Source organism: Lagenorhynchus albirostris, chromosome 2, assembly GCF_949774975.1.
Source record: "Lagenorhynchus albirostris chromosome 2, mLagAlb1.1, whole genome shotgun sequence".
Classification (NCBI taxonomy): domain Eukaryota; kingdom Metazoa; phylum Chordata; class Mammalia; order Artiodactyla; family Delphinidae; genus Lagenorhynchus; species Lagenorhynchus albirostris.
The window spans coordinates 121,439,674-121,511,762 of NC_083096.1; the positions used below are offsets into that span (position 1 = coordinate 121,439,674).

Sequence of the window (72,089 nt, forward strand, 5' to 3'; positions counted from 1 at the left end):
CCACTGACTGATGAACCAAGAGTTAAGGCATCCTACGTAGCTTTCCAATTTAAAAAAGTATGGAAAAACAGAAATAAGTAGTGACTGTAGAAATAGCTGATGAAAAGTAACTCTTTTAAGGAACTGTTCTTCATTCCTTGAGTGAAAGAATGTCCCCACAAATAGTATTTTCCCATTTAGAGGGTTGATTTACTTAGAGTGCAGTATAGAGAAGTCTGGGGAAACAGTTAAGTTTAGGATCCAAAAAGGAGATCCAGGCAAGAAAGCAAAAACCTAAGTTCACGGAGGAAACATGCCAAGTCCTTCCAGAAGTTTGTAAGTGAAAATAAGAATGTAATATTGAAGAAAAATGCTCCTTCATTTTTCAAATGCAAAGTGTAACTTAGAGATTACAAGGACGAACCAGGTGTTATTGTGACTACATCTAACACACAACAGCAGTAAGAAGGAAATAAATCGCTGAAGATTTGTCAGCATTTGATGAACTTTATCTTTAAGGACACTCTTTCATACCAGGCTTCACATCCACACCAAACTACAATTGTAGTCCTAAGTACCCAGCTGTGCTGTATTTTGAAATCCTCAGCGCTATACTCTAAATTGAAAGTGTACCTTTTACATTTTACCTATACAATCAGGAAAATAATTCAGTGTCACAGAAGTCCCTCAAAATCCAGAGATCAAAAAACTCTGTCAGTGCCTGTACAAAATCTAGGATACGTTGTCATCAGGAATCAAGGAACATCAATCTTAGAATGATTGTTTTAAATCAACAGCAATGGATTATTTATAGACTTGGCGATTGAATGTAGATATTTAAATTTTGTAACTACTTGTCTAAGTATTGAACATTATATTTAACATAAAGAATAAACAGGACTGCATGAGGCATAGTAACATTAAAAACACTAAAGAAAAAGTTTGACATGGAAATCTATAATCCAGATAAATTTCACTATAATTACCCACCCTTTTTCTAGGACACCTGTAGGTGGAATACAGATATACTGTACAGAGAGAGACAGCAATTTCCTTCAGAGCCTATGCACATATAGATATATAGATTTATCTTTTGAATTTATAAAAATGCTTATTGTGAATTCTTTACACAGACACATGACTTATGTGTATGAAAAATATTTAAAGATATGAAGATGATCTTATAATTCTATGTAGAGTTTAGACTCAAGAAGACTAAAAATTTGAAGTATAGCTTGTTCCCAGTATTTCTTTCATTTTGTGCCTTAGACATAATGTAATTTTAATAGCATACTGGAACAACAAAGGTGAAAGCTTCTGGATATTTAGCTTCTGTTATTAAAATACCAAATGATGAAAATATCATTTGATGTTATGTGATCTTATTTTTTAGAAGAGTAAGTGGGAGAGTTAATTTTCTTAGTACTATTTTTTCTTAAAAATAAAAACACCAAAATATTCTGTATTGGTGTTGTAAAGAAAATAAAACAAAGCAAAACCCACACCATCTCAGTTTTAAGTGATACTCTAACTGCTCTGCTAGGTCCACTGTGTGTGGTGCTCTGCCACCTGGTGGCTACTTGTGAAAGATCTAGACAGTGTGGACATTCTGTTTCTCTTTTTTCCTTTACCCTCTCCTTTACAGAACTGATGAATTAAACTTCAGTTTGACAATATGCCTGTTGCTATGGGAAACACTGGCTAGTTCATGTGACTTACTAATTTTCTCTTGCCTCATTTCAAAGCATCAGTACAAATTAGCTGCAAGATTAACAGGAGGTTTGCATAAGTTATTGGCAGTTGTTAAGTAAAATGAAATTAGCTAGAATTTCTTCATCTCTGCATAGTGCTTTCCTCCAAAGAGTGAGGAACAGCTTATTTAAGTCTTACCATATTCTGCAAACTAGGTAGGGATAGATATTAAGTCATGAAAAGCTGAAGAACAAAGGAATTCATTAAATGAATATGATGAAACAGCATTTCCACATATTAATATGAACATTCCTGCTGCTACATCACAGAGGAATGAACTTAGTAGGCAGTTTTATATGTCATTTCTGTCATCACATCTCATGGATGGTGTAAACTCCTGGATCCAACCTTTGAATGACGATCACTTAGTAACTGATTATTATGCACTGATGAATCATTCCATAATTATTTAAAAAAAAAGCCACTTGCTGTCATGTCACACCTAGAGTTCAGAATGTAGTTTCTAAATGCCAGGGAATAAGATCTCTTTGACTGAGAATGTGGTACACACACACACACACACACACACACACACACACACACACACACACGGGAATATTATTCAGCCATAAAGAAGAAAGAAATCTTGCCATTTGTGACAATGTGGATGGACCTTGAGGACATTATACTAAGTGAAATAAGTCAGAGAAAGACAAATATTGTATGATCTCACTTATATGTGGAATCTAAAAACAAAAACAAAACCCTCCAAATCAAGCTCATAGATACCGAGAACAGATGGGTGGTTCCAGAGGTGGGAGATGGGGGAGGTGTGGAGGAAATGGGTGAAGGGGACCAGAAGATACAAACTCCCAGTTATAAAATAAATAAGTCATGGGGATGTAGTATACAGCATGGCGACTATGGTTAATAATACTGTAGTGCATATTTGAAAATTGCTAAGACAGAAAAATCTTAAAAGTTCTCATCACAAGAAAAAAAATTTTTGTAACTATGTATGGTGATGTACCATTGACTAGACTTATTGTGGTGATAATTCACAATGTATACAAATATAGAATTGTTATGTTGTACACTTGAAATTAATGTAATGTTATATGTCAATTATACCTCAATTAAAGGAAACAAACTATAAATTAAAATAATTGGAAAAATATTTGTTAGAAACCAACAATATGCAAGGCATTGGAGATACAAAAATGATGGAAATATAGCTTTCTCCTTCAAGTAGTCAAAGTTCAATACGGTGGTGGTGGTGGATATGTATATGTGCAATTAATACATGTTAAACTGCCCTTTTTTATTGTTTTTAAGAAGGTGTGGTACATATATACAATGAAATATTACTTGGCCATAAAAAAGAATGAAATAATGCCATTTGCAGCAACATGGATGGACCTAGAGATTGTCATACTGAGTGAAGTAAGTCAGACAGAGAAAGACAAAATTCATATGATATCGCTTATATGTGGAATCTAAAAAAAGCGTACAAATAAACTTATCTACAAAACAGAAATAGAGTTACAGATGTAGAAAACAAACTTATGGTTACCAGGGGTTAAGGGACAGACGGGGAGGGACAAACTGGGAGATTGGGACTGACATATATACACTACTGTATATAAAATAGATAACTAATAAGGACCTACTGTGAAGTAAACAGTTGTTTACTGGCAAGTAAACAATTTGGTTATTGGGAAAGATTTCACTTTTCCTCTTTCATGGTGTATATTTGGAGGAAGGACTTTCTTTTCAGTTATCCTTGGAATAGCTAAAGAAAGTAGGTCACTTCTGTGATATTCAGATGTGTGAAAAGTTTGTGTTAATAAAATTGACAGAAATCTGGAAAAAGGTATATAGAAAGGGAAAGAAATTCCTAGAGCATTTAAATAATCTGCTGCTGATTTGAAAGTGAACCAAAGAGAATGTCCAGAAATAATAAAATAATAAAGTATAGTCTGTGAAATGTAAAACTCAGTGGGCCAGCTAGACAATAGATTAGATACAGCTGAAGAGGGAATGCATTTACTGAAAGATAACCTGAATAAATGACACAGATTGAAGCACATAAAGTAAAGAGATGGGGGCAGGGGTTGGGGGTGGATGAAAAGGTTAAGAGAGATAGAGAATAGATAAACTAGGTCCAATATATGACTAATAGCAATTTCAGAAGGAGAGAATAAAGATGAGGAGAGTTGTGAACTATAGACTCTAGTTAATAATACTGTTTAAATATTGGCTCCTCAATTGTAACAAAAGCACCACACTAATTTAAGTGGGAAACTGTGCCAGGGAAGGGGGAAGTGGAGAGATGTATGAGAACTTTCTGTACATTTTTCTCAATTTTTCTGTTAACCTAAAACTGCTCTAAAAAATAAAATTGATTTAAATAAATAAATAGTAACATATGCAATGGGTTAAAATTAAAGTTTAAATTGAACCATTTTAGAGGCAAAAAGAAAAAGGGCTGAGAAATAAATGACTAGCAAAAAACAAATGCATTAAAAATCCAGGACATTGAACATAAGCATTTATGGGTATTAAAATTCTTTTGCAGTAAAAGAAGTTTGCATGTTGAGAGCAGTATGGTAGAGCAGGAAAAGGAGAGGCTTGAGAGTCAAAGCTCATTTTTAAAGGCCAAAAGTCCTAACCAAAAAATATTCCTTATTATAAAACTTCTAAGGTAGGGCTAGATTTACTCCCCCATCACCAACAACCAAATTAAAGCCTGTTCAAGGACCACCCACAGAAGGGTGACAGCAGCCATTTTTCAAGATTCTTCAACACTTAGCCCAGGAACATACACAACTGCTGTCAAAAATGGGGGAAGCCCTTGTTTTCAAAACATGGTGCTCATCACTGTTTTTGCTCTCATTTGAAATCAGGTGGCTCTGAAGGAGGCTTTATTTCTTTGGGGTTAAGTTTAGCCCTCGAGACCTTTGCCTTAGCTTCCAGAACATCAGTGATGAGTGCTCAGGCCTTGCAGGCTCCCAAACAGCCCCCCGTGGTCCCGCCACCTCAAGGGTGCTCCAAGTTCAGGCACATCACAGAACCTGCAGCACTCTGTCCCTTTCCTAGTGAGGGAGGAGGGTTAAACACCCTGGCAGCTATTCCTGTCTTCAGCTCTTGAAGCACCAAGCCCGCAATCCAGGACTGGTTTATGGGTATAATAACATGTGTGGTTGCACAGGTCCCCCTGCTTAGAAGAGCCCTGAACTTACCTTAATGCTCTGTTGTTACCATTTTGTAATTCTTTTTTTTTTTAATTTAATTTTATTTTTGGCTGCGTTGGGTCTTCGTTGCTGTGTGTGGGCTTTCTCTAGTTGTGGTGAGCGGGGGCTACTCTTCGTTGCGGTGCACGGGGTTCTCATTGTGGTGGCGGCTTCTCTTGTTGTGGGCTCTTGTGTGAGCTTCAGTAGTTGTGGCACGTGGGCTCAGTAGTTGTGGCATGCGGGCTCTAGAGCACAGGCTCAGTAGTTGTGGCGCACGGGCTTAGTTGCTCTGTGGCATGTGGGATCTTCCCGGACCAGGGCTCAAACCTGTGTCCCCAGCATTGGCAGGTGGATTCTTAACCACTGTGCCACCAGGGAAGCCCCATTTTGTAATTCTTTTTCTTTTTTAAATTTTATTTTTAATTTATGTTTTTGGCTGTGTTGGGTCTTCGTTGCTGCACGCAGGCTTTCTCTAGTTGTGACAAGCGGGGCTACTCTTTGCTGCGATGCGTGGGCTTCTCACTGCGGTGGCTTCGCTTGTTGCGGAGCACGGGCTCTAGGTGTGCGGGCTTCAATAGTTGTGGCACGCGGGCTCTAGAGCGCAGGCTCAGTAGTTGTGGCGCACAGGCTTAGTTGCTCCGCGGCATGTGGGATCTTCCCGGTCCAGGGATCAAACCCATGTTCCCCTGCATTGGCAGGCTGACTCTTAACCACTGCACCACCAGGGACGTCCCTGTAATTCTTAAACATTATTTTTTTAGCTGAAAACAATGGAGGTTTATTCTTTTCTTTTCTTTTTTAAACCATGAGATGAGGCTTATTTAAGAAAGCATTAGATGTTTTTGTAAGTCCATTAACTTTTCTTTGGGATTTACATGAAAATTCTGTTTCAGTGTGTATATATGGATAAGGATTTTTTTTTCCCAATGGAAGTATAGTTGATTGACAATATTGTGTTAGTTTCAAATGTTCAGCAAAGTGATTCATTTATACATATATATATATATTTAAGATTCTTTTCCATTATAGGTTAATACAAGAAATTGAATATAGTTCCTTGTGCTATACAGTAAATCCTTGTTTATCTTAAACATTTTTAACGAGGGGCCCCATGTTTCCATTTTGCAGTGTCTTCTGAAAATTATATAGCCTGTCCTGTTCTAATCCCTTATTTATTATATAGTACACTAACATCATAGTTTAACTGCCCCGAATTTCTAACCAAGTGTTGCCAACCCTGGTGCCCGCAGGAACCAAGCGTTGAAGTGTGAATGATTGCAGCAGGTGAGACAGGGAGCCAGTAGGGGGTGCTGCAGCTGTAGTGAGCAGGAAAACAAGCGTGTCCAAAAGGGGGAGCCAGTCCTCAGCTCTGCTAAGAGCTGGCTCAGTGTAGCCAGATCCTCCAATTTTTCAAGAAAAACTATGTACTTTAAAAAAAGTCATCATATTTTAAAATATTGTTTCAATTAGGAAAAATATCCTCTGTGTGGGCCAAACAAAACACTTGTGCTTGGCTGTAACTCAGCCACTAGTTTATGATGTCTGGCCTAAGATTTCAAAAACAAAACCATGTTTTTTAATTTCCCTCTCTGTTTCTCAATAAACTTGACTCAATAAACTTTTCCCTCTCTTTTAGTACACAAAGGTAGTTAACAAAATTAAACAATGGAGAATCCGGGACTTAGCAATAGGTGCTTGCCTCCGTCCTGGGGGAAGGGAAAAAATTTCCTTTCATTATGGATGGATTGATGACAATAAAAACAAACGACAAGGCAACTCTCAATAGGTTATCTTGTATTTTATTACTAAATATCCCTGCTGCAGTTATTAATATTGTTGATCAGGCATGTGGATTGAATATATAAGTAAAATAACATGTTAAGGGACGCTAAGGAGTGAGTGGGATTCACTGTCTTCTTGGGCTCTTGGCAGCACCTGGCCGCTCTTCTCTAACCTGAAAGGTCCAGGGTGGTTCTGTTACATCAGGCAAAGGGATTAGGGGGCAGCCCCTCTCTTCCAGAGTCTCATGCAGATACTTTATAGAATTCTTTTTTATTGAAGTATAGTTGATTTACAATGTTGTGTTAATTTCTGCTGTTCAGCAAAGTGACTCAGTTATACACATATATACATCCTTTTTAATATTCTTTTCCAGTATGGTTTATCCCTGCGCTACACCGTAGGACCTTATTGTTTATTTACAGTAGGACCTTGTTGTTTATTGAATCTTTGAAACATAGTTCCCTTGGGGGTCAGTTTGGATGAGTGAAAGAAAGTCAGTGGATTACAAGGCCTTTAGAGAGATTTTTAAACAACAGAATGTGTAGTCATTCCACCACAGGATGCTGTCCTCTACACGCACACGCTTTCCCTACAATTCTTATGTATTTAGGGCTTATTTTCTAAAATTGTTTTCCTTCTTTTTTCCATCTACCTGCCTGGCAAGTATTTCCATATTCTACTCATTAAATTGGAAGAAATGTTCCAGATATTCTGAGATTAAGATTTTTTCCTCCCCAAATTCCCTCCTAGCAGTACTGTATATAAGAATGTGCACTGCACGACGTCAAAGAGTGGCATGCACATTGTCATCTGTGGGGAACGTCTCCTTCTCCTGGAGCTGTACAGAGTCCAACACATAGCTATGCATGTGGCCGTTCCTCCTGGCAGCTGCCTGAGACCTAACGATAAGGACAGTGACTTAATTAAAATATTGGAAGCTCCTCCTATATTATAGGAGGAGCTATGACATGAATATAACATGAATACACAAAATCTGTGATATAGATACACTGCAACTATAATCGTTGCTTTTTCCTTTTTCGTTAAAAAATCTTTAATTCCTCTCCAGTGCCTTCAGGATTACGTCTGTTACCAGTGGCTTCTAAAAGAGCTGGGTTGATTTTATCAGAACCATTTGGATGAGTTGTTTAAAAAATAAAGATTCCCAGAGAGAAAGGAAAAAATAAAAAGAGATTCCAAGACTCTAGATTGAAGATTCTGGCTTGAGAGGTCTAGAGTAGGGCCTGGGATTCAGTGTTTTAGAAAGCAGCCTGGCATGCCCAGTCCCATTCCCACCAGGGAACTCTGCTGAACAGCCCTGTTTAGGAAACACTGGTCTACCTCCATGCTGGACCACAAGGCCTTTCACAGTTGTGCTTCAACCAGCTTGACTCATTTCATACCACATGTTGTATTTCAGCTTTAATGGAAGATTCACCATCACTGAATACATCATGTTCTTTGGTGCCTCATATTACACATTCCTCTGTCTACAAGAGTTTTGCTTGGATTTTTCTGTCCAGTGAACTTGTTTCTTGGCCTTTAAAACCTAAATGACATGGTATCCCCTTGAATTGTGATGGTAGTACTCCGTTGCCTAGAATCAATTATTCCTGCCAAGTTCTTATAACAGTATGTATTGTAGAAGTGATCCTCAAATATTGTTGTTTCGATACTTCCCCCAAAAGAATTTTTAAAACTCTGTACTTAATATAAAAATTTATTTGCCTCATAAGTTTAAATCACTACCAATGATATAATTTGTAGCACATTAAAACATCAGCTCTTTATAATAAACATATGCCATCACTTTCTCAAATATAGACAAAATAATCTCAGTACTTTAGGTCAGGTTCTTGTAAAAGAAGACACCATTCTAGTGCAAGTGATTTATTAAGCAGGAGCTCCCAGAAGAAATGGGGAAGGGAGTGGGAAAAACATGATAGGATTAAGGTGACATCCCAGCCTTAGCCTGATGCTGCTGGGAGCTTAAATGGCAATTGCACATCCAAGTTTATCCCATTTCTGGGCAACAGAACTGTTTTGAAACTCTGCACTTGTCATTATTGGCTGTGAGACAGTGAGTGTGTGTGTGGTGGCGGTGGGTAGAGGGCAGGAAACAGACTCCCAGGCTTCTTCTCCTCTATTTTAGAATGAAGATGCTCCAGCAGCCTGAGGCAAGAACAGCCAAGCATACAAACTGGGAGATGGGGCACAGCACTAAGTAGATTATATTATCTGGGCAATCTGGATGGGTTCCAGAGGTATCCTCAACAATACCCCATGATGTGATAATATTATTAATTTAAAAAATATATTAGACTTCTGATTCTGGAAGATGGAGTAGATATACTTTTTTCTATTCCTTTCACTAAGTGCAACTAAAACCTCTGGACAGGGAATTCCCTGGCGGTCCAGTGGTTGGGACCTGGCACTTTCACTGCTGGGGCCTGGGTTCAGTCCCTGGTTGGGGAACGAAGATCCTGCAAGCCACGCAGCACAGCCAAAAATAAAAATAAAAACTCTGGACACTATGTATAGAATAAACATAAGAAGACTCTGAGAGGTGACAAGGGAAAGGTAGACCAGCTAGGGATTTGGGGACCTAAAGAACAACATAATTGTGAGTTCCCTGGGTTTTCTTTTTACCTCACATATCCCAGACTGGGCATTGGAAAAGCCAGCAACCCGGAAATGTCAATGGGCTCAAACAAACAAACAAAAAGCCCCAACAAAAGTCTGCTTTCTCTAGCCAAAGAACCAGGAAACAGTCAAGAGAACACTTGAAAAGTAACAGCTCTACTGGTGAGGCCCAGCAGTTAGTCAGAGCATAGGAGACAGACCAGGACAGGAGAGGCGGGAGTCATTGTCTCAGAGGTGAAGGCTACTGGGATGGATGAGTTAGCTGGGGTGCAGACAGGAATGCAAGATGAAGGCCAAAGACAGAAACTTGGGAATGCCTACAGCGTTATTACCCTTTAGTTTCCAATTAGAGAACGACTTGAGAGCTTTAAAAGAAAAAATACACGTGCTTATCCCTGGAGATTCTCAGGTCTTTTCTGCATTTTTTCAAGGTTCTAAAGATGATTCTAAGGTGCAATAAATGTTGAAAAATATTAAAGTGCTGGAGAGAAAAATAACTGATGATTCACTATAAACAGGGAAATGATTGAGAAGAAAGCATTCAGGATGCTGATGAAAGGGCAGATTCAGGGGTCTAAGAGTGTTAATGGGGCCAAATGTTGCAGGATGGCAAGAAGATGGAGGACTCAAAATGACTAAGGGAAATATTAGTATCTTACTTTAAAGGCCAAAGAGAGAGTTCAGAGCCATGATAGAAAAAAGGAGTAAACCTGGGCATATATCCAGACAAAACTATAATTCAAAAACATACATGCACCCCTATGTTCATAACAGCACTTATAGTAGCCAAGACATGGAAACAACCTAAATGTCCATTGACAGATGAATGGATAAAGATGTGGTACATATTCACGATGGAATATTACTCAGCCATAAAAAGAATGAAATAATGCCATTTGCAGCAACATGGATGGACCTAGAGATTATCATACTAAGTGAAGTCAGAAAGACAAATAACATATGATATCACTTATATGTGGAATCTAAAATATGACACAAATGAACTTTTCTATGAAACAGAAATAGACTCACAGACATAGAGAACAGACTTGTGGTTGTCAAGGGGGAGAGGAGCAGAGGAGGGAAGGATTGGGAGTTTGGGATTAGCAGAGGCAAACTATTATATATAGAATGGATAAACAAGGTCCTACTGTAGGACCTATACTCTAATATTCCTAATGTTAAGGCTCTCTTGAAAGGGTATTATAGTTCTTCTGTTTTACAGAAGTAGAAACTGAAACTTAAGGATAAGCATTAAAAATCATAATTTTATTTTTGCCATGACTATGTGACTAAAAACAATGGTATTTAAGAGCAAATATTGATATTATACACAGCTATTTTTAAAAGCTAAGGGTTTCCCTAAAATATAGAGAAAAATTAAATCTTGTTTTTCTGAAAGGCTGATACACTCAACTAACTAAAATACTCCTATAAAGAGCAGCTTTAGAATATCTATTAGAAACATTATTCTACCAAGACACTTCAGAACCAAATCTCAGTAATCTTCAGGGAAGATAGTAACACTGATTCCTGGATCATCATGATCATCATTTTCAAGTTCTTTATTATTTTCTTCAGTAATATATTTGCCACATGCTTTTCCTGGGTTTCTTTTATTCTTGTGAGTATATGATGAGTTATTTTTCTCTTTGATTTTCTCTTTGGGATATGAGGTCATAGAAATAGTTTCTTTTTCCAAAGCATGTTGTAGGCAGTTGTAAAACCTGTAAAGAAATAAAGTATTATTGTTATATCTGTGTGTTCTGAAACAAAATGAAATACACCTAGAATTTATAAATTACATAAACCTGATGTCTCATATTAACCTCAAGATATAGAATAAATCACAGAAATAACGTGCTTCTTGCTTTTATGATTTTTTACTTAGGAAAAGAAATGTTTCAGTTCTTTAAGAACAGTCCTGAAAACTGGTTTGGAATCACCTCTTGATAACCTCTATCCTACCTTAATTTCTATTCCAGATATAGGAATCAAACAAAGATTTAAAAAAAAGAAAATATATATTCTTTCAAAAGAATCATAAATGTAATAGAGACTCATTTTGGAGAATTTGCAAAATATGTGAAGTTACAAATACAGATCACCTTTACATAACTACCTAAAAATAATGACTCTCATATTTTTTCTTTCCAGTTTATTAGTGTATTCTGAATTAATATATCTGTACATGTATACATACACCTACTGTCTTTTATACAATTGTGATATTACATATAAAGTTTTACATTGTTTTTTCAAATTTAATATTTATTGAAAACACTTTCCATATCACTAAATGAACTACAAAATAATACTTTTTAATGGTAGTATAACGTTATGCCACTTAGATTGGCCTTAATTTACTTTCAAATTTTCCCAATACAAACAACGTGATAAACATTTTGGAAATAATGTGATCTGAGTTTCTAGCTATTTAGGATAGATACCTAGAAATATAACTGCGTGGTTAAAGGTTATAAATATTTAAGGCTCTTGATAAGTACTACCTGTTTTCCAGAATGGGTGTTCAAAAAATATGCTTCTAAGGGCAGAACTTGAGAGACCACTTCACTCATACAGTGAATATTACATCAAAAAACACGCTTTACTATAGGTGATTACGGTCTCTCATTATTTATATTTTCATTGCTTTGTTTGAAAGTGAAATTGAACATTTTTTTTTTTTTTTTTTTTTTTTTTTTTGTGCGGTGAGCGGGCCTCTCACTGTTGTGGCCTCTCCCGCTGTGGAGCACAGGCTCCGGATGCGCAGGCTCAGCGGCCATGGCTCACGGGCCTAGCCGCTCCGCGGCATGTGGGATCTTCCCGGACCGGGGCACGAACCCGTGTCCCCTGCATCGGCAGGCGGACTCTCAACCACTGCGCCACCAGGGAAGCCCGAACATTTTTTATTAGCTATTTTAATTTTTTAATGTAAATTATTCTTTTCCTTTACTCATCTTCCTGCTGGAGTTTTTGTGTTAGTTTTCAGCATACGTTGGAAAGCAGCAGGATGGCTTGGTATGCTGTGTGTGCTTCACATGAGTGGTTCCCTGGGAAAGCTGAGGTTGGCTAATTCCAACCTCACTGACTCTCGATTTCCTCATTTATAAAACTAGCTATTATCCTGTACTTAGCAGGGCTATCGGAGGGATATATATGTAAGTACCTAGCACAGTGCCTGGCACCGAGTAAGTTCTCAAAAACGACTATTTTTACGGAATATAAATTCCATAAGACCAAGGACTCCATCTACCTTGTCTTCTGTTATATTCTTAGCATGGAGTACAGTACAGCCACACTTGGGTAAAAATATGCCAAATAAGTGAATAAATAACTACTGAACAAAAAAGGTAAATACGGATGTATTATCTTAGGTCCCAAATAAAATGATCTAAAAGTTGAGAACTCCTTTGCCACTGTCGGGATCTCATCATGCTTTAATATCCTATTATAATGGGAGGCTATGACAGGAAATTTCTGACATCTGCAGAAGAGATTGCTATTTGGGCCAATTTTCTTCTTTCTTTAATTCAATGAACAGGCTAAGTTCTGCTTGCAAAAGCTCTAAAACTGCCCTTAAAAACCCAAGGTAATCACCTCTTACCAAATACTCCACACAATGCTAATATATACCTAACATGATTACTAATATCCTATCCATATTTCAAGAACTTATATACTCATCACTGTACACCTTGATATCCAGCACCATGCCTGGCAGATAATAAGGGCTAATTGATATTTCTAAAATGAATAAATCAATCTCAAAGAGGGAGGTACAGTAAAAGGGAAAACAGTATTTTAAGAGTTATAGCAAAAGGCTTTGAAAAAATTAACTGATGTTTAATTTTTCAGACCCCATAACATGGTAACAACCTTTTCATTTAATGCATTCCTTATATCCTTACTTAACTGAAACCTGGTTTCCCACAAAGACACCACTGCCCTGCATTCCTCTTAAGTGAAGACTGCTTATTATTTCCATACCCTGCCTCAGAGTCGAGTGATAAGGTCAGAATTCACCTGCCTCACCAACAGTTTGCCAGACTAAACTCCTTCATGTGCCCCTCTGGTTATCTAACAATATTCTGTTCAGTCCTTTACATTCATGGAAACTTCTACACTTGGCTTTATCTTTGTCTCCAGGTCTTGCCATCATTCTGGGTGACTTCAATGACTGGTTTTCTTCTCATCTTCCACAATGCCTATTTAGAATGGTTTTAAAAAATGACCCAGTAGCATAACTCATTTTATCTAAATCAAATCCAAGCATGCTACAAAAGGGTATGAATCACCCTTATCTGATAACAAGAGGTTATTCATGATGTGCAACTTTATCTTCTATCACTCTCTACCCAACCCTGCTCTTTAAACTTAGGTAACCAAGTCTTTTCTCTGGATTCTACTGCATTCCTAGAAAATTAAAGATAAGACTAAATTCCTCTTTTATGATCACAGAGAATTAACAGCTGTGTAAAATACCTTGTCAATTACATTAAAAAGGTAATTAAAGAGGAACAGGTGCCTTACTTTAATCTTCTATCAAACAACCTAAGAATTCAAAGCTATATCCTTGGGGTACCAAAAAAACAACTGGTAAAATGGAACAAAGACCTTTCCATGTTGAAAGCCAAGAATAAAACTTCAACTACTTTTTTGTTTTCCTTGGTTAAGGGAACTTTTAAAATGTCCTTTGGGAAACTATCTTACTCAGTAAGTCAGAAATTTGTTTTCCAATTACATGTTCTCTTCTCATGATATGACCCTTTATACAGCATTCTAAAGCCCAATTCTCAAAGTGTAATTTTCTCAGCTCTCAAAGGCAACAAAAAGAGTTTGGAGTATAAAAAGAAATGTATGCTCAGGTAACTGTTTTTTTCCCCCCTCAAAAGAAAATCAAATTGTCTTCAGTTTTTCTACTTCCACAGTCAAGATTATCATGACATAGGGCAACCTGTATATACTTCTCTTCATGAGAGAACTTTTCAGAACAGTCCTGGGAAAATCAATTCTTGTTTCTCGGATCTGTTAGAGGACCATGTGCAATAAAAAGCTGGTATTTCGTTGACTTCCGAAATAGGAACATAAAATTAATGAAATCTAGGCACAATTTCATACCCTTTTAAGGCTTCCATTATTAACAAACAACAAAAGAAGGCTATTCTCATATATCATGTATTTGGATTTTTAACTGATTTTAAGCTCTAGAATTTTTTATTAAAAAACATGTATGTGGGCTTCCCTGGTGGCGCAGTGGTTGAGAGTCCACCTGCCGATGCAGGGGACATGGGTTCGTGCCCCGGTCCGGGAAGATCCCACGTGCCGCGGCGTGGCTGGGCCCGTGAGCCATGGCTGCTGAGCCTGCGCGTCCAGAGCCTGTGCTCCGCAACGGGAGAGGCCACAACAGTGAGAGGCCTGCGTACTGCAAAAAAATAAAATAAAATAAATAAATAAATAAAAAATAAAAAACATGTATGTGACAGGGCCTGTGCCAGTGCTAGAAACAGATAAGAAATGTGGTCTGTGCCCTCAGGGAGCTCAGGGTTTAATGGGGGCTGCAGAGCCGTAAAGATATACTCAACGTGCCATGAAAGATCGTTAAATATTCCTTGGAAAAAAAACCAATGCCTGGGCTGAATTGCAAGGATGAGTGGAAGCTGGCTAGTAAAGGGAGAGGAATTATGAGAGGAAAAATTGAAGGGAGGGGACATCCAAGGAGGAACTATCAGAAAATACGTGTTTTCACTATTTACTTCTCTGATCTTCATTATCTACTTCTCTGATCTTAAGTATATAGGGAGTTATTTATTTACTAGCTTTAGTTCCATTTTAAAAAATAAGACTTGACTCCTTCTCTTCTCCCCCCATTTCTGTCTGCTGCCACATTCGGGTTATGTTCTGTAGTATCTCTCCCATTCATTTTGTTACTCAGGGTCCTGTTAATTCTTGCCTGGACTGTGTAGCAAGAGCCTACTCCTGCTTGCCCCATGAGTATGCCATTTTATATCTTCCAGAATAATCACCCTAAGGCTTTGAAGCCATAAAAGTAGTACTACTGCTAGAGTCTGTCAGCTAAATTGAGCAAATATTTATTGACCACTATGCTCCTGTCAGACACTCAGAAAATAATAAGAAACTGTCTTTGCCTTTGGTGAACTCAATATAATGTGTTAACTTTTAAGTTCCTTTATTGTTTAGGATGAACTCAATAAACATTTATTGGGTTTCTACTGTGAGCCAGACACTCTATAAGGTTTTAGGATGAGAGATATTTGAAGTGTGTGTATGTATGGGTATGTGTTTGGTTGGTGGGAGGGGAAAGTCAGTCCTATACACAATGTGACCAAGTTGTACTGGGGAAAAAAAGACATATGTGCAATTAAACAACTGTAATTTAATATGGTTCACATTTCTGTTTTCACTGAGGCATAAACTGTAATAATGCTGGTAAATGATAATGAGAATTTGAACCAAGGAAATGGGTAAATGAGGTTGAGATTAAGATAAGAAAGATATTAAGGAAAGGTTGATGGGATATTTTGGTTAGATATATTCAATAGGTTATTAGACATATGGGCCCAGGACTCAGGAGAGATTTGGAAGATCTACCAGTATCTGGGGAATTAGCTAAAGCAATGGGCCAGGAAAGGAATCCTGGAGAACGACAGCATTTAACCAACATATAGAATAACAAGAGAAATCCAGAAGGAAGCTAAGAAAAAGCACCACAAACAGGAAGGAAAGCAGCAAAGTGATGTAACAGAAATTCTTACCGACAGGTATATGAAATAATGCTCAATGTCACTAATCATCAGGGAAATGCAAATCAAAACCACAATGAGATATCACTTCACACCTGTCAGAACGGCAATTATCAGAAAAACAAAAGACAACAAGTGTTGGCAAGGATGTTGAGAAAAGGAAACCCTTGTATACTGTTGGTGGGAATGTAAAATGGTGCAGTTCCTGTGAAAAAGAGTATGGAGGTTCTTCAAAAAATTAAATATAAAATTACCACATCATCTAGCAATTCCACTTCTGGGTAAATATCAAAAATAACTGAAAGCAGACACTCAAACAGATATTTGTATACCCATGTTCACAGCATCATTATTCACAATAGCTAAAAGGTAGAAAAAACTCAAACATCCATTGATGAATAAATGGATAAACAATATATGTTAAATACAATGGAATATTATTCAGCCTTAAAAAGAAGTAAACTTCTGCAAAGGAGGCAAGACTATACAATGGAGAAAAGACAGTCTCTTCAATAAATGATGCTGGGAAAACTAGACAGCTACGTGTAAAAGAATGAAATTAGATCACTCCCTAACACTATACACAAAAATAAACTCAAAATGGATGAAAGACCTAAATGTAAGACCAGACACTATAAAACCCTTAGAGGAAAACACAATCAGAACACTGACATAAATCGCAGCAATATCTTTTTCGATCTGTCTCCTAGAGTAATGGAAATAAAAACAAAAGTAAACAAATGGGACCTAACTAAACTCCAAAGCTTTTGCACTGCAAAGGAAACCATAAACAAAACGAAAAGACAATCCTCCGAATGGGAGAAAATATTTGCAAACAATGCGACCAACAAGGGATTAATCTCCAAAATTTACAAACAGCTCATGTGGCTCAATATCAATAAAACAACCCAACCAAAAACTGGGCAGAAGACCTAAACAGACATTTCTCTAAAGAAGATATACAGATAGCCAAGAGGCACATGAAAAGATGCTCAACATCACTAATTATCAGAGAAATGCAAATCAAAACTACAATGAGGTATCACCTCACACCAGTGAGAATGGCCATGATCAAAAAGTCTACAGACAATAAATGCTGGAGAGGTTGTGGAGAAAGGGAACCCTCCTACACTATTCATGGTAATGTAAAGTGGTACAGCCACTGTGGAAAACAGTAAGGAGGTTCCTTAAAAAACTAAAAATAGAGCTACCATATGATCTAGCAATCCCATTCCTGGGCATCAATCTGGAGAAAACCATGGTTGGAAAGGATATATGCACCCCAATGTTCATTGCAGCACTGTTTACAATAGCCAACACATGGAAGCAACCTAAATGTCCATCGCAAATGAATGGATAAAGAAGATGTGGTACATATATACAATGGAATATTACTCAGCCATTAAAAAGAATGAAATAATGCCATTTGTAGCAACATGGATGGACCTGGAGATTATTATACTAAGTGAAGTAAGTCAGACAGAGAAAGACAAATATCATATGATATCACTTATGTGTGGAATCTAAAAAAATGATACAAGTGAACTTATTTACAAAACAGAAACAGATTCACAGACTTAGAAAACAAACTTATGGTTACCAAAGGGGAAAGGTGGGGGGAGGGATAAATTGGGAGTCTGGGATTGACATATACACACTACTATATTTAAAACAGATAACCAACAAGGACCTACTGTATAGCACAGGGAACTCTGCTCAATATTCTGTAATAACCTAAATGGGAAAAGAATTTGAAAAAGAATAGATATATGTATATGCATAACTGAAACACTTTGCTATACACCTAAAACTAACACAACATTGTAAATCAACTATAGTCCAATATAAAATAAAAATTAAAAAAAAGAAAACAGCAAACCCGCAAAAAAGAAAAAAAAAAGGTAAACTTCTGATCACACTACAACATGGATAAACCTTGACAGCATTATGCTAAGTGAAATAAGCCAAACACAGAAGGATAAATATTGTATGATTCCATTTGTATGAGGTACCTGGAATAGTCAAAATCATAAGAGACAGAAAACAGAAGAGTGGTTACCAGGGGCTGGGAGTTTGGGGAGTGGAGAATTATTGTTTAATGGGCATGGAGTTTCAATTTGGGATAATGAAAAGGGTCTGGAGATAAACAGCAGTGATAGTGGTGGTTGCATAGCAATGTGAGTGTATCTAATGCCAATGAACTGTATAACGGTTAAAATTATAAATTTTAGTTATGTATATTTTACCACAAAAAAACCAACCATTGGAAATATTCATTTACTTTTTCAGTCTAATTTGCTTTATTTTTATCAATATTATATGCCAATATATTTGGCCCTTTTACTCTATATTTAAAAAAAAATTTTTTTAAGATGCCATGTTTTTTTAAATTGGAGTATAGTTGACTTACAATGTAGTGTTAGTTTCAGGTGTACAGCGAAGTGAATGAGTTATACATACACATATATCCACTTTTTTTAGACTCTTCTCTCATATAGGTCCTTACGTAGTATTAAGTAGGGTTCCCTGTGCTATACAGTAGGTCCTTATTAGTTACCTATTTTATATATAGTAGTGTGTATATGTCAATCCTTACCTCCCAATTTATCCTTCCCACCACCCCCTTCTGCCCTGGTAACCATAAGATTGTTTTCTACATCTATAACTCTATTTCTGTTTATTCTACATTTTATTTAACATTTATTGTCTTATTACAGTTGGTGAGAAGAAGAACATGGCTAATTCCATCCAACCCAAGTCAGTCCTGATCTCTTATTAACAGCTACAAAGATAGCCCTCCACTTGTAATGGGTAAATAGATCTCCAAACTTCATATTTTTTTACCTGGAAATCATTATGTATGAAATTTTCTTACTCTTCCCACTAAGAAGTGGGCTTAGGAATTGTTTTTTTTTTACAAAAGAGGCTTTTTTTTCTATTAAAATTATTTTACCTTTTGATTTTCGTATCTCAAGTATATTTCTTATTGCTGGAATGTTACACATTAGGATTTTAGCTTTTAAAAATTCTCTTATTATAGTTGTTTGAATTATGAAACTTTGGTCCTGTGAGAAACCAATTTTAGTACTCAACGTCTGATTGCAGAACTCATCACCTCCAGTGTTTATTTTTTCTCTTTTCCACAGCAGAAGAGTAACTCTTTCTCTGCATTTGGTTGAATATACAGCTGTTCCCAAAGCAGCTCCCTAATTTGTTCACCCTTTCTGAATTCACATGTAATCTTCTAATCAGTATCTTAAGAAACTTTTTACCCTTCTTTAATTTTTCACTGATTTTATATGATGAGCATGACTCTCTTGATAGCAGCGTGCACACCATAATCTCGAAACATATTTTTGAGTCAATGGATTTAAAGCATAATTTGATTTTATAGTTGGTGAACGTGACTCAATTAACTTCACCAGGTGTATAGTTAGTTGATCTTGGGCTATATTTATAATCGTATTGAAATTCAAGTAAGGAAACAGAGAAACTGATTTGCTACCTCGTACATTTTCGCAAACAGTCTCACTAGAATACTATCTAACAACCGTAGTCAACTTTTGGAATGCTACCAGTAAGTACCTACATACAGTTCAAACTCTGTAGTCTGGTGGAGTGGCTGGGTACCTTCAGTTGCTTACTTGAAATCATCACTATATTTAGAATGTTTGCTCAAAGAACCTTGTGGCCAGGTAACCTCTCAGCTTTTTTCAGCCAGGCTTCCGCTAAAAAATTCAGTCCTAATGCCTGAGGACATCCATTGTATGTCATGAATTACTTCTCTCCAATGTATCTAGACTAGTACAAGTTATATACCACTGTTGGGAGAACTGAGAAATAGTCACTCGAATAATTTTTTTAATTCTGTGGTTCAAATAAGGAGCCCTGGTTAAGAAAGCCTGGATGGGGCTACTGATGTGATTATAGGTTTATTCTCTGTATGAGTCGGTGAACAAGGAGAAAGGCTATCCTATCCTAAGAATCCATGACATAACACGGACAGGGCCTGTCATTATACATATGCCATCTAGTGTATACTAAAATTGTTCTTTATGATAAATAGGTACAAGAAAAATGAAGCCAAGAGAGTTGAGTAAGTTGTGGGGGAAGCAGGATTCGAACTCAGTTCTGCCTCTGGAGCCCATTTCTACCCCTTTCCACCATGCCACACTGCTGCCATTGGCACTTCTGGCCTTAGCTGCTTCATAAAAAGTTCTAGGTATTAAAGAATTTTAAGCAGGCAAATTAAGCAATAGTATTCCTTTTCATTTCAGACAGGATTCTGATGGTGATACGGAGAATGGCTTAGCAGAGAGACATACTGGAAGCATTCTACTATGAGACCAGCTAATAAGGTTACTGCAATGGTCCTGAATAAAGAACATGGCAGGAAGGGTGGGGAGAGAAGAATGACTCAGGAGTTATTTAGGTAGTGATTGGCTAGTTGTGAGGTGACCAAAGGGGTGGGGGAAAAAGCAAAAAGAAAATAATAAATGACAACAAGATGACCATCAGTCCTTAAATAACTCAGAAATTTACATCTTACTGATGGTAGGTCAGTGGCATTTATCTTCATATATAAAAGGCAGCATAATAGTCACTTCTTTACATCAAAGATTCTATTCTTAGGAAAAAGTTGAAAAAGAAAGTCATGTAAAATTAATCTACCAGGAGGTGAAGTTTAAGAACAAGAGAAATATAAAGATGTGACTTGATAGCCATAATCCTTCTGACTGGTACAATTATGCCAATTCAAATCTAATGCATGACAGGAGTGGGGTTCTGAGCTAGCCAGAGGTATAAAATATTTATCAGACTAAAATTAACCAGGCTGTTCTCCTCAAAAGGAGATTCTAGGTAGTCTTCAGTAGGTCACACCCAGGAGGTAGAGTGTACCTCCTCCCTGGCTGCCTTCAACTGGATCAGTTATGGTCCCTGGGGCTGCTGAGCTCTCTTACCTGAGTGACTGTTTCTCCTTTATGCCTGTTGCTGGCGGTCACGTGTCCCACTATCCTCCATGGAGCTTCCTCCCCTTTGTGCTCCATTTAGTACCCATTGCAGTCTGGCCTACTCTAATCAGTTACTTGCATCATCTTAATTATTCGTGACAAGGCTACAAATATAAAAGCAGTTGGGAGTATAAACTGAAGATGGTGTATATTAATAGTTTCAAAGAAGACCTAGGCATGTAAGACTATACCTTTCAATTCTCTTCTTGTTTTCCTCCATTTTTTGATTTGCTATCTTTATCAGGAAGTTGATATATTCCTCTGTCACCATCAGTTTTCCTTTATGGGTTAATGGAACTTCTAAGCCATGTGTGCTCCGGACAGCCTGCAAGGAGCAATTTAGATATGATGACTTATGTACTAGAGACACTGAAGATAACTAAAGAAAAGTCCCAGTCAGGGCTGTGTTTATATATAGTTTAGCTCCATTACAACATTTAATTTGTGCTTTGATATAATTTAGTTAAATACAGTTGAATCAAAGGAGAGTCAAATAGATTTTCCCATCGTATAAAATCATTTGTAAAGCAAGTCATTCTATACATTGTCTTTCAGAAAAGCACATACTATCAAAGAATCCAATGAACTTAACAGTATCACTGTCACTAAAGCTAAGGGAGCTTTAATACACTATTTAAAGAAAATAAATAAATGAAACCTCAACAGAAGCTTCAAGGGAAAATCAAAATGGACTGGATGCTAAAGGGCCTCTTAGCACTGCTTGAGCAGCGTTGTTACAAGATAAACCATGCCTTTTCTATCTCACAAAGTGGCTGCTTTCTCAACGCTTTAGGGTTGCCGATGAAACAGTCAACATATTCCAAGTAAATCCAAACACTGGATATAGGTTAAGAAACAACAAAAACTATTATGAGGCATAAAAATTCATTCAACAAGCCTTTACTAAGCATCTGCAGTGTTCTAAGCCCCATGTAAGGTATGAAGGTACAGGATGAATATAACATGGTCCCTGCCCTTAAAAGAGCTAACACTTCTGAACAGGAAACAAACAAGTGAACAGAGAATCACAATACATCATGGTGCTATGACAGAAGAAACACATATGTGTACATGTGCATGCATGCACGTACATGTGCACACAAAATGCTAAGGAAATGTAGAAGAGGAGCAACTAACTGAGATAGGTCGTGGTTTTATGGGAAATGTGGCATCGGAATTGGAATTTTAAAGGGTAAGTGTAATTTCACCAGATGTAAAAATGGGAGAAGGGGAGCATTCCAGCCAGAGGATTAACTTTTCTATAGTCATGGGAACATGAAAAGCATAATACATTTGGGAAATAACCAATAGTATTCTGTCTGGCTGGGGTGGAAGTATGCTGGCAGAACATGAGCATAAATAAGGCCTGAGAAAACACCAGGAGACCTTGACTTCTTTAAAAGGGGGATTCTGACAGTATTGGCTAGAGGGACTGAAGGAGAAGATGGGTAGGAGGAAGACCAGTCAGGAGACCACTCTAAAGATAGAGGTGAGGGACGATGACGGCTCAAGCAGGCACAGTGGCAGAGGGCTTGGAGAGGTGGAGTCAGGAGTGAGAAATCAGAGGTAGAAGGGACAGGACTTGTCGCTAATTGAATATGGAAGATAAAGGAGAGAAGGTGAAAGAGTGGCTCTGTTCTTGCCTGGGCCACCACATGCAGTGGGGACTGAGATGGGGATGCAAATCAGTACTATGAGCTTTCATTTTCTATTTAGTCATGCTTTACAGATGTCGTCTTCTTAAGCCACCTCATTTTGGAAAATAGGCTATCTGTTAAAAATAGAAAAAAGTAAAGTCTAGGGAGCTAGAATGGAAGCCAATCTGAAGTAGTTGAAAAGCAAACAATGTACACCATGCCAAACAGTAAACACAAACAGTAGCTACCACGTGTGATCACAGAGAATAGGGCAAAATCACTAGGGGTTGGCTTGGCCAGGAAAGGACTCAGAGAGGCTGTGGGACTTAGAAGGAGCCTTAAAGATCTTCTAGTCCAGGGGTCGGCAAACCTTTTCTGTGAAAGGATAGATAATAAATATTTTCAACTTTGCAGGCCATATAGTATCTGTCACAACTACTCAATTTTGCCATCGTAGCACAAAAGCAACCTTAGACAGTAATTAATCAAATGGGTGTACTAGAACTGCCTGCCCGAGGGCTGAATGTGGCCCTAGGGCAGTAGTTCGATAGATCCCTGATATAGCTGAGACAATTCAGTCCCTGATGGATCCAGGCAGAAGACTTTAGACACCCTGTCTGTGATTCTTTCCACTACATCATGGTGCTGATTAAACTGGGCCTTGACTATTTAGGATGAGGAGGACGGAGAGAATCAAGTTAAAAGTAAGTGGAGGGGAATACTGTAAAATAAGACCTCAAATGTAAATCTAACAACTCTGGACTTCGCCCTGTACAGAAAAGTCAGTCACTGAAGGTTTCTGGGCAAGGGAATGACAAGAAGATTTGAGTAGAAGGTTATTCAATAATCTGGATTACTTCATGATCAAAAAATTGCTTTTTGCCAAAAGGTGTCATACCAACATAGTCTTTCCTCTCTTTCCCACTGTTATGCCGGAGTTCCTGAAACCAGAATCTATTGCCACTGAATGCTGTAAGAAAATAAATTTGTTAAATTTGGAACATCTGGCTAATCAAATAAACACTTTAGCCCTACAAACTGCAGAAACATTTATAACCCCAAATCTATAATTAAATAAAACAGTAGTTGATTAAACTAGCATTGCATTAATTTTGGTAGAAAATTTAAAAGTTTAAAATTAAATCTACTCACATACCTATAAATTCAAGTATAATCACAAAATTTTACCAGAATCTGTGCATCCTGCAACTGTCGACACTGCACATGAAGAACAAGTGGTTCAAATTTCAAAATGGCATCGCCATTCGCTTTCTTTAGGGCTACAATCTAAATAAATGGAAAATGTTAGGATCAGACACAAGTACATGATCCTGTCTTTGGTGACCCTTTATCCTACGTAACTTCAATTCTCCCAAGGAACTTTCAGACTCATTCTGCATCCTTCCACAGTAACTTTTCACTCTGTTTTCTTGGTCCTCTTTCTCCAAAACTTATTGATCCGCTTATTCTTTTAAGAGACCTGATTTCTAATTCTCCCATAAACCTTCTGTGTCATTCTTTCCAACCATACCTCAAAAAAGTCAACTACTACTCTATTTAATTCCATAGCAGATTTTTCATTAAGGAATATGGTACATAAAGACTAGAAGGTCTAGAAGGTAGTAGAAGGTCTGTCTAAATGTTTTGCTGTTAGATTGAGGTTTGAGACACATACACTATTATGTCTCAGCTAGAAGCTATATAAGACAGTTGTTACTTCTGTCTGCCTAGTCTCCCTGCACCATCCTCCCTCCTTCACATCATTTGATTCTGGTGGCACTGTCAAGCGTGACCCTGTCACTCATCACTCCCACTATCATAATATCAGAGACGCCAAGTGCCTAGGTGTGATCAAGGATAGCATTCCATTCTACTGGCAAAAATAGCTGATCTCAGTGGGGAGAACACCTAACCAGGAAGGATGACTCAGTGTCCTTTGGAAATGATACATGGATCTTAAAAAGTAAATCTTTTTCTGCTGGGGTTGCTGGCAGCTATCTTTCCTGCCACAGTGATTATCTGCCACAGAAGAGAAGGGCAAACATACAGAGAGAACCAGTACCCAAAGGAGATGGAGACTGAGTGAGCTTTGAAGACAACATTTAAGCACCTGAGCCAGTAATGTAAAATGCCTGACTAATGCAAACTTATATGAACTCATCTAAACATTTTAATTTAGGAAACTAAATAATCCAGGGCAGATAATAACCTCCCACAACTAAAAAAAAAGCCATTGTAATGAATTCTCTTTAGGCTTTATAATCTACAGTCATTATGATTCTATACATAAACCACTTTGAATTTTCTATTCTTTTCATATGTATTTAAAGTGACTGTGAATTAAAGTTTATTTCTAAATTTATATATAAAAACTTACCACATCATCTTTCACACAGGGTTTGTGTGTGACCAGTAGCCAGCAACAGTTTTGTTTCTGAACATCAGAACCATTTATACCCTAAAGTGAAAAAATAACATAATTTAATTTATCATATAATATTTACAAAATAATAAGTACAATGTATAGCATATTTTAGGCTTTCTTAAATTAATAATCCCACGTGATTTTAAGTATTACTGAGAACAATTCAACAGGCTTTTGGGTAAAGTTAACTTAAATGTTAAGAAAAATGAAACCAAATTATTTGAGATAGAAAGTAATTTGTTTATTAAGGTAAAAGAACTTAATAAATATTTTCTGAAATACGGTCATGATTTTGTCAGGAGCAAAGGGATTATCACAAGGGGCTGTACACGAATAGCCCCTAAATTGTACTCTAGCTGTTTTATATGATTAGCACAATATTAAAAAAAATTTTTTTTGAATTCCTTTTGTAAGAAAGCACTGTTCCAGTCCCACACAGGACCTACCACTTTTTACTGACACCTGATCTGTTCATACCTTCCTATGTCCCTAGTCGCTATAGGCATAAATTTGTGGCCTCTGGATTAGACCTTATGTGTAGTCCCAAAGGGCAGAGCTAGGATTGAAAGATCAAAATTAAGAGAGGGCAAATATTTTAACGTAACTTTTTGCTTATTAACTGGAAAAATGTTTATTTGCTAAGTTCTATGAGATACTTTAGATATAAACAGATCCTACCCCCAAGGACACTAGAGAGAGGATGCAGGAAACACATGCACTTTTAAATCACTATACTTCTACAAGGTAACTTCTTTTTTTTTCCCTTAAAGTTATGCATTTTCTCTTTCTTTTTTTTACAACGTAACTTTTATACAATGGGTACACAGGGGACTTTGCTGTCTGGCTTTGGAAAGGAGAAGAGCTGTGCTTGTCCTAAATAACTGATTTGTTTTCACTGAATGACCTCAGTGACTTATGTTTCTGATCTTATGCTGGCTGCTCTAAATCTTACAGCCAAATGTGTGGCCCACCTCTAGCAAATTTACAGAGTCTAGTGGTATATTTTGAGAACTAATGCCATCTCTGCTTTACCTTATCTATACTCCCTTTATGCAGATTTTCTCACTTTTTATTTTTCTTTTTGTATTGCCTGTTTGTAAGTTGATCCAAATTCTTCCAGAAATAAGGCAAAGTGAAAATAAACACAAGTATAAGATAATACATAAAATGAAAAGAGGTTCAGAAAAAGTCCTAAGGCAGTTCAGAAGAAATAGTCATGGCTTCCAAATGGATGTGTGTGTTTGTATTCAGGTAGAAAAGGGGAGTCTGGGGAGGTACTTCGCAGATATGCAGAAATGGGGGAAGACATTTTAGGAAAAATAAACATGAGCAAAGGCAAAGGCAGATAAATTTAAGAGGGAAAAGAGAATAGTTGTTTCAGTAAACAGATTAAGATGAAGAGAAACAGTGGAAAGTAGAGCTGAAAGGTATACTAGAGTATTTCAGCATAGATGAGTGACATGCACAGAGTTGTGCTTCAGAAAGGGGAATCTGTTAACAGTGTGTAACATGGTTTGGGGTAGAAAGACTGGTAGAGTTCAGTGAACAGGTAGAGTTCAGTGACCTGTTAGGAAACCACTGCAGAAATCCAGGTAAGACAGGGCAGGAGAAATGGAGGAAGAGAGAGAGATCAAGACAAGCAAGAGTGCCAGTGCTCAGGGGGCAATGGAAGCAATATAAGAATGAGCAGGCCCTGCTAACCTGGGAGACCGGCAAATGGTCTGTCAGTGAGGAGCTAAAGAATGAATTTATGAGTGTGCTGTCTTCCATGCTCTGAATTCAGTCCTAATGTTAAAATGAACACACAGCTAACTTTTACAGTGCACTTAATATGCCAGGCACGGTGCTAAAGTTTTCAAATAAATTATCCCATTTCCTCTACGTAGAATCCCTATGAAGTGGATACTCTTTATTATCCTTAGTTCATGGGACAAGAAGGGGCTAAGTTTAGATAAATTCCCTAAAGTCACATAGCCAATAATACCCAAAACTGATTTAGAATCTAAGCAGTATCACTCCAAAGCCTGAGGGACTGACCACTATTACAGACTACATACTAATGTACTTTCTCAGGTAATGTAAAAATTACCAGAGTTGTAATAACGGAGTGAGCCACTAGGAGGCAGTGAACTTCTTAACCATAGCGATCTTCAATCAAGTGGTTAACAACGATTTGGTAGAGCGGTTAACGAGAAGACAGCCGCCTCGCCAGGCTGGGAAGTCCTTAAAATTCCTTAGTATTAAAAAAATAAAATTCTCTAACCCTTGCAACTCAAGATCATTCCCAGGCCAGTAGTTTCAGCATCACTTGGGGGCTTGTTAGAAATACAGATCAGACCCTACTCTAGACCTACAGAATCAGAATCTGTATTTTAAAATACCTCCAAGTGATTGACATACACATTAAAATTTTAGAAGAATTGGTTTAAGTCACCCTCTCAGTTTCCTTGATAAAGAAACCGAGACCACCGGTCAGAAGAACAAACACAGGGTGTTACATTGGGTGAGCACAAGGCTCCTGGTGTTGCACACTACAGGGCAGGCGCTGGAAGGACACAAAGGGTCCTGCTCACCCGGTCTAGGAGGATGATGCGGCCAGCGCAGGAACTGGTGGTGAAAAACTGTTCTCGCCCATTTAGGAGCTGCACAAGCTCTACCACATCCTCGTCCACACTGCCTTTCCGGCTGAGGTCCGCTTTGCTCAGACACTGCGCCTTCCATCTTCTGAACTCTGCGCTACGATCCATGCGACGAGGGAGTCAGGGTCTGTACTTTCACACTAACCCCGCCTTTCCTTGGGGGCAGCCATATTGAAGCCAGTGGTGGCCGGAAAGGCCCAAACTCCTTCCTCGGACCCGCCCCTGGGGGCGGGGCTAGGCGGAGCCTGAAAGCGCCACGGATGACGCGGCCCGTGCCTTTTTTCCGTGGAACCTGAGGGATCCCTCACAGATTTTGATTTCCCACTCTAGAACCGGGTAAGTGGTTTAAAAAGCCCCCTTAGTTCAGGCTGCGGACCTCCCCCGCGCTCGTCCCAAAGGAACCGAGCTGGATTTTGGCTGCGCTCCTGTCCTGCGTTCCGTCCTCCCCTAGCACCAGTGAATAAGGTGTTCATGGCCGAAGTTATTCCCCTCCAGGGGCTGCAAGTTGGTCATCCGTAAATCACCAGGGCAGTTTTACTTGCTGGTCCTGAGACCCCGGCTTTGCTTTCTGGCAGAGTGAGTGTTTCGGGTCCCACGGTGGGGCGCCCGTTGGTACTCCCCCCATCCCGTTCCCCCTGCCTATCCTCCTTCTAGATTTTCCCTCGGCCCGGCCTGGGATCTGGATTCCTGCGGCCGCGCGCGTTTGCTGTGACCCCCGCCACAGGCAGCCGGAGGAGCCAATTTCTTCTTTCAGGCTCCTGTTTCCCAGGGCTCTTTCTGTCCGGCCTTTCCTCCTGCTTTGCCATCAGAGTTGCCGTCTTACTTTTGGAGAGAAATGTGTAGATTTTTTTCATCCCCCGCCCCCCCCCCATGGCTCCCACCTAGAAGAATTTTCAAAAGAAAGAAAATTAACAAAACACCTTGTGAACACATCGTGGGATATTTACGCAGTCCCTAGAGTAAGCTTATCTCAGTGACCAAGAAAGGTGTGTTAATGATTGAACCACTGAAAGGCAAAGGTTTGGACTATTAGTCCACAACTAGTAGAAATGGCGGTGTGATTCCCACTGAAACCACTGGGATGCTCCATGAGTGTCTGGTCAGCAGTAGTAAAACGCACCGAGCTCCGCTCCATCCAGTCTTTTCCTCAGAATACCTGGAGGGGTTTAGAATAATTATCTATTCAACTCCTTCTCCACCCCTTCTTAACAGAAGTGGGTACTGAGATCCAGGCCAGTGAAGTAACCCGACAAGGTCACATGGCCAGGAAGAGACTTTTCTGTGGCTACTTTTAATTGTTAAAATTTTTTCTGGGTTAAGAATAATAAATAATATGCTGACATGAGTCATTCTTGATCAAAAGCAGCACATTTTGTAATGTTTGATTCTCTTTCCAAGTTTTTTTTCTTGCTAGAAATTCTTACTTAAGAATAATTTAAGAATTTTCTGTTTGCTTTTATGATATGCCTTTGCTTTGGCTTTGTGAATTGATCTGTTCATTTTGTGTGAAAATATATTTCCCACATTTTCCCTATCTCTTTAATTTTCATTTAAACCAAATAGATTCAAGTGTAGCTTGGAAAAGATCACTGTTTGAGGAAGAATTCTAAATTCTGTATTTCCTCCATTTGCAAAGTATGGTTGGCAGCCTTTCAGAGGTAAAAAGTAAAACCAACATTAAACCAAGGTGCTCTAGTTCTTTAAAGTTTATATTTGATAAATAGAAAAACCTATTTGAAGTATAGGCTTAATTAAAATACACAAGCAGTGTGACAAGCCTGCTGCTGACTGCAAATGATTTACTCTGAATAATAGAGCTTACAGCATGTCAGGCGTGCTCTGAAGCACTCACCATGTGCTGTTGCAGTTCATCTTCACAAGGATCCTATGCTAGGGAGTATTGGCCCCATTTTACAGATAGGGAAATTATTAGTTTTCCTAATAGAATCACATCCAGTGTATCTCTAGTAGAGCCCTTAACTTATGGGCATTTGAAAATTTTCAGACTCAGAGCAGATACCTTAATCATAAAATATGTAATGCTACCTGCAATCTCTAAGAAATTAAAGGTCCTATATGCCAACATTTCAAAGGGTGAGATGAAGAGGATTTTACAGTAAGGGGAAAAAAACACCTAACAATATTTAAGGTGTTGGGTTCCAGCTGTGCTTCCGTGTGACCCTGGTGAGTCCCTTAACCCCCTGAATGTTTTCTCATCCATAACATGGATGGTGATTTTATTTCCACTTCTGCACACAATTAAATGGTGGTTTTAATAGCTTGCTTTTCTACCTATTGTGAAAATTATATCAATGGGTGTGAAAGATATGCTTTTTAGAAGAAATCAGGTATCGCAAGGGTTTAAGAATTGTAATTACTATTAGTGTGTTGTGTTATTTTATTATTTTTTTAGCATAGTACCTATATTATGAAGCAGATGAGGATCCTGTGGGTAGTTGAGGGGGTTCAAAGCCCATGAGTGCAGATTGGAGCCTGATCAATCATGGTGGCAAAGGCTCAGTGGGGAGTAAGATCGCCAGAAACAAAGTAGAAGTCAGAGCTGTCAAGGTCATGCCCTGTTTCCTTACGAGCTCCATAGGATAAGGTGTAGTACTGGGCAAAGAAGGGGGGTCTTCTAAATCCAGGATTAAGGATGAATCTCCTCCTTCCTTTGTTCTTTTCTTCCAACTTAGCAAATGTCCAAAAATGAGGGGAAAAAATGTATGTGCTAGATATTTTTGACAGATCCTATTTCAGGGTAATTTTGCTTTTTTTATTGCTACAGCTTTTTGAGTGTACCAGTGATGTCTGTTGGTGTAAAGATAGATGTGAGAGCTTGAAAGAAATAAATAGGTAGGAAGTAGGTAGATATTGAAAGTGGAAAAAGAGCTACTCCTCTTAACGTGGTGTGTGTGTGCATTGGGGGAGATGAGGGCGGAGTGGGCAGGAGCTGGGGAGGAGTGGGGCTTGTTCTCTTTGCCCTCTGTGCTCTCTGAGTTTGGTACAGTGCCTTGCTTACAGTTAACGTTCAAAAAATACATGTTGAATGAATAACAACCAGTGTTTGGTATTAGTGTTTTGTTTAAATGATTCTCTGGACTGTGAACTCTTTGAGGCTAAGGACTTGATTTTACAAAAAAGTGCTGTAAATATTGTCACATTAAATCAAAGATGACTATAGAATTATAGAACCAAAGATATTTTAACGAATAAGAAATTGGAAAGGAGAAAATAGATGGGAAAGGAACTGTGATATCACTATGTATAGGAGTAAACATTTGTCAGGTTCTGTGGTTGATACTTGCCGTCTCTTGCATGGTAACCCTGAGTGGAACTCAAGTTTTCAGATGAAGAAGCTCAAAAAAAGTGACTGCCTTGCCCAAGACCACGCAGCTAGTACATGATAGATCTGGGATTCGTACTGAGAACTGTCAGATTCCACAGCCCACACTCTTTCCACAACACCATGCTGAAGACAAAAAGGAAAAAACAAAAGAACTATCTTCTTATTTTCAGAGTGGAAAAGTCTGATCTGTGGAACCTTTTCTTTTTCTGTTTTATTTTCTTTATGTATACATTTCACTTTCTTCTCTAAGAAATACTCAGCTTGAGCGAAGACCCAAATAGAAATGCGGTAGTGAGACTGCTGGGTAGGTATGGCGTGAGCTGCCTTTTCCTGGTCCTAGCTCCCTGCACAGGACTTCTCACCCTAGGACTGCTTGGTGCTCTACAGTGCAGTGAGGCTTATGCCTGCTTCTGCCCCCCCTTTTTTTATAAGAGGGCTGCCCTTCCGGGTATGTCATTGGTAAACAGCCTTTTAGCAATGGAGAGTTTACTTTCTCCTCTGTGCTAGGTACTATATTAAATCATTTTAAATAGAGGGTTTTTAAACGACACAACTTTTGATCAATTATATCAAGAACTTCCCATTAATACCATCAAAGTGCTTTGATTCCCTTCACACATGGAACGCTACTTTATAGTTAGCATGGGCTCCGTTCTGAGGAGTCCTGTGTTGGACTGCAGTACAGCAAAGATCTTTCATCTCAAGCCCTAGTTTCTGCAACTCTTTTTGATGTTTCAGTGGCTCGTGGTTGGTGAATATGATTATTCCAGAAGTTAGCAAAGATGTTCCCGGTGGTGGCAGAGTCTAACGATATTTGATATGGTTAATTTCAAGAAATTGTCATAGCACACAAATAAAATTATGGAGATCAGTCAAAGCCCTTTCATTGCATCTCTATAGGTATAAGATTTTCAAAGTTATCCAATTCTCCATATAAATATTCTTTACCTTTTCTAAACTTATTTTAACTCTTGAGTTTTCATTTCAATATTAACAGTGGTAGCGGAGAAAGGTTAACTATAAATTACCCTCATGATTAAAAAAGATTACATACAAAGCAGTGTTTTTAGTTTTTAATGTTTGTTCTTCTTTGTTAAGATGAATGAGCTTCATAAAACTAAGTGTTTCAACATTGATAAATCTCAAAAACTTAATGCTGAGAAGAAAAAGCAAGTTTCAGAATTCAGTACAATATGATCCAATCTAAATAAAGTTTGAAAACATGCAAAACAATAACAATAGCACATATTGTTTACCAATGCAAGTACACGTGGCAGTGGTATTACATCATGCCTGAGAAGGATGAGCACTGAGTTTATGGGAATAGTCATCTCTTAAAACTGTGGGACAGAAATGGGATTGGGGATGGGTACCGGAGGCTTTGGTTACATGTACATGTTTTAGGTTTTTACAATGTTAAGATTTGTTAAAGCTGGGTGGCAGGTAAATGTTTATTATATTCTTTATATTTCTTTCTATATTTGAAATATTACATAATCTAACAAAAGAAGATCTATTTATCTAATGTTAAGAAAACTTAAATTAGCTCCTAGAATTCCAAAATGTTGCAGCCCAAGCTTACACCAAAGGAAACCTAAGATACTGTATCATGTCTCACCTATCCAGATGTTTTTGTTTGTATGTTTGATTCCCTTGTTGAAGGCACTGAATCCCTACAGGAAGTAATATGAAGTACTTTGCTTTGCAGCTGAAGGATTTGTAAGATGAAAGGTCCTCAAACATGAAATGAGATCAGTGGTAAGCTCATGATTTAAACTGTTGTTTGAAAAATTGTTTGATCTTCTCCCTCCAGGGGAAAAAACATAGTGATAACCCAGATACAATATGACAATATGTTAATTTTTTTCCTTAGTATCTAGGTCACCATGGCGACTGGACAGAAGTTGATGAGAGCTATTAGAGTTTTTGAATTTGGTGGACCAGAAGTGCTGAAACTCCAGTCGAATGTTGCCGTACCAATTCCGAAAGACCATCAGGTGGAAATCATTACTTAAAAACAGGCAATAATTACACTGAGTGTGCATCTCTAGCACATCAAGCTAATGTTCGAAAGAAGCAAACTCACAATGCTTTATAAAGACATTGAATTAGGACAGAGTTTACACTGTTTGCCTCTATAAGCTCTGACAAGGCTAACATAATTCTAACTAGTGAAGTAAATGTATGGAAAGGAATAACATCTTGTAAGAAAAGTTTTAAAGTTGAGAATCATCTGTGTAATTGGATTTTTCTGAATGGAGTCATAAGTAGGTTTGAACAAGTTATTCTATTATAGACTTTCAGTCATGATCTTTGTTTTATGCATGGGGAAAATAATTTTCTTCTGCATACATGCTTTTTCGCATATAAGAAAATTTAAATGCAGAGTTTAATCATTTCCGGTGACTTCAACAATATACTTTTTCAATAAAAATTGTGTATTTTTATTATTGCACCTTCCATGGCTCTCAAGTCTAATTTCCTTAGCAAGCTTTATGAGAGTTTTTACAGTGTGGCCATAATTTGGCAAAGATTTATTTCTTATCATTCCTTCTCAACAGACTGCTGTAACAACACAAGCTTTATCTGGTTTCCCCGAGAGATCCTGTCATTCCTTCTGTCTTTGCACATACTATTCCTTTAACCTGCAATAGCCTTTTTCTCCCATTCTGAAAGAATTTCTACTCATTCTTTAAGACCTAGCTCAAATACACTTCCTTTGTAAGACCTTTCCTTACTTTTATAGCAGAAGTAATCATTCCGTATCAGTTAAGGGAAAATTAGCTTCTATTGTTGATGTAGCCTCAAAACGTCAAGGGTTCAAAAATAGAATATGATGTCTCATTCACTAAATTCCACAATTCTAAAATGTTGGTGGATAGAGTTCTCCTCCAAAGTGATTTAGGGACCTGGATTTCTTCCATCATATGGCTCTGCCACCTTCAACACCTTTCTTCTGAGTTTGCTATGAAAGGGTGGAGACACTATGTGAATTGCCTAGGAAGGTCTTTGTGCGCCAGGCCTGAAAGGAGCTCTCGTCACTCTTGTTCACATTCCATTTGGCTACTCGTAACTGTGAAGGAGCCAGGAAGGAATATTCTTCCTACCTGCCTAGGAGGAGGAGGAAATAGATTTGATGAGCACATAGTGGTCTCTGCCACACATCCGCTCATATTTCCACCACTGTTTTTCCCAAATGTTTATAATATAGCACATAAACCATTCTGTCTTATCTTTTTTTCTTTTTATTAGTGCACTCAGATTTTATTTTATTTTTTAAATTTTTATTGGAGTATAGTTGATTTACAATGTAGTGTTAGTTCCAGGTATACAGCAAAGAGAATCAGTTATACATATATATATGTATATATCCACTCTCTTTTTTCTTTATATTCTTTTCCCATATAGGCCGTTACAGAGTACTGAGTAGAGTTCCTTGTGCTAGACAGCAGGTTCTTATTAGTTATTTTATATATTATAGTGTGTGTATATGTTGGTTTGTAAAACTGTAACGTGAGCTCATTGAAGGCAGGGTTTTCCTCACCATTTTTATAGCTTCCATAATCACTACAGTCCTAGCATAATGCTGAATGAATGCCTAAATGCTCTGTTTGAACTAAAGTACATTGTTATTACAGGTTCTAATTAAAGTCCAAGCATGTGGTGTAAACCCGGTGGACACATATATTCGCTCTGGTACTTACAGTAGAAAACCACTTCTACCCTATACTCCTGGCTTAGATGTGGCTGGAATAATAGAAGCTGTCGGAGAGAGTGTATCTGCTTTCAAGGTATTACATTTTTAATTATTTCTATTTTAGCTTAATATGTATGTATTTTTTTTAACATTTTAACATAGCTGTAAAATATATCTGTGTTTAAGTCTTTAAAAGGCCCCATTACACAATTTCTGCCACTTGGGGGACTCCTCTAGTCAAAAAAGAAATTACCTTTTATCCAGAGACCTTGCTTGTCTGATTGTTGGGAATAAGTGCTGGGTCATTTCTGTGTTTTCATATCCCCGCAGAATTGAACTATGATCCTTTGATTTGACAGAAATACGTAAGGAAAGAAAAGAAGCAAGGAAATTATACTATTTCCTAACTCTTGGTAATACACAGCCAGCATAGTTTTTTATTTCTTCTATAAAATTAGTTTCACAGAATACAGGGAAGGCTAATTCTTTTGAATAATCAGTAAAAGATGAAAAAATGCAAGGTCAGCTCTACATTTTTAAAGCTGTGACTCAGACCAAGGTGACCGAGTCAATGAAAATGTTATGATCAGGGCTTTCATTATTTATGTGCCAAAAGACATAAAAAACATAGTATATTCATGTTCTTTCATCTTTCCTCATGATTCCTTGACCTGCTCAACTATGGCAGCACATTTACCAAAATTGAACTGAGACAGCGAAGATTAACGTGGCCCAGGCCCAGGAAGCCAGGCAAATTCCTACAGCTTTCCACTCCTCCGCCTGTGGCAGTCTGGCTTCTGCCCCCCACCGCTCCACTGAAACGATGCTTGCTCATGTCACTAATGGCCTCTATATTGCTGGAGCTAATGGGCCCTTTTATGTCATTATCTCTCTTGACTTCTGTGTGACACTTGACACTCTCAGCCACTTACTTTTCTTAAAAATCTTTTTCTTCAGCTCCTGTGACATCCTCTCTCTCCCTTCCTCTCTGGGCATCCTTTTTCAAGCTCCCTTTTCTCTGCATGCCCCTCACATCTTGGTGTGTTGCCCAGCGCTCGCCGTCCCTACTTAGACTCTGCTTTTTATATTTTCTCCCTCATGATGGTCTCATACACACCCTTGGTTTCCATTATCACATATGATATCCTTAGCTTAGAATCTTCTAATAAGCTCTGGACCCGTGCTGTCCAAATACAGTAGCCACTGGCCACACATGGCTATTTAAAATTCACATTCAATTAAAATTAAAAGTTCATTTACTCAAATGCTTAATAGACCCAGGTGTCTAGTGGCTACCCTATTGGGCAGTGCAGATGCAGAGCATTTACATCATCACAGAAGGTTGTGTTGCAGGGCACAGGACCCACATCGGCAACCTCCAGGAACCTTACTCATTGTGTCTAAAAGGGAGCTCATCTTTTCTCACAGCAGATCTGCTGCTGTCTCATGTGACTGTCTTGGTGACATCTGGGGTTTGAGGCTTACCTCTCCATTCACTCTCCCTCACTCAGCTCTCCCTTACTGGAACTGTTTCCTCTCTCCTCTTTTCCTTCCCACTGCCTGTAGTGTAGTTCCGGTTATCTTACATGGTTCTTTACCTGGATTTCTATAATAGGTACAACTTACCACCCTCCCTTCTTCCCCTTCCTTGCTCTATAAGGAGTAATTTTCTAAAATGTACTTATGATTATTATACATCTCTGTTTTAACTCTTGCATTAATTCTCTGTAGATTTCAAGGTACTGCTGGAACTGCTTATGTTATGAAAGAAGACTGTTTCGTGCTCTCTCCCCCACCTATCTTTTTCCATTCTTATCTCCCATTCCTTCTCACCCTGTAGTTTATTCTTTAGTAATAACTGTTTGTTCTTCCCTGCATATTCCATGCTCTTTCATCTCTGTGTCTTTGTTCATATTGGCTCTTCTGCGTGGCAGAACTAAACTGAAACTTATATACATGGGTTCAAGGGCTTTTACCCTCCAGCTTTCATTTCTTTTCATTTTATCTCCCGAAACTATTACATTCCACACATTAAACTACTTATTCGTTGGGAATGAATGCTGATGATATCTCAGCACCTATTCCTGCCACTGTTCCTTGATGTACTTTGTTTCCTTCATCCATAATGACTTTTCCCAGGTCTGGTTTTCAATTCAAGATCTTGTTCTGTCCTTCAAAGCCTACCTCAAATACTAGTTTCTCAGTGAAGCTGTTCTTGAGTCCTTCAACTTAGAAATAATTCCTTTCTTTTTCTTGTACCTATCTTTGATGGCCCATCGTATTTGCCTTGCTTTGTAATTATTTCTATCCTTTTTTTTCCTCTTCCTAGCATTTAAGAAGCTTGAGATTAGGGAGAGTGTCTTGCTATTAATATCCATCACAGAACTTGAAGTACTACTTTCCATAGTGGATTCTCAGAACAGGTTTGAATTATATTGAAATCAATGCAATGTGTTTTTAAGCTGTAAAAACAGAATTAATCTTAAATTAGTCATACTTGACCATTTGCAGGCAACACTGTTAAGCAGTGATGCTTGTCTTTGACTCCTAGATGCCTTTTGAACCTTTTTTATCTCTACTTCACCACATAGTGCTTTATTATAGGGCAAATTTAAGTATACTGAGAATTATTGCCTTACTGTTTTGCTTATTCCAAGGAGTATTTCCTTTTTTATTCTCTTTAAGAAATAGGAGTTAGCTTTTATTGTAATTCATAGCTGACATAGAATTCAGCTAATAAATGACTGAGCCAGGATTTGAATGTAGGTATGGCAGACTCTAATGTTCATATTCTCTCTACTACATTGAGATTGTTGAGGCTAGTTCTTTAATAGACCTGTGAAATAGATTATGAAAAACTGTATTCTCTTACTTTATCTTGGGTGTGTGTGTTGCAGGGGGGCAATAATGAGAAGAGGCAAAAAATGATAATGATTTTCATCATTGTACAGTGTACTCTTACATTACTGAAAGGAATGGAAGACCGTTCTTTCTCAAACTTGGCCACTAAGTTTGGTTTTAGGCTGACCTGCATAACAAGTAACATGAAAAATATTTTCTACAGGTGTTTTTTATTTTCCTGTATCTTTGTAAACTATTGTGTGTGTGTGTGTGTACACTCTCATATATATTTATTCTTGAATCTGTAATCCTACATAGGTGGCAACAACTCTGTTGCCTATTTCGTGCTCAATTAAAAAGAAATCTTATAAGATTTCCATGTATTATGGAGAAAAAAAAGAAATAGGAGTTAGGAGAGGTGCTTGTACTGGGCAGTCTAATTTCCCTAGTGTGCAGGTTACTCTGGGCAGGCCTGTAGTGCTTGTGTGGTGCCTTACCTTACCCTCAGTCATGCGTCTGCTTTCCAGTAGCAAGGACCCAGCAGACGTTTGTTTATTGAGAGTTTTTATGTTTCTAGTGCTGTGACAGGTGAAGACATCTGTCCTGGCTCATCTTTGCTGGTCAGATCCAGGCAGAGTTGCCTGCTTTTTGGTGTATGCATGAAAAATGAGGGAAATACAGAAACAAATCTATGGGAAAGATTTAGAACAGGTGTTTGGTGTGTGGAAGAAACCTTACATTTTATTTGTTTCTTCTCCCTTGGTATTTTGGACCAAAAAAAGAAAAAAAAAGTTTTATATTAACTGCCATTTACTAACTGCTTGATCTGAGCTAATTACTGAACTTGTATGTGCCTCAATTTCCTCATCTGTGTAGTGGGATTATCTAAAGGGAGATAATGAAAGTACTTTCCTCATAGGCTGTCATGAAGACCAAATTAGATAATACTCATTAGACACTTAATGCAGTGCCTAGCACAGCAAGCGCTCAATAAAGGTTAGTTATCATCATTATTATTAGACCATGCTGGACATTCTTTCTTTTATTTTTCCTATTTCCCTTGATTTTACTTCTTACTAGTTCCCATTAATAGAACATTTTAAAATGTTCGGTATTTGAAGTTATTTTTATGAGCCCTTAGGATGTAGAAAACAGTATATAAATACTCATTTATTTCTTGTTATAAAGGTTGCATTATAAAGGATCGTACCCATTTTGACATCATTTTTAATCTCTAAAGCATTTATTAATTTATTGCTTTCCCCAGAAAGGTGACAGGGTTTTCACTACAAGCACAATCTCTGGGGGCTACGCAGAATATGCTCTGGCAGCCGATCACACTGTTTACACACTACCAGAAAAACTGGACTTTAAACAAGGAGCTGCCATCGGGATCCCGTATTTTACTGCTTATCGAGCTCTGCTTCACAGGTAATAACACACTCTGTCAGCTTTATAATCAGCACTAGAGGAGGGCAACATTAACTGGAGGAGGATAATATATAATTTATGCTTCCTACCACCCATCCACCGTCGGTCATTTTTGGTTCCCATTTGGTTCCCATTAAGATTTATGGAGTAGAAACTGCTAATTTGGGAGACTATTCTAATCACTGAAGAAAAAAAAGAAGAGCAAAACACTGTCTTTGTCTTCGACATGCTCACAGTCTAGTAAGGGAGGGAGTAAGGGAGTAAGAGTAATAATATTGATGTATAATGTGGAAAGGACAGTGGTAGAGATGTGCATAGGTATCTATGGGATCACAAGGGATGTGCCTGTGGTGATGAGCTAGGGCTTCGTGGCAAGATGTAAGACTTGGATTATTTTAAAGCCATGGTTCAAAAATCTTGTTATCCAGCTCCAGAAACTAATTGCTGCAACTTAAAAGGGCTCTACCCTAGACCCACTGGTCAGTTTCCATGGATGATACCTGAGAATCTATATTGTAATTAAATTCTCTAGATATTTGAAAAGGATCAGAGGGACTTATCCTGGGGAAGGGTAGCTGGGAGTGGGGAGGGCATCCTAGACAATGGGAATAGTTGATATGGGGGGCAAACATCATGGTATCTGGGGAGAAAGAGCTATAGCAGTTTGCTTTTGTTAGATAGAAGATTTCAAGGCAAAGAGTGCTGAAGAATAAGGTTGGAACATAGTAATCTCTCAATAAATGTTAGCTGCCATTATCAAATAGGCGGGATTCAGATAATAAAAAGCTAGATTATAGCGCTCACACATTGTTCCGTAAGGGATTGGGGGGGTCATACAGTGTTTTTTTCAGGAGAGTGATATTGTCATATTTGTGTTTCAATCAGATCACCTATTTGCTATGCGAAGGATGGATTTGATGACGGGAATGGAGAAAGAGATGGGAGGGTCTTATAGAAGTACCCTCTAGGAACAATACTTAAGGGCTAGAGCAAGGGTCATGGTAGAGATGGAGAGGAAAGGACAACTGTTTAGGGGGTAAAATCAGAAATATTTGGTGACTGCATGTGGAGAATGAGGGAGAGAAAGAGCTTAAGAATACTTACAGCTTTAAACTTGGGTAATGTTTACTTTGACAAAGAGAAGGAGGAAAAAGTTTCAAAGGGAAACTGAGTTCAGTTTTGAATGTGAAACTAAGACAGACATCGTCATGGAGAAGTCCAGCAGTCTGTCAGATGAAAGAGTCTTGAAGCTTGGAGGTATAAATTTGGGGCTGTCAGCTGACAAAATGAAAGTCATTGAAATCCCTCAGGGAGTGAGAAGAACAGTGGAGTGAGACTAGAACCTTAGTGAGCATTAACATTGAAGAGTGTGGTCAAACGTAGGGAACAGAGTCCTAAGGGAACCAAAGGGAGTGTGTCCCAAGGGCAAGAGAGTCCAGAGTCACCATGTCTGTTAAACATCTGTTAAGCTCGTAGGTGTTGAAGACAGGAATACCTAGGTTATAGTATTGTCTCCACCTACTACTGGTCAAGTTGCTTTCCTGTCTCAACTGTAGTTTACTGACTTGAAAAACATGGATGATAATAATACCTCATGGGGTGTGCTGAGAATTAAATGAGGTAATCAGTGCATGTAAAGCTCTTAGTATGTGAGTAGTACAGTCAGTGTGGGTAGTGTTAGGGGTAGTAGTTGATGTTGCTAACAAGGAGGTAAGCTAGTTGTCAAATGCAGCAGTGAGGGCTATTTGGGAAAAAATACCAGCCGGGCTTAGCAATTAGGAGGTCATCGGTTGCTTTTGTCAGTTCATTTTCAGTAGAGTGGTGGACAGAAGCTTGACTGAGTGGGTTGAGGAAGGAAAAAAAAAATCGATTCTTGAATGGAGACTACCCTTAAAAAGTGGGGGAGATAGGCAGGAAGGGGTAGAAGAGTACTTGAGGAGAGTGTGGGAACAAAAGGTTTTTTTTAAGGATGGACAGGACTTGGACATGTTTGTAGCTGAGAAAGGATCTGTCAGAGAGGGAGAGATGGAAGGCTTGGAAGAGAGGGCAGAGTGGCAGATGGAACAAGATCCTGAGCAGGGCAAGGAGACGACTTAGGACAGAGATAGAGATTGGCTTCAGTCGAAAGGAGAACTCATCTGTAAAGCCTGGAGGAGGTAGTGTAATTATGGAAAGTTGGTGGGCAGGGAGGTGAGACGTTGAAGGAGGAAGACAGAGAGAAGTTGGGGCAATGTACCATGGGGTCCACGCTGACTAGGGAGGGAAGTGAGGCCAGGAGCAGCAAGAGGGCAGAAAAGGAGCAATTGAGAGACAGCGATCTGTGAAGCTGAAGAAGAAGTTTTGAGAGAGTATGGGATAGGAGGAGTATAGGACAGAATCAGGATAGGAGGTTAATATTGCTTGTTAGTGTCTCATATTCCTCAGGTAGAATGGTTAGGGGTGGCTACCAGGTGTAGGGAGAGAGTGATAAAAGCAGAGGAGAATTCAGGAATTGTGATTTGCGGGTTTCCTCCCGCGAATGTTGAAATCTCCCAGATTGGGGCTGGATTGGGGGTGGAGGAGGAAGCCTATGTGCCAGGTCCTAGTCTTCAGTAACTGCGATGGGGTGCTACAGCAGCACAGAAGGCCAGGCCACATGCTCCAGGCCTGCCGTGGGCCCCAGGGACAGAGGACTGTTAGTTCGGGTTCTCCAGAGAAGCAGAACCAACAGAATGTATATATTGATAGATTGATTTGTGGAGGCTTGGTGAGTCTAAAATCTGATGGGGAGGCTGGCAAGCTCTAGAGCCCGATGAGAGTAGCAGTTCAAATCCAAAGGCAGTCTGCTGACAGAATCCCTTCTTGCTCTGGGAGAAGTCTGTCTTTGTTCTATTAAGGCCTTCAACTGAATGGGCGAAGCCCATCCACATTATGGAAGATAATCTGCTTTATTCAAAGACTACTGACTTAAATGTTAATCTCATCCAAAAAAGCCCCTTCACAGAAACATCCAGAATGTTTGACTCATATCTGGCACCATGGCCCAGCCAAACTGACACATAAAATTAACCATCACAGTGACCCTACACAAGGACAGAAGGATCGTAGCCATGGGGATCCAGGAGAGGGTTAGCCAGCTTTTTCTCCACCCACTGCAGGCCCAGAGGTTTAGGAGAATGTGCTTAGTATGTGAGGAGTTGTTTATAAGATTTAAAAAACAATCATTGGGAAGTATTTCATGACCCATGGCCTAACATTAGTAATCCTATTCCCTTACATTTGTATTTTACTTTTTTAAATGTTTTGGTAATACCTATCTCAGTTTATCATTGCAAACCCTCAGTTTAACTCACTGCCCTCAACCCCTCATCTCCAAGCAAGCATGTTGGAGAAACTTCATTTACTGACTCACAATTGTCATTTGTCAGCTGTTGGCATGGGGGCTTGAGCAGGACTCCAGGTTACTGTGTTCTCACTGCCAGATTGAACATAATGTCTGTTCAGGGTGGCCACGCCCTATTGTCCTGGTGAGTAAAGGATCCTTGCTGGGCGTCAGATCTGGATCACACATTGGTTGCTGGCTTGCGACATCAGCACTTGTCCATCTGAAATGATAAGGCATCCCTCTTTGTCTTGCTGCACGTTCCATGTTCCATGTTTTCAGTGTAATAGAAAAACAGTGGTATGAACCAGAAGTAAAAAGAATATGTCATTTCACCAGAGGGTCTGGACATTTTAGGGGCTGACAGGGGAACCTGTGTGACAGGATTTATTGTGTTTTATACTCTCTTACCATCGCTGACTCAGCATTGCTTCCCGAAGCGAGGGCTTAAAGGCTGTGCAGCCAGATGTTCAGAGGCATGGAGAAGGAAGGCAGTAGCTGCTATGTTTACTTGGGTATTACTCTGTGTTTACCGTGGAATAAAGACTGAACTGTAACGACCCTGTTTTGCGACACTTTCTGTGGGAATGAATGGCGGACTCCAGTTCCTCTAGGTGAAGCAATTTCACTTAACACACCAACAAGGCCTCTGAGAAGGTAGCCCAATAACGTGATCCCGGCATCCCAGCAGTGCCTGGCACGAGATAGACTTCCAATAAACATTTGTTGAATGAATAAGTGAATTGAAGGTTTACTTTTATCTGTGGCTCTGAAGAACCATTGTTTGATCCTGTGGAGCTTGGAGAATATCTTGGATTATATATCACGATGAGTTTCCTCTTTGGGTAAGTGTTAGTTGAACTGAGGGTAGAGTTCTCTTAAGAACTATGACAAGCATTGAGCTTAATTAGCTCCAGAGTAAGGTGATGAAGCTATGCTTTCTTTTTCAGTGCCTGTGTGAAAGCTGGAGAAAGTGTTCTGGTTCATGGGGCTAGTGGAGGGGTAAGTATCTATTCTTTAAGTTTATTTTTAAAAGAGCTTACGTTTGTGCGTTTCACGTTGTATTTCTTTAAGTTGTTTTTAAAAGCCAAATTTGTAAATATAGTCAAGGGTGCTTTTTTTCTTTTTGTAGCGAGGCTTCTTTAAATTCCGTCTTCTGAAGGTGATTCCCTGTCATTAGTTTAGCATTTCTTGGTTAATAAATTCAGTAGATTACCAGGTCAAAAACGTATGCATTAGGTTTTCCACCTGTGTTGGGTATGGACCAAGATAAACTGGCTTTGTTTTTCTCTTCAAGTAGTGAATGTTACAAGAATATTTATTTAGAATTTTAAACAGTTCTTTAAGGTTAATGTAAATTCCACATTCCCTTAGATAAGGAAACTAAGGCTCATTAAAGCTTTACCGCTGTTGCCCCAGACAGCACTGCAAAGCCACACTGCGAGTCTTTGTCCTTTCTAGCTCCCTTCCTCCTGGCCTGCTGCGCTTTGATGACATTCGTGGGGTACATAGTATACAGCTGTGTCCCTCACACCACAACCCATGGCTTAAAATGCTAATGGGGCTGCGGGGGAGGGGGACTCAGAACTTATAAAATCAGCCCTGCAGTGAAATCACGCAATGCAAGGCTGTCAGAAACCTCTTCAAGAAACTGGCTGTCAATCTAAGCTCCGAGGAGCTTAGAGGAAAAGTTAGAGCTCTGAGGTTGGAATTTAACAAGAAATCCACATGACCTCTATCCTGCACGTAAAGGCTTTAGAAATTTTGGAGACAGGATTTCGCATTTTTAAAATACAGGGCCTGGGGCTGGATGGTTCACCTTGAGGAAGCTGCTTAACCCTTTCAGGGCACTGTGTATTCCAGAGAGTAGATGGAAAGAAGTAACCTATTAATGCCACATTGTTCCCAGAATAACGAGAGGCATCCTGAAAATGTGAATTTACCTCTAAACGTGGCCAGATAATACAAACAGAGAATTCAGACCTCTGCATTATCTGTTACTTAATGTGAACGTATCACCAGGTTTCACACCCAGCTTCCTGTGTACCTTCAATAGATTAATTCTGAAGGATTTCACAGATCAGACTATTTACTAAAAAACACCAAGATTGTCTTTCTGGGGCTTGAGAAAATATGACAGATATACCTTGTCAAAAAACGCCCATTGTTTAGCTTCAGCGAAGAGGCTATTTGGGGGTTAAATTAAATTTAACCCTAAATAACTAAAGGATCTGTCAAACATTCATGTATTTAAATTGCTTTGGCTTTCAGAGAGCTAACCTTGTGCTCTGTATCAAAGGGAGAGATTTCAGTAGGAAGGGGAGAGAAGAGTTTAAAGAAAATCTCTTTTTATTCCCTTTACTCTCTTGTAAAAAGCCAGGTTGCTTCACCATGATTTTTTTTTAAAAGGCAGAATCCTCACTGTTCCCTGTGCTGGCTGAGTTTGTTAAATCCTTGGCTGGCGGGGATAGGCTGGCGACCTGGTGTGTGAAGCACTTCTGATCCTCCCTGCCCTATCAGAGGGAAACAGTGCTGGGTTTTGTCTTGCTTCTGTTTGTACTTTCTGTCCTCATTTAAATCAAATTCCTTTGGGATTATGTTGTGTATTTAAAATGGTGTAGAATGTATGAACACAGCTATTATTCCGATGTGTTGGTGGGGAGTGCCCTATTTTAGTGTCAGCAAAATAAATAGAAGAAAAAATAGTTGACACATCATGACATATAATCTGTTGAAGGAATATTTTTAGTGTAATTGTTGACAAGAATAGAATAAACAGCACCTTTAAAATAGCTACTGAGTGCCCCTTTGAAGTAGTTAGAGCATAAGGAGGTATATTTACATTAACTCTTAGGTTGAAATGTGGTTTTATTAGAAGCCCCCTGTTTTTTTAATTGAAAATTAAAGTAGCAAAAATCAGTCATGCTAACCACATAGTGTATTGTTATTTCATGGAACTGAATGTCTGTTGCACTCAGTAGACAGTGAGTTCCCAGTGTTTGTTTTGGTGAAATCAAACAGATCCTCACCATAACCCAAGTGGGTTCAGGCTCATCACTCCCATATGCCATACAATCTTTAAGGTCTGTTTCAGGCCTGGGAGTCTGTGATTCTGTTACAATTTTAATTAGTTTCTATCGTCATTTTTCACCTTAATTCTTTTCTATCATGCCCAATCTATAATCATTTTACCTTCCTTTAAACCAGTGGTTATCAATAAGGGGTGATTTTCTATCATCTCTTCTCCCCCTTGGGGACATTTGGCAGTGTCTGGGGACATTTTTGGTTGTTACAACTGGGTAAAGGGGTCTGGCATCCAGTGGATAGAAGCTAGGCATGCTGCTAAACATCCTTCACTGCACAGCATAGTCCCCACTGCAAAGAGATACCCGGCCCAATAGAGCCAAGTTTGAGAAAGCTTGCTCTAAATGTATGGGACCCTTATCTGTGCCATTCATTTGGCATGTGATCAAACGTATTTCCTAGTATTGCAATTTAAATAATTGCTTTTATCTGTATTCCTAAAATAATTTTATTTCTCCTTTATACTAAGCACATTTATCTAGTGCTCTAGTGATTTCATCAAGTCCCGTGGCTTTAAACTGATGAATCTCAAATTTACGTTTCCAATTCTGAATTCTTGTTAGCCCATACCCATATTCAGCTGATGACTTTACATCTTCAGTTAGGTGAGCAATATACAGCTCAGCATGTTCAAAGTGAATTCTTGATGCTCTCACTAACTTGATCCTCTCTAATCTTCCTTATCCCAGTCAATCTACCCAGTTAATCTGGCCAAAGACCTGGGAGACATCCTTAATTTTTCTCTTTTCCTCACCTTCCACCTTCAATCTATAAGGAAGGCCTGGTCTTCCTACCCCCATTTCCCCCTACCTTCCTTTTGCCTCTCATATAATTGGAATTTCTTTTAAAAGCCTAATTTGGATCATATCCCTCTCCTGCTTAAACTCTCCAGTAGTTCTGCATGGCTCTTAAATGTAATCCAAAGCCTTTACCTCCAAGGCCCTGTGTGCCTTGGCCTCTCTGTGCCCCTCTGGCCTCATCTTCTGCTGTCCCACATGTCCCGCCCTCAAGCCACATTGACCCTCTTTCATTTTTTTTTTTTTAATAAATTTATTTATTTATTTATTATTTTTGGCTGCATTAGGTCTTTGCCACCGCATGTGGGCTTTCCCTAGTTGCAGCGATCGGGGGCCACTCCTCATTGTGGCACGCGGGCCTCTCACCACGTCAGCCTCTCCCATTGCAGATCACAGGCTCCAGGCATGCGGGCCTCAGTAGCTGTGGCCAGTGGGCTCCAGAGCGCAGGCTCAGCAGTTGTGGCACACGAGTCTAGCTGCTCTGGGGCATGTGGGATCTTCCCCGGCGAGGGATCAAACCTGTGTCCCCTGCATTGGCAGGCGGATTCCCAACCACTGAGCCACCAGGGAAGTCCCACATTGACCCTCTTTCTGACCTTTGAAGGCCCCAAGCTCATTCCTGGTTCAACCATGGCCATTCTGCCTACAACATCTCCAGCAGGCTTCCCTGACCGTCACGTTCTTATCCCTCACTTCATTCAGGTCTCACCTCTTCAGAGCAGCCTTTCCTGATGACCTAACTGGCCCCTTTCCCTATCTCTTTATAACCCAATAGGCTGTTTTATTTTTTTCAAGTACTTTTCATTTTCTGAATTTACTTTATTCATTTATTTTTTCATGTGTTTATTATCTTCCCCCTACCTTAGAACATAAATTTCTTGCATGAAGAATCATGTCTTGCACATAATAAATAATAAACATTCATCATATTAGTGAATAAGTTAATTTGGTCATGTATGTACCTGTCTCCTCCACTTAAGTGGTAGAGGCCTTACCTTTTTTATGTAATATTTTATATGTACAATTAAAGTATGAAGTCAGTGAGCACATTTTCATCATCTTTAAACCCTGTATCTTTTGCACAAAGCAGATGCTAAATGAACATTTTGTGCAGTGGTTACAGACTCAAGCTCTGCAATCTGATTTGGTCCAGCTCCTGTTTCCATATATATAAGCTTCAATTTTCTCATCTGTGGACCAGGGACAATAACAATATCTACTTCATAGGCTTCTTGTGAGGATGAAATGAAGCAATATATAGAAAGTATTGAGTGTAATACCTGGCATATTATAGCTCAGTAATAGTTAGCTGTTGTTCTTATTTCTTTGTTTAGGCTCTTAAACTTCTTAACAATAGCTAGAACCTAGAAGAACCTAAAGTTCATTATATGTATTTAATAAATGTTTGCAGGGATGCAAAGAATCTAAAATGTTGGGCCATATTTTGTTTTTCAGGTTGGAATAGCAGCATGCCAAATTGCTAGAGCTTATGGCTTAAAGGTTTTGGGCACAGCTGGTACTGAGGAAGGACAAAAGATTGTTTTGCAAAATGGAGCCCACGAAGTGTTTAATCACAAAGAAGCTAATTACATTGATAAAATTAAGGTAAAATTGTTCTATAATTTTATAAAAGTAAAATTTTGTTTCATGGGAGACATTTTTTTTGTAAGTTCTTTTATCAACTACTCTCTTAAAGTTATTTGTTTTGCTTATGTGTGTTTTAAAGATTTAATTAGTTTAACAGAGATGTCTAGTTTTCAAACCTTCACTATCATTTCTGTCTTGTTTATTTTTACTAAGTAAAATATAGCCTCTCTAGAGGCTTATAGCTATAAAAACTGGTACTCTTTAATGCAAATCACATTTTAAGTAAAGCCACAGCTTTGTATTTGCAGCTGTGAGGTAGGTTTTTTTTTTTAATATATATTGTGAATATTGTGAAATGATCACCATAACAAGTCTAGTTAACATCTGTCCCCATACACAGCTATAAAATTTTTTTTTCTTGTGATGAGAAGTTTTAAGATCTACTCTCTTAGCAACTTTCAAATACATAATACAGTGTTATTAACTGTAGGCACCGTGCTATGCATTACACCCCCATGACTTACTTATTTTACAACTGGAAGTTTGTACCTTCTGATCCCACCTTTACCCCTGTCACCCATCCCCCACCTCCACCCCATCTCTGGCCACAAAAAGGTAGTCTTAATATAATTTCTATTGGTGTATATTTTCCATAGAAGAGAAGTTATCCACTGATTAAAAACTGGATCTGTTTAGCCTAGGGAGTAAAGTTTATTTGTTTACTGGATACTTTGGAGGAGTGAGCACTACCTCATCCAAAGCACAAGATAGAATTTAGTTATTATTGCATCCATTCCATTGCTGCAACAGAATTCAAACAGATTCTGAAGTTCTCCATTTGTGCTATAGTAGCAGTTTACTAAACACCTATTACTTTGCTAATCCCCAAACTACTTGCTCATGTTGAGAAAGAATTGGTATATTCCAGGTACTGATTACTGTGTAAACAAGGTCATTACAAACTGAGGAAAAATATGACCGAGAGTTTATTACCACTAAATCATCTTGCCAAAAAACTGAGTAAAGGCACTCCTTTGTTATATGTTGAGGGAACCTAAAATTGATTGAGTGTGCCTTATGATACCAGTATCAGAGATGAAAAATTGTCAGTTATTTTAAGAATATGTTTTTGTTTTACAGTCTAATTCCGTCTCTTCTACTGGTTCCTTCTGCTTAAGTCTCTCTCATTCTCCAAAAACATTCTCTTAACTTTTTATCTCCCCCTCCCCCTCCTTTACCACCACACTTCTTGAAAAAGTCAGGGGTACTTACTGCTCTTACTTCCTTACCTCCCACTGCAGTTTTGCTTCCACCCCAGCTACTTACAGGGCTTGTCAGGGGTGCTGGTAAGCGCCTAGTTACCAGGCAGCTGCTCTTGGCTCAGTCCTCATCCTTTCTGACCCTGACCACACCTCCTAGAAGCTGGCTCTCTTCTTACTTCTCCGACTTCATTTTCAGTCTCCCTTCTCTTCATTTTACTTAAATGTTGGTATTCCTTAGGTCTTCCCCCTTGCTCTCTAATCTTCTCTGGTGCTGCACCTCCATCCTGATTCATCTCATACATACCCTTATACTGCTGGTTTCCAACACTACCTCTGGCCTGTTTCATTCCTTCACGCCATCAGCCTACTAGATATTGACACTCATCTGGTCCCTCAGGACAGAAACCCACATTTCATTTCCTGTCCCTGCTACCCATTCTCCCTCCTACCCATCAAATTGGTCACCTCATCTATCAGTGTCTTCTCTGACATGCCTTTCATATACGTCTCTGTTTCTCTTTTCCAGTCATCGTTGTGACTTAGTTTAGTCCTCATCTTCTTCAGCCTTGACTATTATTCCCAGCTGAGCTAATCTCCCCTCTGTCTTCTCTACTGTCTCCAGCATTATTTGGTTCTCTGTTTAAAAAAAGGAAGAAAGAAAGAAAAAAGTCTTCAGAAATAACTGAAATGAGAGCTCCATGAGAATAGGAATTTTTGTCTTTCTTGTTCCCTGCTGTACCTCCAGTGCCTAAAACAGTGTCTGGCACAAGAATTAATTAATGAACACCTGCCCCCCAAAAGTCCAAATCTTTTAACGTGCATTTGGTGTGTTTTCACAGTCTGAACCAATTTGCAATTTCTTGTCTCCCACCTCTTCCCCCACCCCCATCTCTTTCCCAGATACGTACTTCAGCTCTGCTGGGCCACTTTCCAGTTCCAACCTGTACTCTTAGTCCCTACATCTTTGCTTTTCTGTTTCTTTTGTCCAGACCGACTGCCTCATGTCTAACTTCCTCTTGCGCCCTCTTCCTTCTGTTTTACTTAAGGAACTCCTACTCATCCCTCAGGGCCCAGGTCATCATCTCTGTGGAATTTTCTCTGACCTTTACAGGTGATCAGAGTTGTAACTTTTATTCCCTCCATAACCTGTGGTTTATTTCTGCTAATATAGTACTTAGCCCATCACATCACAGCGAAGTGTTTTCCATCTTCCTCACTTTGTTTTGAGCTCTTTATGTCCATCTTGGCATTTCTAGTACCTCTCACAGTGCCTGACACAGGTATTCATTTTTTTGTTAAAATAAATGAATATAAGGTAGATATGTATAGCTTATTTAAGATCCAGTTTTAGATGCTGGGAACCGACCTCTGAGAGCCCAAAGGAAAAGAAATAGTCTGCCAAGCTGATTGTAGACCACTTAGAACAAAACTGAATGCACACACACACAAAATCCTGCAACAGCAAACAGCCAGTGATTTTTTTCTTTTGTTTTCTGTTTTTTAATAAAAATGGGAAACCCAATGTCCAGTTTTGGATTTTTCATTTGTTCCTTCTTTCTCTATTGAAGTACATTTTGAAGATAGAAAATTTTAAGCTAAGGAAAAAATACTTTATAGTCAAGTTGAGTCTAAGCACCTGAAAATTTTGGACAAATTTTATTTCATTATAGCAATTTATTTAATACAGACCTTTATCATTTTAGATGTTGTAGCTAGTACCTTGGAATTACAGCATCACTATATAATTACATTATCTTAAAATTTGCATTATTAATCTTTAAAATATAGCATCTTATGTCATTTGAAACACAGTTCTGTAATATATGGGACTATGATATATAGATTATTTTTCCTAATCTACTCTGCATTCTTTTATATTATATAGAAATCTGTTGGTGAAAAAGGAGTTGATGTCATTATTGAAATGCTAGCTAATGTAAATCTTAGCAACGATTTGAATCTTTTGTCACATGGAGGACGAGTAATAGTAAGTATTTCATTTTTTTTTTACCACTTTGTAGTTTTATCGTAATTTAACTCTATTTTGCAGTCATCTTTAACTATAGACATGCTGTTTTTCATACTAGGTTGTTGGCAGCAGGGGTCCTATTGAAATAAACCCACGGGACACCATGGCAAAGGAATCTAGCATAATAGGAGTTGCTCTCTATTCATCCACCAAGGTAGGAAAAGAAGTGACTCTGATTTTGGTACCTTAAACATTGATATAATTTGTCTAGTCAGGCAGACTGAAAATTTAAGTAGATGTTAAAGTTAGTTATCTAAGTGGGTTAAGGATTAATCCCTAGAAGATAACATCCCTAGAAGATAATCCCTAGAAGATAGGGTGACAGTATAATTTTATTTTCCAAGCCAAGGCACTTATGAAAGAGAAAGGAGATACTATTCGCAATTACTAATTACTTCAGGACGATAGGTATTTTGTAAACTGAGACCGTCACAGACAAATTGCGCTAATGGTTAACCTATAGACAACTACTTTTTTTGTAGTTCTGGACAAGTTGACAAAAGCTACGTATTTGTGAGAAATTCTTAATGTTCTCTTAGATTCTGAAAAATTTTAATGCTTCTGAAAATTAAGTCATGTGTTCCTCTACTGAAAAAACTTTTTCTTTTCCTCAGGAGGAATTTCAGCAGTTTGCAGCAGCCCTTCAAGCTGGAATGGAAATTGGTTGGTTGAGACCAGTAATAGGTCCCCAGTATCCATTGGAGAAGGTGGCCCAGGCTCATGAAGATATCATTCATAGCAGTGGGGCTACTGGAAAAATGATTCTTCTCTTAAAATGATTAATCCTTCTACAGATTTCCTGCGTAATTAAAGGTTTCTTACCTCAGTTTTACGTACACTACATTTGCTTTAATTAGCATTCATTTGATTCAGTGAGTTTCTTATATTAAAAAAAAAATTTATCTTTAGCAATCATAGACATTGGAGTGCAATTTATTTTATAGCTGGCAATATTCTTTATGCCTTCTGCCTCTCATCAAGGATTCATCATAGTAGGAAATAGAATATTAGTGGTCACTTGGCATTGGAGGGCATTACAGAAATTCCTAACTGATACTTGATCATTGATTCCATACCTTTGACTAAAACATGCTAATTCCAAGTAAGACTGCTTGATTTCCAAGCCTACTTCTTTATAAGAACCTTATAGGGACTTACCTGGTGGTCCAGTGGTTGAGACTTCGCCTACCAGTGCCGGTGGTGTGGGTTTGTTCCCTGGTTGGGAAGCTAGGATCCCACATGCCTTGGGGCCAAAAAAACCCAAAACATAAAACAGAAACAATATTGTAAAAAATTCAATAAAAACTTTAAAAATGGTCCACATCCAAAAATCTTAAAAAAAAAAGAACCTTATAAAGGTTCTTTAGTCTCTGATTAGCCCAGAACTATATTGGACTCTGAAGATTTTCTGGACTAAACAAGACACCTTTTCCAAACTAATCTCATCTAGATCTACAAGTCTCTCAGAAGGGCAAGATAAATGATGTCCAGAGAAATTTGTTAGTTTTCCAATATATTCCCCAATATATTATGACATTCACTAGGTTAATGATTGATTACCAATGATCCATATTCTGTGAGGACAGGAGCCTTATCTTTGATATAATATGATACTAGGTGCATAGTTTCCAAATAGATGCTTATTGATTGATTCAACTTCAAAGTAGATTTAGAGTTACCTGTTTATGTGGTGGGGATCATATATTTTTATTTAAATTAATAAATGAATTTACACATTAAGAATGATCTGCTTTTGTTATTATGACATGGTAACTACAATAAATTCTAGAGGAAATTAAAAACTGTTTTTCTAGTTTGTCTTACATATAGTACTTGCCTTACATCACTTTTACATCACTGTTACTTCCTAACAGTGTTCTACGTTGGAAGTTTTATCTACACTAAATTAAGGAATGATTACCTAGAAATCTTGCCATCAATATTACGTCCCAGGAAATGAGGTTTGATTGTTATTTTTGTTCTTGTTTTTCTTCATGTGATCACAGCCTCCTATCTGTTAGTATATCATATGGTTGATTCTCTTGACCTGATTTGTTCTGTTGAATGACAATTTCTTGTTTGAATGTGGAATCCTGCTTTCACAGTGAACAGAAAGCACTACTAACTTCTATAATTGAGGGCTGTCGTTGGCTTCTGGCTCTACGTGCCATGGCTGAAGTGTTTTTACTGTTAGCATTTTCCAAGTATATTTATTATTTCTTTTACAGGTTAGAGTCTTGTAGAGTGAAAAATAGCATGTTTGAAAAAATTGTTAAAAAAACAATGTCATGAATCTAGAGATTAGCATTTTATATACATTTCAAAATGGAAGATTCCTTCCCATTCAAAAAGATAAAGGAATAATTATTCCGCAAAAGTCAGTTTAATCTGTTTTCACATTTGCCTCATCTATAGAATAAGCTAAGGCATACTGCTCACTTAACACTGCACAGTCCATTGATAGAGTTCAGTTAATTTCAAAGGCAAAACTAGCCAAAGTTTGTGCATTAACTACCATATTTATGGTTATGTAGCATTGGGCATGTTCCCTGTACAAATCTCCTTGTCATTCTAGTTCTGCTCTTGTCCCAATTTTCAGCAAACTATGTTCACTGCACTGTTGGTGCTTATAGACCAAGGGCTACTACCCCATTCATCAGTGCTGTCCCTGATACGAAGTAGAGAATAATTTGTAGAATCAACAAGCATTATTTTGCATTTCAACCATCTGAATTTCTGTTCCTATTTGCTTTGACCTTAGAATTGTATTTGCTTAGGATCATATAATGTGTTAAAAGATCAAATGGATCAGCCACCCTGAGCCTAAGAAGGCAAACTGTCATGCCAAAGGTTTATCCATTTATCCATTATTTCAAAGTATTTATTGAATACTTAGAGTTTCAGAAGGCACCATGCTGGAATTTGAGGACACAAAGATGTATAAGACATAGTCAACATCTTTGAGCTTAGAGCTGAGTAGGGATGAGAGCTGAGTAAAACATGTGTATGTATAAAGAGATTTAATTTAAGGAATTTTCTCTTACAATTATGGAGCCCGACAAGTCTAAATCTATGAGGTAGGCTAGCAGAGTTTTTATATTGCAGTATTAGGTAGAATTCTTTCTCTGGGAAACCTCAGTTTTTGTCCAATGCTTTCAACTGATGGAATGAGGCCCACCTGCGTTATTGAGGGTACTCTACTTAAAATCATCAGGTGACTCTTTGTAAACACATAAAACATAACATTATGTTGACACAAAACTGACCATCACATATCCCCATCACATGACATGGGGATACAGACGAGGGGCACCTAGCGTAGCTTGGGATTTCCAGTTACACATTTAATATTTCAATGCATTTGTTACCTCCTGCTATCCAAAGTAGCTTTGGCCATAGAAGTACCAAAATAACTTGGATGCTTCTGAAAGGGAAAAAAAATCAGGGAGCATTGTATAATGTCCTTAGCTCAGCTTTACTGAGACAAGAAATCCTATGTGTTCCAAGGGACCTCCACAATTCACAGTGTAAAAGCTTTTTCTCTGCACAAGACAGCTCAAGAACAGCAAGACCGATCAGGTCACTTTGACCTTGGCTCTCTCAGCCTCCTCAGCCATGTCTTACAGACAGGAAAACACCTTAGCTCAATCCTTAATTCTCTTTCCAACACTACCTTTTCTTTTGGTAGAGCGACTTTTTTTTAATGTCATTTAAAATTGTCATAAGACAATTTAATCCATAGGGCTTAGGAATAGCTCATATTGTGGGAGCTTCCTCCATCCAAGGAAAGAGCCTAGGAAATGTATCATAGAAAGAAATCTAGATCCACTTTGGCCTGTGTCAATGACCACTAGGTGTTGATGGGGACAGTCCACATATGTTCTTCAAGAGGGAGTCTAGGGCTTCCCTGGTGGCGCAGTGGTTGAGAGTCCGCCTGCCGATGCAGGGAACGCGGGTTTGTGCCCCGGTCCGGGAAGATCCCACATGCCGCGGAGCGGCTGGGCCCGTGAGTCATGGCCGCTGAGCCTGCGCGTCCGGAGCCTGTGCTCCGCAACGGGAGAGGCCACAACAGTGAGAGGCCCGCGTACCGCAAAAAAAAAAAAAAAAAAAAAAAAAGAGGGAGTCTAACACTGATCCCAAACTGACTGCATGATACAGATGCTCATTAATTGTGTTTCAAATGTGGCCACAGATGAGCAGTCTTGGATTTTATCCTTTGCTAGTTTCATGTAAAAATACCCACAAAGACTGCGACACTACTAATAACTAAAGATAAGAGGAAACCCTGTACCAAAATCCGTTGGGAATTTATATTAACTTCGGTGTCAATCATTTGATTTATTGACCCACATTAGCTGCAGAGTAGGTAAGAAAAAGCCTCCGCTCAGTCACTGCCTCTAACGCAGGCCACAAGAGATGCACTGCCTAGAGAATCAAACCCCTTATTACACAGAAATTATCTGAGCCAGCTAGGGATGTATGCCCAGCCCTCAGGATCCCTCATCTCCTTTAGAGACTACAGGATTCAATTTTTAGTACAACTGCAGATTCAGGAGGAAGGGGAACTTTGCACTCTCGGATGTACAGTCACCCCAGAGATGGCCTTGTAGATGGATGGAGAGTAGCAGACTCTCAGGTTGCAGCAAATGCTGGAGAGTATACAGCACTCATGCAAAGAACATTTGACTGTAGCAAAGCCAGGCTAAGAATTGTGGAGCTGCTGACTGAAAAAAGAAGAAAAAGCACAATGTAAGAGTTGCAAGTTAAGTTTTTTATTTGGGACAGAATGAAGACTATAGCCTGGGAGACCAGATAGCTCTGAGAAACTGCTCCAAAGAGGTAGGGTGGGGGAGGTCAGTATATGTGTGATTTTGGTGAAGGGGGAGTACATACAATCAAGCACATATTTTTTGCAGAAGATTACTGCTAGTCACGAGGAGCAGATGTCACCATGAAGGATTTTAGTGCTTTTCTAAATACGAGGAGATGCAAGAATTGGGCTCATAAAATTTTCTCCTGAAAATAGTTATCTGAAGACCTGTTCTGCCAGTTTTTCCCAGAGCACAGAGTGCTCATTCCTGATCTCCGCCCTGAACTCCTTTCAGTGGGTGTTGAAGGTCAGCAGCTGCAGTGGCTCATAATTTGATCCTTGTAGAGGTAGATGGCAAGTGCCAATTTGTAGGTGACAGCAGAAGATGCTCATGCCCTAGTTGAGCAGGCACTGGAACTGCCACAAGCACTTAGGAGACCACCTCACTCCAGATGTATATCTGAAAAGAACTGAGCTCCCTCATGAGCAGGGAGGAGAGCCAGGGCACATGAAACCCTCTGGTAGGGTTAAGAGCATGGGTTATGGAGGCAAAAGACCTGGCTTTAAATCCTGGCTCTACTACTGACTAGCTGTGGAGTCCTGGGCAAGTTGCCTAGTGATTTGGAGTCTCAGTTTCCTTACATGTAACATGGTAGTAACATCTACCTCAGAGTTGGTACAAATTAAACAAGCTAATGTCTATGAAGTACTTATTAGCACTCTGTCTTACACAAAGATGTGTCTAAATAATTATTCTTTCATTTTTATTAGCCATAAAGAATAAGTTGAGAAAAAGGGGAGGAATGAAGAGGGAGCATCCTGAAATATGCAAAAAATAAAAGGAAACCCCCAACACAGATTCTCTATTTACAAATAGGAGGTACAGGTCAGCATTACTGACTACAGAAAACTTCATTGGTCATATGGATAAATTTTATCCCTCTCCAAAAATGTAAAGAAACGGGATGAGAAAAAAAAATAAGGTAGAGCAAATAAAAAACAAATACAAATGCAACTTTTGAATTATGTGTGCCCCCTCCAAAAAACCCAGGGAAAAAATAGTAGTTAGGGAAATCTTTACTGAGCTAACCAAAAGAGCTAAGTCTATTCACTGATAGTATATATTATGTCTATGCAAAATTAATGAAAAGTACTAGTAATTAGCATATCCTTTAAATTTCTTAAATTTTACATAATCAGATATTGGAAGGGAGTGTGCAGAAGAATCATTTACAGTTCTGTTATTTAAAACCTGGAGAATGCAAGAGAACAAATAGAAAAACTATGAATGAGTTCAGAGAGGTGGCTAATTGCATAATAAATATACAAAAATTTAATACAAAACAGTTGATCAGTTAGAAAATGTAATGGGAAAAGATCCCATTCACAATGGCAATACAACTATTACTAATTCAAAAATGGTAAATTATAAGTGACCAAATTTACAAGAAATGTACAGGATCTTAAAAAAAAAAAAAACAACTATAAAACTCTCCTGAGTGACATAGAAGAACACTCAAAGAAAGAATTCTTGGTCAGATTCATGTGAAGATTTTCCTTCCCCTCATACTCTGGAAAGTCAAAGTAATTCATACTAAAATCTCAATAGGACTTTTTAGAAACCTGAAAAAATGTTTCTAAAGTTTGTGTGTGTGTGTGTGTGTGTGTGTGTGTGTGTGTGTGTAAAAAAGGGCAAATAGCCAGGAATCTTCAGAAAAAAAAAGAGTTGGAACAAGTCCCAGAAGATATGAAATATTTTTCCCCAAAGTTAGGGTTACTAAAGTAGAGACATAGTAGTCCAAGAATAACCATAGAGCAGTGGAACAAAATAGAATCTAGAAAGGCTTCTCACTTTTGTTTGTGGGTGATAAAAAAGGCTTTTCAGTGGGGGAAAAGTTACTCAATGAGAGAAGTGGCTACCCATTTGGAAAAAACTAACTACAATCTGACTTCACATGCAACATCAAAAGACTTTTAGATGGTTCAAACATTTAAAATGTAATAAATGAAATTATAGAAAACAAAGACATGATAGAATATTTTCACAATCTTGAGAGGTGAAAAGTCCCTCCTACTATTACTCAAAAGCCCAAATTATGAAAGGAAGACCAAATTAGGAAAAGTAGAAAAAGATCTCCAGTAACAGATAAAGATTAGTAGACTTTAAAAAAGAATTTTTCAAATTAATTAGTAAATGATGAACACCCCACAAGAGAAGTGGTCATGAGTAGATAATCTGTACAAGAATAGATACATGTGGCTCCAAACTTATGGAAAGAGTTGTTCAACCTCTTAAGTAGTACAAGAAGTGGGCACCAAAGGACTATTGATGGGAGTAGAGAATTGTTTCTGTTCTGGAGAAAAGATAGGCAATGTCTTTAAAATGTGGATTCCCTTTAATCCACTAACTCCACTGCAGGAATTTATCCTAAACAGATAGACATGTGTGTAGAGATACATGTCAAGATTGTTTTTATTGCAGCATTGCTCTTCATAGTAAAATGATGGAAACAACCTAAATTTTCATCAACTGAGTGATTAAAAAGCTAATACATTCATACAGTGTAACATAATGTAGCAATTACAATGATCTTGTAGATCTTTAGTTACTAACATGGGAAGATGTTCAAGACATAGTATTAAGAATATTAAGTTTAAAAAGCAGATACAGAATATACATAATATAATTCTACTTCCATATAGTTGTCTATGTTTACTTAATGCATTGCAAGACATACCTCGTATTTATCAAAATGTTTTATCTTAGTGGGGGGGATAGATATAATTTCCCCCAACACTTTTATTTTTCCAACAGTTTCAAATATATATATATATTTTTTTGCCGTATGCGGGCCTCTCACCGCCGTGGCCTCTCCCGCCGCGGAGCACAGGCTCCGGACGCGCAGGCCCCGCGGCCACGGCCCACGGGCCCAGCCGCTCCGTGGCACGCGGGATCCTCCCGGACCAGGGCACGAACCCGCGCCCCCCGCGTCAACAGGCGGACCCCCAACCACTGCGCCACCAGGGAAGCCCTCAAATATTTTTTAACAAAAAAGTTATTTCTGACAAATCAGTAGCTAAATTCTATTTAAGAGAAATGCTTTCTAAAATAAAAGATCTAGAGTTTAATATCAAAAATCAAAATAAGTGACATTACATCTCAGAGTCATACATTTATCTTACCTTGAATCTTCTGTAATTGTACATCTGCACATTCAAAATTAGTTCTTACCTGTGTTGATAATTCATGATTTATTCTTATGACATGCTCCATAGAAAATTATAGTGTATTTATACTAAATTTGCACTAAGTGGATCATAATGATTTATTTATTTTATTCTTGTTTTTTGAAATAATACATTGTCCTCTGAAAATACTCCCTTTTCTTTTAAAAAGATAAAGTATTCTTCAGATGATAAGAACTATCTGATCTTGGGAAAATTTTGTGTTTACATTCCTAGTAATGAACTCTCAGACTTCACTCACGGTTAAAATAAAACCCAAGATGAACCTGGGTTCATCAATTTGTTTTGGACCTTTATTTTGATTGCAGCATCACATTTGAGATCCAACTGAAAGCATCACTTCTAATCAAAGCAGTTTTAGTAGGTGTGACAAATGCTTTTTTACAAAATCGTACCCTTGTATTATTTGGTGAACTATTATTTTCTTAGGAATTAACACTGCAATTCTATTTCACAGTTTATACATGTAGTTTGAGTTTTTACATGTCTTGCAGTTTCTTTCATCCTAGAGTAGGTTTTGAGTTTATTAACTGGTTTCACATATTCTTGTTTACAGACCTATCACTAGCTTCTAAGTGCATCTCAGATTATGTTCCTTTTATGTCTATCCAATTACATTTCCACATAAATGAAAACTCTAAAGTGGCTGTAATTTTTTTGCCTCCTTATCATCAGCCTGCTGGTTAACCAAATGAGGAACACTGTTTTCCAGAGTTTTATTCCACCCAGTGGTAGGCAATTTATCTGGAATTTTTTTCTCTCAATGAAGAAAATACTAACCCTATTCACACAAATTTATGTGCATCCTTTTGTCTTTATCTCCTGTTTCATTGGAAGTGATAACTTCCCTTATTAAGCATAACTTCTCTGTCTTTTCTCTGAATGCCATTGCTCTGGCCTCTTCATGAACTTTGCGCTATCATTTATCCCCTTAATCCTGTACCTTCATTATCTCCTTTAAAATATAAACACCTCAATTTCTTCCCCATCTGGACTTCCAGAACATCATTCTCCTGATACCCCTGGACCCTTCTCAGTTTTCTTTGCAAACATCGCTTCTTCCACTCACCTCTTAAATGTGGATGTGCTTTACTTTCTGTGACTCCTTCCTGTGTACATTGCCCTTGACTGGCATCCCCCTTGTCTTTATGCATTCCCTTATACTGAACACAGGCATTAGTATCACCTTTGAGCTGATGACTCTCCAACATTTATCTCCAGCCTGCTCTAAGGCCTATATATGGACTCTCCACTGGAAACCAGCTGGATGTTCCACAAACCTCTCCAAATCAGTATGTCCAGAATTGAATTCTTCCCAGTCACAAACCTTTTATTCCTTCTTGTATTTCCTGTCTCAGTGCATGAAGACAACTTGAACCTGGTGACCAAGGTCCAGCAGTCATTCTCTCTTCTTCCCTCTCCTGTGTCCCCAGTCCTTCATCCAGGTGGCCACCAAGTTGAATGGATTCTATTCTCTTTGTACCTATGGAACCTGACTCACTGCCAGTGCCTTGGTCTGAACTGTCCGTGCTTCCTGCTTGGAATTCTGTCATGGTGTTCTCACTGGCTGCTCGGCTTTTATTCTTGCCCTACTTTAAATCCATTGACCACACACTGCCAGAGTGTTCTTTGTAAAAGTTCTGATTAAAATCTCTTAATGTGTTTTAGGAAGAATGATGAGCTCCATAGCTTTGCACAAAGGGCCCTGCCTCTTTAGCCTCAGCCTTCACTATGTGCGGGTCTTACCAACCTACTGGTCCTTCCTACAATATACCATAGCCTTTTATATCTCTGTTCTGACATGCTTTTCTCCATTTCTCCACCTCCCTAAATCTTATTCATTCATCAAAACTTAACTGACATGACTGTTCTGATCGCCTTCTAGTCACCCAGGTGGTGAAGGAGGGATCTCTTGCCCTAAATAGTGTGAGATGGCTCGACACACAACCCAACACTGGTTAGAAGAGACTAGCAAGAGTTATTAGTCACATACCTCGCAGCCTGGAGAAGAGGGCACTGAATGCCCTGCGGGGCCACATGGGAGGTGCACTTGGGGGCAGAAGAAGTCAGATGGGGTGTGGGAAGCAGGCCTTGTAGGAACAAGAGGATAGGGGACCCTGTGGTTCCCACTGGGGGATGTGACTTGTCTGTTTGAAGCATTTCACAGGCTGGCATTGAGGGAAAACCCATTAAGTTGAGGACGGGATAGATTGCAGCCGGTCCGACTGATAGAGGAACTAGCTGGGTGGGGAGACTTTCCCGCCAGGTGAGGGCTTATCTGGCAAGAGCAGAGGAACTCAATGGCTAAACTTTTAGAGCCTTGTGAGGCTCAAAGAGGTCAAGGCAGCACATGGAATTTCAGGCCTTCCAACAGGATAAGCTCCTGGAGAAAGTCTTCCCTAACCACCCCTAGTCAGAGTCAGGCACCTTTCCTCTGTGCTCCTAGAGTAAAACTGAACACTTGCCACCCTGCCTAGGGTTTTAAATTCTTTTTGGAAGAAGATGGGTCTACACACACCCATGCACACACACCGCAAACATAGAAACAAATAAGCACATTGTACGCTGTTGCAGTTTACTATTTATTCGCCTGCTTCTCTGACCAGAGTGGTGTAACTTTCTTGAGTGCTGGGGCTCTGTCTTTCATTTCCTAAATCTGTCTCTGTGCCTCACACACAGAAGGAACTTAGCAAACATTTCTTGAATAAATCAATAAATATTCATTGTGTATTAATTTGTGGAACATACCCTAATTTTTGCATTAAAATTTACTCACAGTGCGTTTTGAAAGTAAAAATTCGGGGCTTCCCTGGTGGCGCAGTGGTTGAGAGTCCGCCTGCCGTTGCAGGGGACACAGGTTCGTGCCCCGGTCCGGGAAGATCCCACATGCCGCGGAGCGGCTGGGCCCATGAGCCATGGCCGCTGAGCCTGCGCGTCTGGAGCCTGTGCTCCACAATGGGAGAGGCCGCAACAGTGAGAGGCCCGCGTACCGCTAAAAAAAAAAAAAAAAAAAAAAAGTAAAACTTCAGGCCACTATGATTTCACCAAGGAATAGGGAATTTGTAACCAGGTGGGTCCAAGCACTGTGCCCATTTTTCCCAAGGGTCGGGGGTGGCCAGAGGCAGACTGGGGGACTGGAGTGCCCAGTAGAAAAGCAGTGGCACTCAGGTTCTTGGAAAGTAGACTCAGTCTAGACAGCCCTGAGTCCCCCAGAAATACTTGGGGAAGATTTTTCAGGGAGCTGGATGCCCTGAGCCAGTGACTGAATTCAAATAACAGATTTTGTGTTATTACTGTGACTGTGACCTCATTTACGTCACTTCCCGTACCCAGGGGGTGAGGACTGGAAAAATTTCATACTCCTTTCTAAAGTGATTAGAGGGGAGAAATCAGCTTCCAGAGCAGAGGTAGTTTAAAATCCTTTTCCCTTATTTTAATTATACCGGCTCTTCACCTTCACTTAGTCCCTTCATTCATTTGATCCCTCATTGCCCCTCAGTCCATTGGTCTTAACCAGCTCTCACATTCCATCAAGCCTAGGCTGGTCACTAGAACACCCTCAACTACCTTCAAACACCGTCCTACAAAAGCTCCTCAATGAAACCTAACCCTGGACCAAACCCATAATCAACCTTCAATTTCCAGCCTTATTTTCACCACTTGGCTTCATCTACTTAAGTTTAGCCAATCGAATGTAGCATGTGCTGCTCAGCCTTCCCCTCTGATTTGCCCTTCAGACTCAGAACTTACTTTACTCCTGTCCATGCCATTTATTCCCCACTTATAATCCTTCTTCCAGATAAAGTTGGAAAGTAATCATTTGATTAATTTTAAGATGATTTGTATGTATTCCTGTGTGCAGTATTTAGAAGATGAGCAAGACATTCTTCCCTCTGGTAAGTAGGTGGAATGTGGGAGCAGCTATTCATCAGATGTCACTCAAACCATTTATGAAAGCAAATTTCTATAAATTTAAAAAACAGAATAGGAAAGAAGATGGAATGGCTGAATCTTAGTATGATAAGCAGTTGCTAATCAGGAAGAGTGAATATTTTCATCTTTCCATTTAACTGTCTTGCACTAGAACTTAAGCTTCTTTTTTTTTTTTTTGTGCGGTACGCGGGCCTCTCACTGTTGTGACCTCTCCCGTTGCGGAGCACAGGCTCCGGACGCGCAGGCTCAGCCGCCATGGCTCACGGGCCCAGCCGCTCCGCGGCATGTGGGATCTTCCCGGACCGGGGCACGAACCTGTGTCCCCTGCATCGGCAGGCGGACTCTCAACCACTGTGCCACCAGGGAAGCCCTAGAACTTAAGCTTCTTGAGTCGAGGAATAAGACCTCACAGAGTGCTAGCCAAGGGCAGGCACTCAAATGTTTGAGGAATCAAGAGTATAAAGGTGGGTTAGGTTTTCCTACCTGTAATCTTCTTTCTCAAGTTACACACACACACAATGTATATCATATATATATATTTAATCTGAAGTTTAAATTGTGTCCCAGAAGAACACACAGAGGTATGTATACATGTTTGTACCTTAACTATAAATTACGAAATTGATATTTGGATCAAGTATGTGCTATCAAAGCTCAGCTCATGCCATCTTGCTTCAAAGAAAACCTCACTTTGGATGATTAAGAGAAAAAAAGATGTGCTTAAAAAAATAAAACCAATCCATCAAAACATTTATTTTCCTGTATTATTTAGTTTGGATGAAACAAGCATGTAACCCTCTTAACCTTATTTAATTTTTACCTTGAAAACTTCTAGCAACCTAATTCTTATACTTATATTCTAAATACTGAAAGTGCATAACATAGGTCAGTATTAATTTTTAGAATGTCAATTCAACTTAGTAGAAAAAAAAGCAATTGATGTGCTTCAGTAATAACTTCCACTTGTTTTTAACTTGTTTTATTAAAACTTGCAATTCTATTTAATTGGCATGTAATTTAATTGCCACGTAAGTTATTTAATTATATGCTATAAATGGAAAATATTGTTTATAGGCAATCATATCTCTTTTGTTAGAGTTTGGAATACTAGATCTTCCTCAGTCTCATCTTTATATGTAATTCCTTCATGCTGATTATTTGCCTTGCATGATTGGATTCTATCACATATTAAATTGATTTTGCCATTGTTTCTAATGGTGTGTGTGTGTGTGTGTGTGTGTGAGTGTGAGGGTGTGTTTGTGTGTGTGTGTGTGTTTATTGTAATTCAGAGGGCCAAAATTTAGCCTACTTGATTAATGAAAACAGAAGCCCAGAAGACCCGTGTTTCTTTCTGTACGGAAAGTACAGTATCACGATATTTCATGCACGCCATTCATGGAGGCATGCCCTACCCTCCAATCTTTGCCTAATTCCAGCATATTACTTTTGGAGGTAGTCAGTGTTCTACCCCAGAAGGCTGTTCTGATCTCACTAACAGGTTAGATGGCTTTTCTCCACATCCCTTTAAGCAGAATAACAGTATTGAGTCAGACAGAACTAGGGTCTAATCTTTATCTTTCACTAGTGGGGTAACCTGGGGCCTTAGTAGGCCTCAGATTTCTTGGTTGTAAGTCAGGGATAATAGTTACTTACCATATTGGGTTGCCATAAAATATATTACATAAATCTTACTGTGCCTTCCCACAATGCTTGGCCCAGAGAAAGCTTGTGAAAATTTTCTTTCTCTTCAATTAAGTGCTCAAAAAATACCTGTTAAATGAGTGAATGAATGGCAATCATCGATTTTTCCCAGTTGTACTGAGGTATTACAATTACCTTTGACTCGTCTGACTCCCACTGCTCTGTTTGTTTGTCCAGGGATGGGCGATGGTCTTTTGTCTCAAGTAAGGTAGAGACTAGTACTTGCACATAGTAAGTAGTTGGTAAATTGTGAAAACCTCTACCTTTCCCATCTGATGAAAACTTTTTGTAACTACTTCAAATAAACATCATTCACTTAACAAATATTTGTTAAGCACCTGCTCTCAGACAGGCATTGTTCTATAGGCAGGTTATACATCAATGAATATACATCCGTAAATTCATACCATTTACACTTTAGTGGAGAGAGACAGTGATAAGCAGATAGACAGGTAAGTACATGGAATGTTGAGTGATGATAAGAGCTATACAGAAAGATAAAGCAGAGTAAGGGGCAAGAGAGGGTTGGGAGCAATTGCTATTTTATGTAGCTTGGTCAAGGATGCCTCCCATGAAGGTGATATTTGAACAAGAGATCTAGAAGAAATGAGGGAGTCAGGCATGCAGATAGATATCTGGATGTAGATCTTTCCAGGCAGAGGGAATAGCAAGTAAAAGCCCTGAGGAAGGAGCATGTGGTGGGTTTCAGGAAGATCAGGGAGCTGTGACCGAGGAGGAGGGAGAGTAATAGAAGGTGACAGCGCAGTAACAGGGAGCCTTATAGATGTGGAAATACTTAGATTTTTAATCTCAGTTAGAAGTGTACCCATTAGGGTTTGGATACAGAAATAAAAACACTTTGTAAAGCAGGGAGTGGTTTATACAGAGAATAAGTGCCTTGAACATCACTGGAAGGGAAAGGCATAAAACTTGCCTTTTTTGGTATTTGCAATACAGGGAAACAGACTAGAAGGAGGCCCCAATAGAAGTTGAGATGTAATCACTGGCAATTCACTTATTATCCACCACTGGCAGCCACAGGAAGAAGTCAAGGAAATACATGATCTGAGTTGTTTCAACAAGACCACTCTGGCTGCTGTGTAGAGCAGGGGTCCCCAACCCCCAGGCCGGTTAGGAACCGGGCCGCACAGCAGGAGGTGAGCAGTGGACCAGACAGCGAAGCTTCATCTGCTGCTCCCCATCGCTCCCCACCGCTCGCATTACCGCCTGAGCCACCCCCACCCCAACCCCGTCCGTGGAAGAATTGTCTTCCACGAAACCGGTCCCTGGTGCCAAAAAGGTTGGGGACCGCTGGTGTACAGAATATGCAATGGGAGGCCATTACAATGATCCAATGAGAGATGACGGTGTTTGGTGTAATCTTGTGTTAGAAGAAATGTTATAATCTAAGTCCACTCACTCATTAAACTGATGTCATTCCTTCCTTCCTTCCTTCCTTCATTCAACAGTTTATGTATTTTACTACAAAACAGATTGCATCTCTAAATCTTGCGGAAATATACCTGTGTGATCTTACTGAAAACTGACTAAACAATTCTGTAAACCCAAGGGTGAAACATGTATGGCTATATGAATCAAACAGTTTAAAATCATCTTGCCTATGATGGTAAAATACATCCAAAGACTTCAATAGATTTAAAATAGTTTTCTTTCACTCATTAACATCAAAAGAGAAAGCAGTTTATCCCTTATTTTGAATCCACCTGGCTACATGTAAAGTGTGTCAAAGTTTATGGGAAAACTGGTTAAGGACAATTGGTCCCCCACAGGCCTGATAGAGGGCCAAAACAGCTTGCATATTTGGCAACATTGCTTATTTATCTGGCCCTCATGAAGACTCATTGCTTTTTTTTTTTAACATCTTTATTGGAGTAAAATTGCTCTACAGTGGTGTGTTAGTTTCTGCTTTATAACAAAGTGAATCAGTCATATATCAGGATACATAAATCCCCATATCTCTTCCCTCTTGCATCTCCCTCCCACCCTCCCTATCCCAGCCCTCTAGGTGGTCACAAAGCACGGAGCTGATCTCCCTGTGCTATGTGGCTACTTCCCACTAGCTATCGATTTTACATTTGGTAGTGTATATATGTCTATGCTACTCTCTCACTGTCCCATCTTACCCTTCCCCCTCCCTGTGTCCTCAAGTCCATTTTCTACGTCTGTGTCTTTATCATTGTCCTGCCCCTATGTTCTTCAGAACCATATATATATATAGATTTTTGGATTCCATGTATATGTGTTAGCATACAGTATTTGATTTTCTCTTTCTGACTTACTTCACCCTGTATGACAGACTCTAGGTCCATCCACCTCACTACAAATAGCTCAATTTCATTTCTTTTTATGGCTGAGTAATATTCCATTGTATACATGTGCCACATCTTCTTTATCCATTCATCTGTCAATGGACACTTAGGTGGCTTCCATGTCCTGGCTATTGTAAATAGAGCTCCAATGAACATTGGGGTACATGACTCTTTTTGAATTATAGTTTTCTCAGTGTATATGCCAAGTAGTGGGATTGCTGGGTCATATGGTAGCTCTATTTTTAGTTTTATAAGGAACCTCCATACTGTTCTCCATAGTGGCTGTATCAATTTACATTCCCACCAACCGTGCAAGAGGGTTTCCTTTTCTCCACACCCTCTCCAGCATTTACTGTTTGTAAATTTTTTGATGATGGCCATTCTGACTGGTGTGAGGTGACACCTCATTGTAGTTTTGATTTGCATTTCTCTAATGATTAGTGATGTTGAGCATCCTTTCATGTGTTTGTTGGCAGTCTGTATATCTTCTTTGGAGAAATGTTTATTTAGGTCTTCTGCCCATTTTTGGATTGGGTTGTTTGTTTTTTTTGATATTGAGCTGCATGAGCTGCTTGTAAATTTTGGAGATTAATCCTTTGTCAGTTGCTTTGTTTGCAAATATTTTCTCCCATTCTGAGGGTTGTCTTTTGGTCTTGTTTATGGTTTCCTTTGCTGTGCAAAAGCTTTTAAGTTTCACTAGGTCCCATTTGTTTATTTTTGTTTTTATTTCCATTTCTCTAGGAGGTGGGTCAAAAAGAATCATGCTGTGATTTATGTCATGGAGTGTTCTGCCTATATTTTCCTCTAAGAGTTTTATAGTTTCTGGCCTTACACTTAGGTCTTTAATCCATTTTGAATTTATTTTTGTGTATGGTGTTAGGGAGTATTCTAATTTCATTCTTTTACATGTAGCTGTTCAGTTTTCCCAGCACCACTTATTGAAGAGGCTGTCTTTTCTCCACTGTATATTCTTGCCTCCTTTATCAAAAATAAGGTGAGCATATGTACATGACTTTATCTCTGGGCTTTCTATCCTGTTCCACTGATCTATATTTCTGTTTTTGTGCCAGTACCATAGTCTTGATTACTGTAGCTTTGTAGTATAATCTGAAAACCAGGAGCCTGATTCCTCCAGCTCTGTTTTTCTTTCTCAAGATTGCTTTGGCTATTCAGGGTCTTTTGTGTTTCCATACAAATTAAGAATTTTTTTGTTCTAGTTCCATGAATAATGCCATTGGTAGTTTGATAGGGATTGCATTGAATCTGTAGATTGCTTTGGGTAGTAGGGTCATTTTCACAGTGTTGATACTTCCAATCCAAGAATGTGGTATATCTCTCCATCTGTTTGTATCATCCTTAACTATTTTCATCAGTGTCTTCTAGTTTTCTGCATACAGGTCTTTTGTCTCTTTAGGTAGGTTTATTCCTGGGTATTTTATTCTTTTTGTTGCAGTGGTAAATGGGACTGTTTCCTTAATTTCTCTTTGAGATTTTTCATCTTTAGTGTATAGGAATGCAAGAGATTTCTGTGCATTAATTTTGTATCCTGCTACTCTACCAAATTCATTGATTAGCTCTAGTAGTTTTCTGGTAGCATCTTTAAGATTCTCTATGTATTATCATGTCATCTGAAAACAGTGACAGCTTTACTTCTTTTCCAATTTGGATTCCTTTTATTTCTTTTTCTTCTCTGATGACTGTGGCTAAAACTTCCAAAACTTTGTTGAGTAATAGTGGTGAGCGTGGGCAACCTTATCTTGTTCCTGATCTTAGAGGAAATGGTTTCAGTTGTTCACCACTGAGAATGATGTTGGCTGTGGGTTTGTCATATATGGCCTTTATTATGTTGGCTGTGGGTTTGTCATATATGGCCTTTATTATGTTGAGGTTAAGTTCCTCTATGCCTACTTTCTGGAGGGTTTTTATCATAAATGGGTGTTCAATTTTGTCAAAAGCTTCTTCTGCATCTATTGGATGATCATATGGTTTTTCTCCTTCAATTTTTTAATATGGTGTATCACATTGATTGATTTGCATATATTGAAGAATCTTTGCATTCCTGGAATAAACCCCACTTGATCATGGTGTATGATCCTTTTAATGTGCTGTTGGATTCTGTTTGCTAGTATTTTGTTGAGGAGTTTTGCATCTGTGTTCATCAGTAATATTGGCCTGTAGTTTTCTTTCTTTGTGACATCTTTGTCTGGTTTTGGTATCAGGGTGATGGTGGCCTTGTAGAATGAGTTGGGGAGTATTCCTCCCTCTGCTATATTTTGGAAGAGTTTGAGACGGATAGGTGTTATCTCTTCTCTAAATGTTTGGTAGAATTTGCCTGGGAAACCATCTGGTCCTGGGCTTTTGTTTGTTGGAAGATTTTTTTGTTGTTGTTGTTGGAAGATTTTTAATCACAGTCTCAATTTCAGTGCTTGTGATTGGCCTGTTTATATTTTCTATTTCTTCCTGGTTCAGTCTCAGAAGGTTGTGCTTTTCTAAGAATTTGTCCATTTCTTCCAGGTTGTCCATTTTATTGGCATATAGTTGCTTGTAGTAATCTCTCATGATCCTTTGTATTTCTGCAGTGTCAGTTCTTACTCCTCCTTTTTCATTTCCAATTCTATTGATGTGAGTCTTCTCCCTTTTTTTCTTGATGAGTCTGGCTAATGGTTTATCAATTTTGTTTATCTTCTCAAAGAACCAGGTTTTAGCTTTATTGATCTTTGCTATCATTTCCTTCATTTATTTTTCATTCATTTTTGATCTGATCTTTATGATTTCTGTCCTGCTAACTTTGGGGTATTTTTGTTCTTCTTTCTCTACTTGCTTTAAGTGTAAGGTTAGGTTGTTTATTGGAGATTTTTCTTGTTTCTTGACGTAAGATTGTATTGCTATAAACTTCCCTCTTAGAACTGCTTTTGATGCATCCCATAGGTTTCGGGTTGTAGTATTTTCATTTTCATTTGTTTCTAGATATTTTTTGATTTCCTCTTTGATTTTTTCAGTGATCTCTTGGTTATTTAGTAGTGTATTGTTGAGCCTCCATGTGTTTGTAGTTTTTACAGATTTTTTTCCTGTAATTGATATCCAGTCTCATATCATTGTGGTCACAAAAGATACTTGATACAATTTCAATTTTCTTAAATTTACCAAGGCTTGATTTGAGACCCAAGATATGATCTCTCCTGGAGAATGTTCCATGAGCACTTGAGAAGAAAGTGTATTCTGTTGTTTTTGGATGAAACGTCCTATAAATGTCAATTAAGGCCATCTTGTTTAATGTAGCATTTAAAGCTTGTGTTTCCTTACTTATTTTCATTTTGGATTATCTGTCCATTGGTGAAAGTGGGGTGTTAAAGTCCCCTACTATGATTGTGTTACTGTCAGTTTCCCCTTTTACGGCTGTTAGCACTTGCCTTATGTATTGAGGTGCTCCTATGTTGGGTGCATAAATATTCACAATTTTTATATCTTCTTCTTGGATTGATCCCTTGATCATTCTGTAGTGTCCTCTTTGTCTCTTGTAATAGTCTTTATTTTAAAGTCTATTTTGTCTGATATGAGAATTGCTACTCCAGCTTTCTTTTGATTTCCATTTGCATGGAATATCTTTTTCCATCCCCTCACTCACAGTCTGTATATGTCCTTAGGTCTGAAGAGGGTCTCTTATAGACAGCATATATACAGGTCTTGTTTTTGTATCCATTCAGCCAATCTATGTATTTTGGTTGGAGCATTTAGTCCATTTACATTTAAGGTAGTTATTGATATGTATGTTCTTATTACCATTTTCTTAATTGTTTTGGGTTTGTTATTGTAGGTCTTTTCCTTCTCTTGTGTTTCCTGCCTGGAGAAGTTCCTTTAGCATTTGTTGTAAAGCTGGTTTTGTGGTGCTGAACTCTCTCAGCTTCTGCTTGTCTGTAAAGGTTTTAATTTCTCCATTGAATATGAATGAGATCCTTGCTGGGTAGAGTAATCTTGGTTGTCGGTTTTTCCCTTTCATCACTTTAAATATGTCCTGCCACTCCTTTCTGGCTTGCAGAGTTTCTACTGAAAGATCAGCTGTTAACCTTATGGGGATTCCCTTGTATGTTATTTGTTGTTTTTCCCTTGCTGCTTTTAATATTTTTTCTTTGTATTTAATTTTTGATAGTTTGATTAATATGTGTCTTGGCATGTTTTTCCTTGGATTTATCCTGTATGGGACTCTCTGTGCTTCCTGGACTTGATTGACTATTTCCTTTCCCACAGTAGGGAAGTGTTTAACTATAATCTCTTCAAATATTTTCTCAGTCCCTTTCTTTTTCTCTTCTTCTTCTGAGATCCCTATAATTCGAATGTTGGTGCATTTAATGTTGTCCCAGAGGTCTCTGAGACTGTTCTCAATGCTTTTCATTCTTTTTTCTTTATTCTGCTCTGCAGTAGTTATTTCCACTATTTTATCTTCCAGGTCACTTATCCGTTCTTCTGCTTCAATTATTCTGCTCTTGACCCCTTCTAGAGAATCTTTAATTTCATTTATTGTGTTGTTCATCATTGTTTGCGTTCTCTTTAGTTCTTCTAGTTCCTTGTTAAACGTTTCTTGTATTTTCTCCATTCTGTTTCCAAGATTTTGGATCATCTTTACTATCATTATTCTGAATTCTTTTTCAGGTAGACTGCCTAGTTCCTGTTCATCTGGTGGGTTTTTGCCTTGCTCCTTCATCTGCTGTGTGTTTCTCTGTCTTCTCATTTTGATTAACTTACTGTGTTTGGCATCTCCTTTTCGCAAGCTGCATGTTCGTAGTTCCCGTTGTTTTTGGTGTCTGTCCCCAGTGGCTAAAGTTGGTTCAGT

General features: G+C 38.6%; 2 protein-coding genes across 4 annotated transcripts; one reads left to right on the forward strand and one right to left on the reverse strand.

The window, feature by feature from the left end:
- Positions 1 to 8,390: 8,390 nt before the first annotated feature.
- Positions 8,391 to 27,996, reverse strand: TYW3 (tRNA-yW synthesizing protein 3 homolog). Of its 2 annotated transcripts, XM_060139745.1 has the most exons (6): positions 27,741 to 27,996; positions 25,120 to 25,200; positions 23,931 to 24,029; positions 23,641 to 23,712; positions 21,297 to 21,430; positions 8,391 to 11,056 (listed from the first exon to the last, which is right to left on the reverse strand). In XM_060139745.1, exons 1-6 carry the CDS (start codon positions 27,912 to 27,914, stop codon positions 10,828 to 10,830), a joined length of 789 nt encoding a protein of 262 aa, XP_059995728.1. In that variant the 5' UTR covers positions 27,915 to 27,996; the 3' UTR covers positions 8,391 to 10,827. The 2 variants fall into 2 exon arrangements, with proteins under 2 accessions (XP_059995728.1, XP_059995729.1); XM_060139746.1 differs by lacking the exon at positions 23,641 to 23,712.
- A 32-nt stretch (positions 27,997 to 28,028) lies between these two features.
- On the forward strand, positions 28,029 to 52,984 carry CRYZ (crystallin zeta). Of its 2 annotated transcripts, XM_060139743.1 has the most exons (10): positions 28,036 to 28,142; positions 32,861 to 32,910; positions 33,026 to 33,149; positions 34,791 to 34,943; positions 38,958 to 39,121; positions 43,433 to 43,484; positions 47,819 to 47,968; positions 51,098 to 51,199; positions 51,300 to 51,395; positions 51,856 to 52,984. In XM_060139743.1, exons 3-10 carry the CDS (start codon positions 33,039 to 33,041, stop codon positions 52,018 to 52,020), a joined length of 993 nt encoding a protein of 330 aa, XP_059995726.1. In that variant the 5' UTR covers positions 28,036 to 28,142; positions 32,861 to 32,910; positions 33,026 to 33,038; the 3' UTR covers positions 52,021 to 52,984. The 2 variants fall into 2 exon arrangements, with proteins under 2 accessions (XP_059995727.1, XP_059995726.1); XM_060139744.1 differs by lacking the exon at positions 32,861 to 32,910 and having other exon boundaries at positions 28,029 to 28,142.
- The last annotated feature ends 19,105 nt before the right edge of the window (positions 52,985 to 72,089 follow it).

What these genes read in the sequence shown, in the direction of transcription:
- CRYZ (XM_060139744.1), top strand. Translation starts at nt 33,039, where the DNA reads ATGGCGACTGGACAGAAGTTGATGAGAGCTATTAGAGTTTTTGAATTT. An exon ending in AGAGTGTATCTGCTTTCAAG is followed by an intron (nt 34,944 to 38,957) that starts GTATTACATTTT and finishes TGCTTTCCCCAG; the next exon opens with AAAGGTGACAGGGTTTTCAC. An exon ending in CACATGGAGGACGAGTAATA is followed by an intron (nt 51,200 to 51,299) that starts GTAAGTATTTCA and finishes TTTTCATACTAG; the next exon opens with GTTGTTGGCAGCAGGGGTCC.
- TYW3 (XM_060139745.1), bottom strand. Translation starts at nt 27,914, where the DNA reads ATGGATCGTAGCGCAGAGTTCAGAAGATGGAAGGCGCAGTGTCTGAGC. An exon ending in CCTGTGTGAAAGATGATGTG is followed by an intron (nt 24,030 to 25,119) that starts GTAAGTTTTTAT and finishes CCATTTATTTAG; the next exon opens with ATTGTAGCCCTAAAGAAAGC. An exon ending in TGCAGGATGCACAGATTCTG is followed by an intron (nt 23,713 to 23,930) that starts GTAAAATTTTGT and finishes ATTTTCTTACAG; the next exon opens with CATTCAGTGGCAATAGATTC.